The 72,089-nt window shown below is 44.6% G+C and overlaps 1 protein-coding gene across 1 annotated transcript; it reads left to right on the top strand.

Moving 5' to 3' along the window:
• Positions 1-21,107: 21,107 nt before the first annotated feature.
• MPHOSPH6 (M-phase phosphoprotein 6) lies at positions 21,108-64,770 on the top strand. Its single transcript, XM_088449400.1, has 5 exons — positions 21,108-21,331; positions 56,820-56,932; positions 60,493-60,583; positions 61,901-61,998; positions 63,771-64,770. The coding sequence occupies exons 1-5, from the start codon at positions 21,284-21,286 to the stop codon at positions 63,904-63,906; spliced, it is 486 nt and encodes a 161-aa protein (XP_088305526.1). The 5' UTR covers positions 21,108-21,283; the 3' UTR covers positions 63,907-64,770.
• Positions 64,771-72,089: the final 7,319 nt, after the last annotated feature.

The raw sequence follows: 72,089 nt of genomic DNA, 5'->3' as shown, positions 1-72,089 counted from the left end.
CTTCCACAAAATGTGGAGAAGATGATGTTCATAAAAATGAATGATCAACTCTTCCAGGGAGACCAGCCTCCAGAATGTACAGAGGGACCTGTGGTGGTGGATTCCAGCGGGGACGAATTAATACTCTGTGAGGATGAGGATGTACATAACACTGAAGAGGGTGAGGAATCGGTGGATGAGGAGGATGAGGACGACATCTTGCCTCCGTAGAGCCAGTTTGTGCAGGGACAGATTAATTGCCAGCTTGTTTTGTGGGGGCCCAAACGAACCAATAATTTCAGCCACAGTCGTGTGGCAGACCCTGGCGCTGAAATGATTGGTTTGTTAAAGTGTGCATGTCCTGTTTATACAACATAAGGGTGGGTGGGAGGGCCCAAGGACAATTCCATCTTGCACCTCTTTTTTGCTTTGCATTATGTACTGTTTGGGGCCTAGTTTTTCAAACTGCCATCCTGTCTGCCACTGCAGTGTCACTCCTAGATGGGCCACGTGTTTGTGCCGCCCACTCGTGTCGCTTAGCATAGTCATCCAGCTACCTCGGTGCAACCTTTTGGACATAAAAACACTATTGTGAGGTGTGAGGTGTTCAGAATAGACTGGAAATGAGTGAAAATTAAGGTTATTGAGGTTAATAATAGCATAGGAGCAGAAAAACCCACAAATTCTGTGATTTTAGCTGTTTTTATGCTTTTTTAATAAAAAATACAGATCCAAAACACAAAACCCAGAACCCAAAACACGGAAGGGTGGTTTTGGCAAAACCAATCCAGATCCAAAACACGAAAAAAGATCCAAAACCAAAACACAAAAAGTGGCCCGTGCACACCCCTAGTACTAATAGGGTCCTAAGTTCTAAATCCAGAACATCAGCATATCCTAGAAGGTGCTGAGCTAGTAAAATCCACCCCAGCCTTCCATTTAGGCCCCAGAAAGAAAGAACAGTTATAGGAACATGTGTTAAAATTTATTTTTAATTTAAGTGCATCAGGAATTTAAAGGCTCTTTTTAATTAAAATGCAATGGGTCGATTAATTCGCATTGTGCATGCGTATGCATCGCAGTGTGCGAACTAGCATTTGCGATGGGAACTGCAGAGGCTACGCAGACCCAGAGCACATAGAGTGACATGAAGTGCCATTTGTTGGTGGTGACGGGGAGTGGTCAGGCGAATGCAGGCATGTCAGTGCGTTGCAACGACGTTGCAGGGCCGTGCATAAATTATCCACTGCAATACCATACGCAGCCTAAGGCCTCATAGCGCGTGCTGAAGTTAGCAATTCCTGAGTGACATCTGACCTGTCTTAACTGTGCTTATGGGTTCGATTTTACCGATTATTTTGCTATATTGCCCAAGTAAAGCATCCTGAGACCATTCATATGTGGGGTTGCTTCTCAGCCAAGGGACTGGGCTCACTCACAATTTTGCCTAAGAACACAGCCATGAATAAAGAATGGCACCAAAACATTCTCCAAGAGCAACTTCTCCCAACCATCCAAGAACAGTTTGGTGAGGAACAATGCCTTTTCCTGCATGATGGAGCACCTTGCCATAAAGCAACAGTGATAACTAAGTGGCTCGGAGAACAAAACATCGAAATTTGGAGTCCATGATCAGGAAACTCCCCAGACCTTAATCCCATTGAGAACTTGTGGTCAATCCTCAAGAGGCGGGAGGACAAATAACCCACAAATTCTGACAAACTCCAAGCATTGATTAGGAAAGAATGGGCGGCCATCAGTCAGTATGTGGCCCAGAAGTTGATTGACAGCATGCCAGGGCGAATTGCAGAGGTCTTGAAAAAGAAGGGTCAACACTGCAAATATTGACTCTTTGCATAAACTTAATGTAATTGTCAATAAAAGCCTTTGACACTTATGAAATGCTTGTAATTTTACTTCAGTATACCATAGTAACATCTGATAAAAAGGTCTAAAAACACTGAAGCAGCAAACGTTGTGAAAACCAATACTTGTGTCATTCTCAAAACTTTGGCCATGGCTGTAGGGTACACTGCTTATTTAATCAGCGGGTTCCCTGAGTGCTTGGCTCAGACCCCCTCCCCCCCACTGACATTACCTTATCGGAGGACAACACATTGCTTACTTGATGGAGAGACTGGGTGGCAAGAAGGAGAGTCCCATCATAGCTTCTGCATTCTCCTGCGACTGGTGCTCATCCAGATACCTGTGTTATGAATTCCAGTGACCACTCCTAGTAAGCCATCTAGAACTCGGGCTACGAGGTCTTCCGCCACTAACAACCGAATGTTGTTCCTTTAGAGGTAGTAGCTCACCGGTACTTAGGCGGCCGTCTGGACTTACTACTCGAAGTAGTAGCAGCTTACAGGAGTGACAGTAGGAATCTTGTGATGAGGGAAAGAGTTGGAACTGGAAGAATCAATGGTGTATTTGAGAGGTGCGACTTGTGTGCCAATGGAGTGGCAAATGTGCCGATGGTGCGGCTTGTGTGTCGATGATGCAGCTATAGCCACTGGTAGATAGTTGGTAGTAGATGCTGCGGCTTTGAGAGCCGATGGTGCAGCAAATGTACCGATGATGTGGCTATAGCCACTGTTAGTTGCTAGTAGATGCTGCGGCTTTGAAAGCCGATGGTACTTCAATGTGTCGATGATGTGGTTTGTGTGCCGACGATGCAGCTATAGCCACTGGTAGATAGATGGTAGTAGATGCTGCGGCTTTGAGAGCCAATGGCAGCACAGTGGTATTGGTTCGGTGAAGCCATAGGAGAGGCTGGAGAGCCGGATACAGCACGGAAGCTGCTGATGCGGCTAAGGTGCCAATGGTGCGGCAAAAGCCGATGAGAGTTGGTAGTAGATGCTGTGGCTTTGAGAGCCGATGGTAGCACGGTGGTATTGTTGCGGCTAGGAAGACGTAGGAGAGGCTGGAGAGCTGGAGACAGCACGGAAGCCACTGCAGGGAAACCAGAATCTTCACCACGAGGAGGAACAGAACGCTGACCATGCAGCCAAGCCGGGGGAACCCACAGGAACGCTATAGTCGGCGAGGCGGCAAAAGTCCAGTGTGTACAAATAGGAGGAATCACCAATTACGCTGTACTGTGGATGGCACGTCACTTCCTGAGGCATGCCGATTGCCTAGCAACAGGGGAAACTGAAGTAACCCCGTCCTGACTGGGTAAGCTGCTCGAGGGAGACAAGTTGTGACAGCGACTTGTAACAACCTGGCCTGCTGCCTAGTGGGAGCACCTCTGGTATCACATCAGGCGACCCTGAGGATCGCATGGATACTAGCCCCCAGGTAAGTCATCTTTGAGATAGCTAAACAGACGCAAGGAGATGTCATGGCCGAAAGTGAAAGTGGTTGTTTACACAGGAGTTCGACCGCTGACACAGGAGGCCATACTTGGACAGGGAACCGGCACCTGCCATAGAACTGGTATAAGTTTGGATGATGCAACCGATGGAAGCTGTCGAAGCTGAATAATTGGCTGAGACAAGTTCAGTTTAAAATTTTATCGCGACGACGCCATTTTGCGACTGGCCTCAAGACACCATCTTGTGAATGGCAGCAAGACTCCATTTTAGAAAAGAAAGCTTACACAAGCGCCATTTTGTCAAAAATCCATAGTACACAATCCACAGTGCAAAATTGCTAAAAGTAGCAATTTTGCTACTCACAACGCAAAGTTGCTAAAAAGTAGCACGAACAGCTTTTTCACAATCTTCCCCAAACACCTACCGATGGTATTTAGCAGACATAAAATAACTTTCCAACCCATTAAAATCACCACAGACTTATATTTGAAAAGTAGCAAAGTTGCTAAAAAGTAGCACGAACAGCTTTTTCACAATCTTCCCCAAACACCTACCGATGGTATTTAGCAGACATAAAATAACTTTGCAACACATTAAAATCACCACAAACATATTTGAGCAGTAGCAAAGTAGTGGTGTTTTCCCTGCACTTCATATTAAACATAGGACAACGCAAAATAGCTATTTAGACGCACAGCCAGCTTTTTAGTGATCTTTCCCAAACCCATACTGGCATGCTCACACACATACACAGAAGCCTTTCCAACTTAGTGCTGGTCGCTAAGTGCCCCACAGACCCTCAAACGCACAACACAATTTAATGTCATTTCTCCCCGCATACACATTTAAAAGCAATGGTCCCGCAGCACGAAAGGAATGATTATTATTTGGTTTAATCGCAATGTCAGCATATGAAGAAATGAATGTTTTCTGTAACTATGGTTTAGTAAATGGCAAATGGACCGTGATTGGTGCCGTACTGATCTACTCTTTTCCCACAGCGTTCCGGTGGCATCGGTGAGGAGATCAGAACATGCGGCTATGAAATATGAATGATAGAGAGAATAACTCCTTGAAATGTTGTATGCCATAGTTTAGACTAGATTTATTATGCAGCGGGAAAGTGGACACAATCAGGCTGTTAGAGGCTGGTTTGAGTCTTTGCACTGACCTATGAATTGTACCGTAACGGAAGAAGCAAGAAGAGGAACCAATGAGAACCTGCCAACGTATTCTATTGTATTGCTTATCCCAGTACGGGTATATATGTGAGTGCTCTGAAACGAGATGCCAGTCTGCGGTGGTCCTGTTATACTGTTTCGACGAAGGTTTCATTACTGATGCCGGTATCTGGTCCCAGAGCGCACGCGTATGTATTGACTGTACCTTATGATCTAATGTTTGTACAATTTAGTTTGCGCTCATTGTTAGATCATAGCGTGGTAACATCTGTACTTTTACCTGAATAATAATCTTTAGCGCGTTGGACCGCTATTCCACTGTCTTAGAGTCTTATTAATGGTATATTTAAAACACAGCGCTAATTAGCGACACCTTATGGTTTTAGGAGGTATAGGCAGGTTTTGTCTTAGAGGTTCTAGGCAGGTGAATCTTAGAGGTTTATAGGCAGGAATGTACTAAAGGTTCAGTTGCACGATTCAACAAAGCGCACTATGCTGCACCAATCGCTACTTCAGTACCTACGGCCACTGACTATGAGCATCTCAGTCCTTGCACATATGGACGCCCGGATGTACACCAGGGAAGGTTGTAGCGGCATTTGAATAATGACAGATGAAACCCAATAGACGCAGCCGCTTCTCCGTCCACTTCTGAATTAGCCCCAGTCTACACTACCCCCTATATGCAGACAACACCTAAATCTACCTCTGCTCCCCTGACTTCTCCCCTATTCTTTATCCTATGTCCACTCGCTTCTATGCCAACCCCACATGGATATGCCAGCACTACCTAAAGCTCACCATGTCCAAACCTGAGCTCTTCATCAGCTCCTCACGGTAACCTAAATACCTACAGTATCGAACTCTTCTTGGTCCTGCAAGCAGATTCCCAACTACAGTCTGTCCTTCTACTGCACTGACTGCCACCACTCTCCACAATCCAATTTAATTCCAAATGGAGCAGGCTGCAGTTTTATACAGGAACTGGGCGCTGTAGCACAAGTGGAGCAGGCTGCAGTATTATACAGGAACTGGGCGCTGTAGCACAAATGGAGCAGGCTGCAGTATTATCCAGGAACTGGGTGCTGTAGCACAACTGGAACAGGCTGCAGTATTACACAGGAACTGGGTGCTGTAGCACAACTTTATCAGGCTGCAGTATTATACAGGAACTGAGTGCTGTAGCACAACTGGAGCAGGCTGCAGTATTATACAGGAACTGGGTGCTGTAGCACAACTGGAGCAGGCTGCAGTATTATACAGGAACTGGGTGCTGTAGCACAACTGGAACAGGCTGCAGTATTATACAGAAACTGGGCGCTGTAGCACAACTGGAGCAGGCTGCAGTATTATACAGGAACTGGGTGCTGTAGCACAACTGGAGCAGGCTGCAGTATTATACAGGAACTGGGCGCTGTAGCACAACTGGAGCAGGCTGCAGTATTATACAGGAACTGGGCGCTGTAGCACAACTGGAGCAGGCTGCAGTATTATACAGGAACTGAGTGTTGTAGCACAACTGGAACAGGCTGCAGTATTATACAGAAACTGGGTGCTGTAGCACAACTGAAGCAGGCTGCAGTATTATACAGGAACTGGGTGCTGTAGCACAAATGGAGCAGGCTGAAGTATTACATAGGAACTGGGCGCTGTAGCACAAGTGGAGCAGGCTGCAGTATTATACAGGAACTGGGCGCTGTAGCACAAATGGAGCAGGCTGCAGTATTATACAGGAACTGGGCGCTGTAGCACAACTGGAGCAGGCTGCAGTATCATACAGGAACTGGGTGCTGTAGCACAACTGGAACAGGCTGCAGTATTATACAAGAACTGGGCGCTGTAGCACAACTGGAGCAGGCTGCAGTATTATACAGGAACTGGGTGCAGTAGCACAACTGGAACAGGCTGCAGTATTATACAGGAACTGGGTGTTGTAGCACAACTGGAGCAGGCTGCAGTATTATACAGGAACAGGGTGCTAGAAGCACAACTGGAGCAGACTGCGGTTATACACTGGAACTGGGTGCTAGAAGCACAACTGGAGCAGACTGCAGTAATTTACTGGAACTGGGTACTAGAAGCACAACTGGAGCAGGCTGCAGTAATATACTGCAACTGGGTGCTAGAAGCACAACTGGAGCAGGCTGCAGTAATATACTGGAACTTGGTGCTAGAAGCACAAAAAACAGCAGGTTGCGGGCATATTTTGGAACAGGTGGCCAGTATATGCTATAACAGAATGCTGTGAGGCAATACAGAACCAGAAGCCAGGGTACTAGGTCCTTTGACAGAGATGTTTTACTGGGAATGTACTGCCAGTACTTCTTGGTCTAAATAGGGCATGCTCGGTGCTGATAGGCTTAGCGGAACTTGTAACTGGAGTTGCAGAAAGCTGGTTAGCAGAGCGGTCCAAGATGGTGGCAGTAATAATCCAAAATGGCAGGAACTGTCGGGAGGAGAACACTAGCCACATTTCAGATAAGTGACTTAGAAGCATAGGAATGCCACAAGCGGCCAGCAGGGGCACTATTCAATGCAGAGACTATTCTAGTGGCCGACTTACAATACAGAGAGCACCCTAGAGACTAATATACAATGCAGGGAGTATTCTAGTAACTTATATACAATACAGGTGGCATTCTTGTGACTGATATACAAAATAAAGAGCATATTAAAGACCAATATTCATGTAATGATTTCTCCATTATTGCAGCTATTAGGAAGCGTATCTTTTGTAAATACATACCAATGATGATGACGGGTCATAAATTAGGAGCTTATGCTGCTGCTCCAGAGACGTATCCATCTCGAAATGTGCCCACAGAATTTAAAACAGCAATACTGTTAACACGCCTAGCTTTGCACTTAATTTAAATTCTGTAGGCGAAAACGCTGACAATTGTCGGCTTTGTAAAGTAAGTAAACCCCATTCTGTCCATTTACTATGAATAACTCTACCACACGGGGTAAAGAGAAATGCAGGCTAGATCCTTTACATTAAGAATCCATCAGAAAAAACGGTGTTATATTTGCACCTTTCTTAAGTGTTCTGCTCCTGTCACATGGTAGAAGAAAAAACTTAACTGCTAATTATATTTACTCTTCTATGCAACAGTGATTTAAATACATAGCTAATTAACTCCTGGGAAGGGTTCCCTAGACAAAAAAGTCACTTTGCAACGGGGATATGAAATAAACTAGGTGTTGTGATAAGTGGTTCAGTAATGGAATTCTGAGCCGCTGTGAGCCACAATGAAGAATGCGTACAGAAGTACGAGGATAACAGATGTGAATAATGTGCGCAATTCACGTCTACTTCACATCAGCAGGGATAATACTACCAGCAAACAGCTATATTTGTGGGAACCTCAACCCGTGTAACAAACTCGAAGACAAAGTAATATTACACAGTCATTTATACAAACAATAAAGAACAGAACAAACATGGGTAATACCAGGCGCAATAGCTGAAGTGTGTATTTTGATTTACAAATACGGTGCTAACAGGCTACTACAAACACACAGCTATCTTGCCATTTAAATGCTTGTCTCCACGCGATCAGACCTCTACATACTATTGCAGGACTCTACAGTACTTGCATGTAATCTTTTAATTAGAAAGCGGCCTGCGGTGTCAGCAAGACCTTGCAGTAGTTAACAGCAATACGGCACCTGTAATTAAAAGGTGGATCTCACTGGTTGGATGACGTGCAGCAGATGGGCAGGGCAGCACTGACGCGAACTGCGTTGGCACACCCCTGGCATTTGTACTTTGGACATCTGGTCTGGGATTTTTCTGGGGAAAGATCCAAAAAGTACTTAAGTATTCTTAGTAGATATTGTACATGCTCTAAGCTCTGGGTTCTTTGAATTAGGGATGGGCATCGATGGTCAATTTCTTTTAATTTTTTTTTTACCATCAATGTTTTTCTTGCGACAACAGTGGTTTTAACATTCGATGGTAGCTTTCTGATAGCAGCAGCCATCGACTGGTGGGGAAGCGATGGTCATCCAATCTTAAAATACAGCTGAATTCAGCTGTTTAACATCGATAATGGGCGCAGGTTGTTATTGTGTATGCTGAGCAAGTCCTTCCCTTCACCAGGGGAGTCTGTACAACTAGATCTGCTACTGATGTTTATTGTACAGTGGGCCTGATTCAGACCCGGTCGCAAGCGTTGAGAGCTCGCAACCGGGTCGATGGTGGCCCAGAGAGTATGAGCACGACGAATCCGGCTACGTCGTGCGCATGTGCGAGACACGGATAGCGACGGGCACACCATCGCTCCGGGTCTCGCACCAAAGGGGGCGTGCCGTCAATGTTGAGTGACAGCACGCCCCCTTTGGTGGGCGGGCCGGGAGGGTGGCTGCCCAGACGGAGGCGTTCCCATGAGAACGCCCACCATCTGGGGGCGGCCCCACTGACATCACAAGTGATGTCAGTGGGAGTTTTCGGCTCTGTTTGAGCCAAAAGCTCTCTGGGGCTTGCAGCCACGAGACCCTACCACAAGGGTCTCGTCGCAAGCCCCATGGTCGCTGGCTGTAGCTGTGGGTGGTCACCCATAGCTATGCGAGCGGCCAGGAGGCCGTTCTATAAAAAAAAAAAACAGGCCCTGATTCAGAGCGAGCGCTCTGTCAGAGCGTCCGGCTCTGAATCAGGGCCTGTGTTCCTGATTTAGAGAACATGCTATACAGGCCCGGATAGTCCTTTTATGGTCACAAAGTCAAAGCAGCACTAAGCTCTCAGGCATAATGGGGTGTCAGCAGGGACCCGGAGCCCAGGATACTTAAAACTGCTTCAAGCCCTACTGCTACACTGCTGTGTGTGTACTGTGCACACATGTTACTACAATCATCGGGTCAGTCCACAATGAGCAATACATGTAGACTATTTATGTTATTTGCATGCGATTGCCCTGAGTGAATTATTAATTAGGCAGGGCAAATACATCTCTTGTTAATGTGGGAGCATAAAGCAATGCATTTAGAATTAATGTTAATGTCTCATGGGTGCATGGCCAGTAGTGACAGCAGGACCTTAGTGCATAAGGGTGATGAGGTTGCTGCGACATTGTTGAGTGTGAGTAGCATTATCAGAGGGAGGAAGTGTGTTCCTTATTCAACCAAAGGAACCCTGAGGTTAGCAACTTTGGAAAAACAGTACTGTACACGTGTAAATGATGCGCAGCCTTGCTGGCTACGTATACCCGCCACCTGGGACATTTCCAGGGTCTGCTTTCACTCTCTGCTCGATTTCTTCGGCTAACACAGCAAGGATCGAGCTGAGATGTCACCCTGTTTTTTAGGTGGGCACACATAAGATCAAGCCCCACGGAGCTCTGGTCTAAGTCAATCTTTCAGAGTGCACAGTCCTCCTTCCTAGCTGGTACCTTCTTATGGACAGTTCAGCAAGGATGATAATCCGGGCCAGTCCCTTCATTCCATCACAAACCCTCAGTCGGTCCCAAGCACCAACTTTCTAGTATTATTCTCATTCTCTGGTGGAGAGGAAGCCATCCCTGATCCTGGCAGAGGTGATGCCCGTATCTTTGTAGGAATGTACTAAGGTGAGGACCAGCTCCTATACTTCTGCAGTAGATGGCTCCAGATAGTCAGGGCGATAAGATGCATGTATCAGGGACTGTCCGTTATTCCCAGCGTTTGCTTAATTGTCCCAAGATAAATTTTAATGGTTCCAGATAAAAGTATTTGGTACAAAGTGATGAATCCGCACAGACAATAAAAACCCACATTAAAATTATCTGGATAAGACGTGGATAATGTGGTTTCAACTCTACGAATGTTTGGACGCATGTTTGACCGGTACACTGCCCTGCTTAATCAGAAGGAGATATCCAAACATTATGCCAGAGATTGAATGCAATCCATCAAATATCGGGAACATTTTAAGTAAAATCAACACAATATCATGGCTGTATATCATTATAAACAGTTACAACACACTTAGGCCCTCATTCAGAGGCGGTCGGAGGATGCAAGCGGTCGCTCAGAAACTGGGAGGCCGCTTGCATCCTGACCGACCGCCTCTGTTTCGGTCGTTAGGCTGTGGGTTTACAGACCCAGTTTTCATAGACCGTCGCAACCGTCGGGGCTTACGACGAGACCCTAGGGTAGGGTCTCACTTGTCGCAAGCCCCGGGGAGCTTGATGGTCCTTTCGGATTATTTGGTTTTGAATTCTTGCCGCTCATTTTTTTTCATGTTGAAGATGTTTTTTTTCCGCCAGTTGTGGAAGTTGTGTTGTTAAGGTACGTTTTGATTTTGATAAAGAAACAAAAAATGAGATGTCAAGTATAATGTGTCTTATTTTAAAATTTGTCAAATTTTTCTATTTTGTAGTTCTGTTCCTGTTTCAAATTATTATTTTGGGATGGTTGGTTGATGTCTTTGTGCGATTGGAGAAAGTATCCTGATGCCTCTACAGTCCCCCAAGCAACCTTATCCACTCGGCTTCTATGACTACTTGTGAATGCCTCCAAAACGCAGCACTTTCAACATGGTGAGTTGCAGTGTTTTTAATTTTTTTTTTTAATTGGCGCAAATGTTTTTTTTTTTGTTTAAATTTATCAGCCTTTGTTATTTTGCATTTTGTTTTTCCCTGCTACTCCTATGTTCATCTATTTCAGTTAATCGTGCTGTCGTTCGAGGACCTACCCATGGAGAGTGCATGGCACCTGAGAGCAACAATGCCCTGCCTGGCTTGAGTGCGATTGGAGAATGTATCCTGAGGCCTCAGCAGTCCCCCAAGCTAACCTTATCCACTCGGCTTCCGTGACATACTCTTGTCTGACCATCCCAAATGAAGCTCTTCAGCCTGCACGGTTGTTTCCAAGGCTCGGTGCTAAGAAAACACAGAGGCAGCAGTCTTATACAGGTATGCTATAGTGTCAAATAGCTGAGATGGCTTATGTTGTAAAGCAATTTGTGATATGTTTAATCTTAATGTGTTTAATCTTTCCCCTTTATTTTTTACCTATACAAATGTATTCCAGAATACACAGCTTCCTTTGAAAACCCACCCTGTGAAAGTCACACTCAGGACTTTTGAAGAATCTCATGGCAGGCAATTTTGCGTTTGGTGAATGTATGTTTAAGCCTATGCAGTCGGAAAATCCACTTTACTAACTCGGATACCGTAAGTATTTCTTGCTACACCAATCATATAAGAGCTTGCACGCTGCTTCTATGTTTCCAGGCTCGATGCTGAATAATGTTGGTGAGCTGAAGTGAAATAGAGGCATGTGTGATACCCTAGCACCGGTTAGGCGTACAAATGGGGTTTCTCGGTTCACATTCAACACAGAGAGGTAAAGAGGTAATTTTATTGCAACACAGAAGTTCTATATTATTACAACACATTCATGTAACATAAATTACAGGTTCACTTTGAATGGGAATTACTGTACCAATTGCTTTTACAATGTCGATTCAGATTAACGAAACAATGACACAAGTTTTTATTATGCAGGAACTTAGCCTCCTGGCTACGATTAGTATCACTCTGCTCCTATGGATTTAAAAAGGTTATTGCATGCAATAACATATAACGGTGGATTTTACCTTAAACACTATAGTGACATAGCAACAATAATGGATAACAGTTTATAAAAGAATCCTTATATACGCTAACTATCCTAATGCGCTTGCTGGCCAGAAGCTACACTTTAATAAATTAATAAAGTCTTAAGTCTTGCTAAGTGTACACTGCGGTGCCCGGGATACTGGTTCATCCGATTGTCCTTAGCCTGTTTTGTAACTAGACTGACTCCGCTGGTAAGGGATGCAGAGCGGAGTTATTCCTAACTGTAGATGCTCTTTGTGTCCTAAACAGCTGATAAATACTGATACCCAGTTACTGTCTGTACACTCCAAAACAGCACTTTGGAGGGGTGATGAGACACGCTGCTGACAGTGTCACTGAATTCGTCAATTTAGTCCCTAAGCTCAGCTTTCTGCAATAACCTGGACGTAGCTCAACTTTTCCTAGTGCTGCCAATACTCAATAGCCCTTTCTGATGATTGTAGCCGGCAGCCAGCTCCTGATACAAAGTTACTGTTTCTATCAAACCACGCAGCAGTAATAGGGAGACGAGTGGCTGGCAATGTCACTGCTGCTGGGACTTTGTAACATCGGTCTGCTTAAATGGGAGAGTTTATTGAAGCAGTCTCCTGCACTTGTAGGGGGGGTGTCACTGTACTATGCTGCCCCACTGTAAATGGGGGGAGTGTTATAAGTTCCAATGTAGCAGGGGTTAATTGGGGGGAGAGCTTATCCGTCCCACTAGCAAAAGGGGTCCTTGTCTGTATACTTGGGGTACTTGATGGTACACACTGCTGGTGGTGATTGATGCTAATTAGTCTCTTACCCCCGCTGTGATCAGCCTTAATGTCTCTCACAGAGTCTGTCACCACCTCCGATCGGACTCTCCTGCTCCGCCTCCGGACACGCCTCCACTCTCCCCGGCAGCCGTCAATCAAGGGTCCCCCCACTGAAGCCGCACCTCCTTCCGACAGCACTCCCGTCCGTTTCCGGCTACCTCCTCCTGTCCCTCGGACAGCTCTGTGATGTCGCTTCGTCTCTGCTTGCCTCCGGACCGCCGGCTGACTCTCCCCGACTCCGCCAGGTAAGATTTGATGCAGCGCGCCTCACCCTGCCTCCGTCTCTCCTAAACAACTGCGCACTTGCCGCGCGTACTCTGTCCCTTTTAAAGGCAGAGTCTCCTGCTCGTGCTCCCCTCAACGGCCCTTCACTGCTCGCGTGTTATCTCTCCACACTCCCCATTGCCCAGCCAGAGCAGTTTTTTCTCCCTGTTATCTCCTGTGGTACGTCCTGTCCTCGTGTCCCTCCACAAATTAGCAGGTGTTTTACGGGGCATTACCAAGTCCTCCCCCCATAATAGGGGTCAGTCCTCCAACCTATTCTCCTTACACTAGTCCAGCACATCAATAACTGGGCCTAGGTTAAAGTCACTTATATTAAACATGTTAACAACATTCTGGTGCCCCACTGGTTGGTTCCCCTCTTTGTGGGGTACCACACATGGAGCTGTTGGTTTTTAGTAAATGTCCAATTTTAAACTCTAATTTGATGTATGTGTTTTTTTGTTTCTTTGGCCTGATGTCCTATGGGATTTTTATCCTTATTGCTTGCGGTTTTACTGGCCATCGCCCTTTGGACAAAGAAAGTAATTGGATTACTTGAATTATATATTTGCCTTTTCAATTAGTGCTAGTAAGTATCCTCATTCTTCTGTAGTACCGTAAAAATATCTATGCCACATCGCTTCGATGATGAATTCTCCACTCAGTATCTAAATGAGGACCTTCAATATTTGTATGCACCATTTGTTTTTGGTCTAAATAGAAGGTATTGTCAATTAATCTTATTATGGTATTTTACACTATCATTACAGTGTTAATTATTTTTTTATTTAGCTCAGAATGGTACAAGTACCTTGTGAAGATATTGACCATCAAATTACTACTTTCAAAAACACATCCATTTCATATGTCCTCCTCAAGGAAGAGACAGTGCCTGGTTCTGACCCTTGGAAAATAGGATTTTTATATTCAACTAAAGGTATTTTTGTAACATTTATTTTGCAAATCTTATGTCTTATCAAAGTGCACGCGCCTATATAGCTGTCATTGTTTTTTTTTTTGGGGAGAAATGTTAAACTAATTTTTATTTGAAAAAACAAATATAATAAGTTTTCATGTGAAGTAAATTGTCGTCACCGTTGGCATTAGTGGCGTTTTTTTTCCCAAAATATTAATTGATTTCTCAAGGCACATGTACGGTTGATATTAGCAGCAACCTTGGATAATTGTTTCTGTACATTGCAATAAATGGCAAAGTAGTATGTACATATGATCTCAGTAATTTCCATTTTGGCCACTGTAGTTTGCAACTTTTGAACGTAATGTTACCCACTGTAGACATTGGATATTTCCATTTTTATCACACCAACGTAGGTTTCCCCAGAAACTTGTGTTCAAAGGTCTTCGTCCATCTTAAGTTCCTGCCCGTCTACATGTGCAGAAAGGTGTAATTGTTGTCAGCCAACAAAGTATGTCAGGTTTTATTTTTTAATAAAGTTTAGCAGAATAAACAGGTTAATAATTTAATTGTGGGGATGTTTTTTTTTGTAAATTTTTAAACCTACGCAGTAAATGGCATCGATATCGTATTATTATCAAAATAAACAATGAGGTCTATGTTTTCATGTACTTAAGATATGTAAAGTAATTGATTTTGCTTACATATTATATTGATTACTACATTTATAGTAATTTCAATATAGATAGCTGTAGTTGAATTAATGCTTTTAAAATTGTCGCCTATTCACCATGCCTTAGATGTTGAACTTAAAAAAAAATGTTTTATTTTTTATTTTTTCCTAGACCACCTTAAACAACTGTTTTGAAGAATTGGATGACGTCACATCTGTACCGGTGATATTTTAAAAATAAAAATAATTTTTTGATCAATAAAAAATTTAATTTTTTTTTGTGATTTACATTCAAAAGTATAAGTTTAGTTCAAATTCCGCTGTGTGTAACATTGTGAAAATAACCCCACAATTTTTAAATGGACTTAGGGCCTGATTCAGACCCACTCGCGAGCGGCTGTACGCTCGCAAGTGGGTCGATGGTCTGCACTGAGCATGCGCACGACGGAGGGAGCTCCGTCGTGCGCATGCGCCAGACACGACGAGCGAAGGACTTTCCTTCGCTCGTTGTGTCCGATCAAAGGGGGCGTGCTGTCAATGTTGATTGACAGCACGCCCCCTTTGGTGGGCGTGCCGGGGGCGTGCCTCCCTGACGGGGGCGTTCCCACGGGAACGCCTCCCGTCAGAAGCCGGCCCACTGACATCACTAGTGATGTCAGTGGGAGTGATTTTGGCTCTGATAGAGCCAAAATCACTCCGGAGCTTGCGGTTGAAAACCTCAACCGCAGGCTCCGGCTCGCAATTTCGATGGTCGCGATGGTCACGACCATCGCGGCCATCAAAATGCACGCTCGTATAGCCTGTGGGTGGTGACCCACAGCTATACGAGCGTCCAGGAGGACGCTCCATGAAAAAGGAGCCCGGCCCTCATGCAGAGCGTGCGCTCTGCTCAGAGCGTACGGCTCTGAATGAGGGCCTTAATGCACAAAGAAAAAAAGGAAAATAGCCTCATGGGGAAGGGTCAGGGAAGACATATAGGAGGCCAAGAGATGCAGAAGCTCAAATAAGTGGAAGCTATAAGAGAGAATGATAATAAACAGAAATTTCACAGGCCCAAAAGCGCCCCCTTACCTGTGGTGCCCTGTGCGATGGCACCGGCCGCACTACCCTAGCTATGGCCCTGATGGTAACAAACGGCAGTAAGTACATGAATGGCAGGCCGCATTTACAACCACAAAAAAATTAGCCTAACTTAACTCTACATTATAACATTTAATACCATTTAAAAAAAAAATACAATGCATTATAAACATTTTACATACTGAAAGTGTACATATGTTTGGAGGGAAAAGGGCATTATAGATGTACATCACTGCATGAGTGCATGGGCCAGGTGACAGTTTGGTATTGCAGTGCATGTGCTTACAGGGGACAATGGACTATACGCTTAATAATATGGCTTGAGTACATGGATCAAAGTTGATGTTAGTGTACATGTGCTTAAAAGTGACTAGGGCACTGCTGTTCAATATAAAATATTACAGTTAATGGGTCAGGATGGACTACAGGCAAGATGTTAGTATTTATTAACGTTTAGTATAATAGTGCCAGGGTCAGGGTGCTGTTAGTGTGCATGGCTTTACAATAGAAAACACTTATGGCCCTCCAGCTACTGTAGAACTACACATCACAGCATGCCCTGCAAACATTTTTAACATAACACCATGCTAACATTATGGCAGGACATCCTGGGATCTGGAGTCCTACAAAAACTGGAGGGCCTTAGGTTAAAGATCCCTGCCATCTAGCGCGTGGGGGGGAAGAGGAGAGGGGGCGATTTTCTAAAACTGAAAAAAATATTAAAAAAGGGGCAAGCTGTGGCTAAGGTATGCACTATAGGGTATAGGGACAGATTGCACTTACCTAAAACAAATAGAAATATGACAGATCTCTTCCTCCACGGGCTGGCTCCTCTGCTCCCAGTCGCTGTCTTCTCTCCTCTGGGTCCTGGATTGCTGGTCACTGCTGCTGCTGTCTCTCTTGTCAACTTTGTTCACCAACAGGTGCCCTTGTCAGCAAGCCAAATTGATCAGGGACACTGCACTCTCCACACTGCAGGCTGATCAAAATGGTGGCTCACCAACAGCCAATCAGAGCCTTATATACCCTGGGAAAAAGGGCGCCAGGCCAGCCTTCAGTTACCCGCCCCCTCGCAAATCCCGCCTGACGTAGAAGTCCCCGTCGAAAAGTCTCCACCTCCCAATTCGCGGCATTGGCTAGTTTCCGCATCTTTGGGCGTTTCGACTTTTTCAAATTGAATACGGGGATAAGCGACGGCGCGTGCGTAACTTTAACGCAATTTAAAACTGCGATGTGCGGCGATAACTTCGCCCGACAAAACGGCGAAGTTAACGATTTTATATTGAATACGGCTGTATGTGTGAAAGGGGCCGACCCGGATCCAGGACTCTGCTATTTACTAGGGTCGGAGACTGTGACCTGGGAATTTGTCAGATTTGTCTGAAAGGGGTATTAGTTACATACCCTTGAGACCCTTGTAATGGGGTATCACATATGTACCACAATAGAATCTATTACATAAATTTAAGTTTTACATCTATTCAGGGCTTTATAGTTTGTTATTTATCGAAGAACAATATTTAAAAAATTGCAAATGTCCGCTATGCTCAAATAGAGTCAGTGAGTCTGACTCCTATTCACACACAGCTCCGTATGCGGCCTCATTTGGAATGCGGATATTTTGCTATTGCCACTTTACGTACACATTCACACCGTGCCACCCCAATATTTCCATTTGCAGGAGCAGATATCGTAGCTATCGGCACTTAAGCTAGGTACGCGTATAGTGTGTATGACCGATCAGCGTTTCACCGATAAAACGGATAGAGAACATCCACAAAAACATTCCTTCGATTATCCGATCTGTCAGTCAAGACGGAAAATCTCTGCCTCTATTTCCCGAAATCGAGCAGTGTGTGCGCATTCTCAATAACCTGCTCATATTTCCCATGTTTTCCTGTCACCATTGCATCCTCCTTGTGGGCGGACATATGGAAAATGTGTGGTGGAAAATTGGTAGCTTCTAATACAAAATTGATATTGGGGCTTTCAATTTGGAGAAAAATCGCCCCACTTGTCTCTCGATAAAAAAAAAAAAAAAAAGACAGTGTTTACCTACCTAGCTTTACACCTAACCTAGGCTGGGTGCAAGAGATCGGTATGTCCTCGGCACACGCACAACTCAGAATAGTACGCAAATCTGGTTACATGCCCACGATACCGCCACAACACAATTCTATTATGGAGGATGCCCAGTTGCGCCCAGCTGACACCATCAATGCCCATTTCATGCACTGAAAGAAGCGGCTGGGATACGCCCAATTTGGACAATATGCAAATATGACTGTTAGCTACAGTGAGTGCGCAGTTTGTTGAAAATCGGTAGGTGTGCCGCACACGACTGAGGATGTGATTAGATGCATCTGCCTAACAGCAAAATGCCCCAGACACATTATACACAGTATGTCAATGATAATCTACTGCCAACCGGACTGATTACTAATTACTGACTGCTTTGCACTTTACTGACTGATAACCGACTGCTTTGCACTTTACTGACTGATAACCGACTGCTTTGTACTTTACTGACTGCTTTGCTTTTTTCTGACCAATACCCGACTGCTTTGCTTTTTACTAGAGATGTGTGCCGACCCCCGTGTTTTGGATCTGGATTGGTTTTGCCAAAACCGCCCTTGCGTGTTTTGTTTTTTAGATCTGTATTTTTTCTGAAAAAAAAAAGTAAAAATCATAAAAACAGCTAAAATCACATAATTTGGGCCTGTTTTTGTTCCTACAGTATTGTTAACCTCTATAACATTTATTTCCACTCGTTTCCAGTCAAATTTGACCACGTCACAGCTCACACTATTGTTTTCATCCAGTTTAGGCCCAAAATTTGCACTGCCTTTTCCACTTAGTGTGACAATATTGTTTTCAAATACACTGCGTATTCACTAACAGTGTGACAATATTTTTTACGAATACACTGCCTTTTCCACTTAGTGTGACAATATTTGTTATGTATACACTGCCTGTTCCACTTACAGTGTGACAATATTTTTTATGAATACACTACGTTTTCCACTTACAGTGTAACAATATTTTTTACGAATACACTACGTTTCCACTTAGTGTCACAATATTTTTTATCAATACACTCTTTTTTACAAATACACTGCGTTTCCACTTACAGTGTGACAATATTTTTTACGAATACACTGCCATTTTACAAATACACTACGTTTCCACTTCGTGTCAAAATATTTTTCTACGAATACACTTTTTTACGAATACACTGCGTTTCCACTTAGTATCACAATATTTTTTACGAATACACTGCCTTTTCCACTTAGTGTGACAATATTTTTTACAAATACACTGCGTTTCCACTTAGTGTCACAATAATTTTTATGAATACACTGCCTTTTCCACTAGTGTGACAATATTTTTTAGGAATACACTGCGTTTTCCACTTACAGTGTAACAATATTTTTTACGAATACACTACGTTTCCACTTAGTGTCACAATATTTTTTACGAATACACTGCGTTTCCACTTACAGTGTGACATTATTTACGAATACACTGCCATTTTACGAATACACTACGTTTCCACTTCGTGTCAAAATATTTTTTACGAATACATTGTCTTTTTTACGAATACACTGCGTTTCCACTTAGTATCACAATATTTTTTATGAATACATTGCCTTTTCCACTTACAGTGACAATAGTTTTTACGAATACACTGCCTTTTCCACTTAGTGTCACAATATTTTTTATGAATACACTGCCTTTTCCACTTACAGTGTGACAATATTTTTTAGGAATACACTGCGTTTTCACTAAGTGTCAATATTTTTTACGAATACACTGTCTTTTTAACGAATACACTGCGCATCCACTAACAGTGTCAATATTTCTTACAAATGCACTGCCTTTTCCACTTACGGTGTGACAATATTTTTTATGAATTCACTGCCTTTTCCACTTATAGTGTGACAATTCTATTAACGAATACACTGTGTATCCACTAACAGGGTCAATATTTATTACAAATAACACTGCCTTTACCACACAGTGAGACAATATTTTTAACAAATACACTCTTTTCCACTAAGTGAAAATATTTTTCACAAATACACTGCATATCCAGTCAATAGTTTTTACGAATACACTGCCTTTTCCACAGTGTGTGACAATTCTTTTAACGAATACACTGCCTTTTCCACTTACAGTGTAACATTTTTTTTACAAATACACTACGTTTCCACTTAGTGTCACAATATTTTTTTACGAATACACTGCGTTTCCAATTAGTGTCACAATATTTTTTATGAATACACTGCGTTTTCCCACTTACAGTGTGACAATATTTTTTTTACAAATACACTGCCTTTTCCACTTAAGTGACAATATTTTTTACGAACACTGTGTATCCACTGTCACTATTTTTTACGAATATACTGCGGTTTCCCCTTAGTGTGTGACAATATTTTTTACGAATACACTGCCTTTTCCACTTAGTGTGTGACAATTCTTTTAACGAATACACTGCCTTTTCCATTTAGTGTCACATTATTTTACGAATACAAGTTTCCACTTAGTGTCACAATATTTTTTACGAATACACTGCGTTTCCAATTAGTCACAATATTTTTTATGAATACACTGTGTTTCGAATTAGTGTCACAATATTTTTACATTTTTTATGAATACACTGCCTTTTCCACTTACAGTGTGACAATATTTTTTACTAATACACTGCGTTTTCCACTTAGTGTCACAATATTTTTTAATGAATACACTGCGTATCCACTGTCAATATTTTTTATGAATACACTGAGTTTTCCACTTACGGTGTGACAATATTTTTTACGAATACACTGCGTTTTCCACTGTGACAATATTTTTTACGAATACACTGCCTTTTCCGCTTAGTGTGACAATATTTTTACGAATACACTGCGTTTTTGACTTACGGTAACAATATTTTTTACGAATACACTGCGTTTTCCACTTACAGTGTGACAATATTTTTTACGAATACACTGCGTTTTCCATTTACAGTGTGACAATATTTTTTACGAATACACCTCTGCAGCCCCTGCCCCTGGATGGACAGTCAGAAACCCAAGGATGAACACAGCAGCCCCTGTCCTAAATGTACACAACAACCCCTCGTGGATGAAGCAGCAGCCCGTGGATGGACAGAGCACCCCCCTCGTGGATGAAGCAGCAGCCCGTGGATGGACAGAGCACCCCCCTCGTGGATGAAGCAGCAGCCCGTGGATGGACAGAGCAGCCCCTTGTGCACGGACATATCTCTGACAGCCCGGGACTGCTGCTTGCAGTCTTGCACTATAACACATGTCACGTCACGTGACTGATCGATGCGTCGATTGCTATTCCTGGCAGGCTCGTCGACCTGCGGCGTGTGATTAGTGCTGTCTGTGGTGGTGTGCACGGTGCAGTAGGCCGATTCCTCTGTTGATTGCGGTTTCCACGGTGTATCGGTGTCTGCTCTCCGCGAACATGGCCAACGAAGTGGGCAAGTTGTCCAAGAACCTCCTGCGGATGAAGGTGAGCAGGGGTCGTGGGGCAGGTGAGTCCCGGGCCGCCATGTTTGGTAAGGGACACACGTGGCTCGGGCCAGAGTGGGATGTGCTGCAACAGCCATGTACCGGAGTCAGGGACTCCTGCCTGTGCTCAGCTGTCAATGCTCCCCTTATGTAACAGGCACCCTCTCCTCAGCTTCTGTGGAAGCTGCCTATACAAAAATAGCATGCTGTGACTTGTGGTTCTACAGCAGGTGGCTCTGTTGTAGAGTCTTTTATTGGGGACTAAAATTAATGCATCTAGTGGTTGCACTACAAGACCCAGCAAAAGTGTATCTTGCAGCCAGGCTCTGACAACTTATTTACCCTCTTGTATGCACCACGTGCAGTGTGCCCAAACAGGCAGTGCTGGCATAGAAGAGTCCCACTAAGTTGTGCCACCTCTTATGGAATCCAAAAGCAGTATTTGGTGACCATATAAACCCAGACCTCGTCATAGTGCTTGTACAGAGATGGACGTAAACCGATTCGCAAAATACTCCTGGAAAAGAAAAAATAGCGTTTTTTGCCATCTTATTCAGAGTTTGTGACGTGCGCAAGTTTGCAGCTGCGGCTCCCTGCCAAGGCCATATACGGCTGGATTACTTCTGTAATGGTGCATACACACGGTCAGATTTTTCTTCAGATCTGAACGATAACAATTTAAAATATCGTTCATATCTGAAGGAAAATCTGACATGCTTGGACGATGCGCATTCCCGATCGTCAGATAACGATATCTGACATCAGATTTGTTTGCTGTCAGACTTGGACGATTCCATTAATTTTAGTGCAGTCAAAAATCGTTCAATCATTCAAATCTTTGGTAAAATCGTTCATCTGACCGTGTGTATGCTCCATTAGTGTGGTGTCACTGTGGGTAGCTACAAATAGCAGTACACCATGCATGCATATTTCATTTAATGGGTGTATAGTGCAGGTAACAGGCAAGTGGCTTAGAGCATCTGAAGTCTTGCGCTGATTGGGTGCAAATATTAAATTTTATCCTAATTTATGACTACTCTCATACACCTAGGTGGAGCCCTCCTCTTCCCCAACATAATTTGCAGTATACTTTATTTGTGTAAGACCAGCGTTCAGCTCTTTGTATTTTGACTTTTTAAACAGTGTTGCAGCTGCTTTTATGTATTTGCATAATTGTGCGCGAGGCGTAATCGTCCAATCAGGCAGAGGATGCGTCTGTCGTCATCAATGTATAAGTTATACAAATGTGTAAGCACCCGCAAGTCAGGCCCCTGCAGGCAAAAGTGATCCTGTCTGTTCAGAGGCCATTTTAGTAGCAATTCATGGCTATATTCCCTTATAGTACTTTAGCTGCGTCTGCACGCCCTCTCTCCATGTCTAGGTGCCCGTTCTATCCTCCTGGTCGTACACAGTTGCAAGTCATGTTTGCGACTGAGAAAAGATAAGCGGTGCCAAAAGATATAAATTTCAGCCCACAAACAAGTGCAGATCGCGTATACATATAAAGCTGCATACACATGTAAAGATTTCTGTCCAACCATCCAACTAGTGGATTGGTTGGAATGAAAATCTGGTAAGGGATGAAAGCCAATGACAATCAGCAATTTGCTCCCAAACGCCGGAAAATGGCCAAAAACTGTTGTGTGAACAAATTGTTTAGATCAAACATTTTACAAACTTGTCTGACGGCCATTTTCATCTGTTTTCTGGCATTTAGGAGCAAATTGCTGATCATCAGTTACTCCCATACGTTACCAGATTTTCATTCCAACCAATCAACTAGCTGGATGGTTGGACAGAAAATCTTTACGTCTGTATGCAGCATTACTCTGAATAGACCTCGTGTTCTAGGTAATTCTAGGGTGTTCGCTACGGTCCTCATTACCACTGTGCTAGGAAAGTGTTGCTAAAACTGGGCAGTCCGTATATATATATATATATATATATATATATATATATATATATATATTAGCCATTGATCAAATTACACAAGTGTGGACAAATGTTATATCTAATTGACTTAATTTAAGGATGGGCATTGATATCTGATATTCCACCACACGAAAAAGCTGACATCCCAGACCGATATGGTGTAGAATTTTATTCGTATCGGCTCACTCGATATATCGATATATCATGTGGGTTGATGATTATCCCACTATAATATATTGTTCCCATCACGACTCTCTGAGTAGCAACCCCATGCCTTGGACTTGCTATAGACTACTACTGCACATGCACAATAGCAAATTCCGGTATTTAAAAATATCAGTGTTATTTTATAGATATTATTTTGTGAATCACTTTGGATATGCGATTCATTGTCGATATGGCAGCCCCTACTTGAATGTCCTGGGCAAAGATCATATTGGTGGGACATGTACCCATTTGTTAATCAGCAGAGTAACAATATCCTAAAGGGGGGTATCCACTACCCGACAGTGAAAAGACTCAACGATAACAATATCGTTCAGTCGTTCACTACACTGCAGGGTGCCCACACTGAACGATATGTCGTTCAGTGCAGACACAATCAATCATCTGCAAACATGCTGAACCTGACGATATCGTCAGGTTGACCAGCATGTTTGAACGATGATAGATGTCTAAAAAATTTCTAAAAGACCAAATTTTCAAACGATTATCGAACGATTTTATCGTTATCGTTCAACTTTATCGTCTAGTGTATACCCCCCCTAACACCATCTACTAATGTTTTAAACCCTAGTAGGACACATGTAAGCTGGTCTGGCTTTAGTAGCCATTATTTAAATTTTCTGCATTCCCATTCGTTTCGTTACTTGCATTTGGGTTTATTGGGGGGATCATTCAGACCCGTTCGCGAGCAAAGGACGCTCGCAAACGGGTCGATGTTGCCCCACTGCGCATGCGCACGACGGAGGGAGTTCCGTCGTGCGCATGTGCGAGACCCGGATAGCGATGGTCGCGATGGTCTTGACCATCGTGACCATCTTTTTGGCCGCTCGCATAAGCTGTGGGTGGTCACCCACAGCTATGCGAGCGGCCAGGAGGCCGCTCCAAATTTAGCTGGGATGGCCCTGATTCAGAGCGAGCGCTCTGGTCAGAGCGTTCAGCTCTGAATCAGGCCCTGTGTCTCTAATCTCCACTCTTAGGGGTTTATTGTCTAAGCTGCAGCTTGTAAACGCAGGAGATTTAGAAGGGGCAAAGCTTTTAATGGCAGAACATAGGCTGTTTATCTATTAAAAGCATTGGCCCTCATTCAGAGCCGCTCGTTAGCGGCAGTACGCTCGTTCCGAGCGATGTTTGCACATCTGCGCATGCGTACGCTTTTTAGTACGCATGTGCGAACCAGTCAGTGCGGCCGAAAATCCTTTGTACGCTATATAGCGAGTGCCTGCTATTTTGAGTGACAGAAAGAGGCGTATGTGGGTGGTAACAGGGGAAGGTGTTTGAAAATGGGGAGTGGAGATCCGAACGCAGGCGTGCTTAAAGGTCAAAACGGGCGTTTTATGGGTGTGTATATTTAAAACAGCAGCGTCATTGACCACGTCACTGGGTTATTTTAGAGCCAGAACTGCACGCAAATTTGTGGTAGCAAACACCAACCACAAGAATAGCGAGCAGTTCATACGCTGGTCGATGTACTCGATTAATCTAATAAATAGCGGACATGACGTAGGATGCGTGCGGCCAGGGGGCGTTTTTAACAAATAAACGAGCGTATGTTTTGCTCGCTCGTTCAGACTTAGAGGTGTGAACAGACTGCAATGTGCGTACGGATCATTTGAATAGCCACCCCTTGTTTTTAAACGAACGACCGCAAATAGCGTATGGCTCTGAATGAGGGCCATTGTCCCTCCAGGTTTTAAGGATAGCCATATTTGAGCACAGCTGACTTAATTAGTACCTCAGTCAATTTGATTTAACCATCTGGGCTCAAGCATGGATATCCTTAAAACCTGAACTGTAATGGCGGAGTTTGGAAACCCCTGCCCTAGGGATCTCTAGCCTTGTGCATCACAGTAGGGCCCTGATAAGAAGATTGAAAAACTTTTTCAATGTAAAAGAATCATATGTGGACTATGGTTGTACTGTCACTGTATTTTGCGTAAGTTGTAATTTTTTTTTTTCTAAATCTTTATTGCACATTAATTGCTTTTTTATATATGATCAGTGGAGAACAGTTTAATTGCAATTATTTTCATTACAAATGTTTTGCTTTGCAAATGTTGACTGTACAAATAATGAAAATGGGATACCAGGGGGCACTCGGGGAGAAAATATTAAGAACCATTGCTGTAAACTGTAAGCTCTTGTGAGCAGCACCCTCTGTGACGCGTCTTTGCCTCCTTCATCAAACTAGTATGTACGTGTTACGTATGGTTTCATATGTTCTATATAATTGGTACGGACGTATACGATTTCATTATAAACCAATCTTAATAGTGAATTACATCTGCAGTGCCTCCCAATATGGAATATTGGCCCTCATTCAGAGCCGCTCATTAGCGGCAGTACGCTCGTTCCGAGCGATGTTTGCACATCTGCGCATGCGTACGGTTTTTAGTACGCATGCGCGAACCAGTCAGTGCGGCCAAAAATCGTTTGTACGCTATATAGCGAGTGCCTGCTATTTTGAGTGACAGAATGAGGCGTATGTGGGTGGTAACAGGGGAAGGTGCTTGAAAATGGGGAGTGGAGATCCGAACGCAGGCGTGCTTAAAGGTCAAAACGGGCGTATTATGGGTGTGCATAATTAATACAGCAGCGTCATTGACCACGTCACTGGGTTATTTTATAGCCAGAACTGCTCGCAAATTTGTGGTAGCAAACACCAACCACAAGAATAGCGAGCAGTTCATACGCTGCTCGATGTACTCGATTAATCTAATAAATAGCGGACATGACGTATGGTGCGAGCGGCCAGGGGGCGTTTTTAACAAATAAACGAGCGTATGTTTTGCACGCTCGTTCAGACTTAGAGGTGTGAACAGACTGCAATTTGCGAACGGATCATTTGAATAGCCACCCCTTGTTTTTGAACGAACGACCGCAAATAGCGAACGGCTCTGAATGAGGGCCATTATTCCATATATAATATTTTTTTTTTTTTAATTGCGTCATTTTTTATTAATTATTTTGCATATGCAAAACAAAAACATTTTCAAACAACTAAACAAAAAAAAATAATATATATAAAAAAAAAATATATATATATATATATATATATATATATAATAATAATGGTTAAACACAGTATACATAGATAATAACTGCTAGCAGACAAATATAGCAAAAAATTACATCATCAGATACAAATATTGTTGAAGAGAAAAAGAAAAAAAAAAAAAAAACTAAATTACTATATAATCATATAATATAGAAATCACATAAAATATCAAATTAAATACAGCATGTGAAAATTTGCATAGCTATAAAAGATCAGATTCCGTATCACATCTCAAACCTGCCAAAAAATGCTCAGACAGACGGACCTGAAGAAGCATACTTTGATTCAAGCCAACCAGACCAAATCCTATCAAATTTAGATTCCGCTTTCCGTGTTACATACATATAACGTTCATGCTGCACCGTTAGAACAACTAGGGACACCCAGGCTTGAAAGTCAGGCCTTATAGGGGCCATCCAAAGTCTTGCTATACAAACTTTAGCTAATACACATAAATTTATCGCACATTGCAATTTGTATTTATCTAAAATATTATCCTCTATAATCCCAAGGCAACAAAATCTTGGAGTAAGAATAGAATGAGGAATATCGATATCAGATATCGCCGTGAGGACTTGGCTCCAAAAGATTTGCACCCCAGGACATTCCCATAACATATGCCAAAAGGTTCCAGAGGCTGAATTACACTTTGGGCAAATATTCGAAGCCCTCCCTCCAAACTTCACCAATCGCACTGGAGTTAAATAAGTTCTATGAAGTAAAAATAGCCGAATCTGCTGAAACCGAACAGAGGCAGTAGATACACGGGGGCAAGCAAGTGCTCCACTCCACTCGTCATCAGTGAGATCACCTAACTCCGATTCCCAGCACTGTTTCAAATTAGACAAATTAGAAGCGTGGTGATACGATAGCAGAAATGAATATAGACAGGAGAGTGTCCGCTTAGGGCCTAGATGTAAAAGAAAAGATTTTAAAGGGGAATGCTGCAACGAGAGAGGCTTACTGGCAAATTGGGTATTCAGTGCATGGCGGAGCTGTAAATATCTAAAAAAATATGTAGATGGGAGTTTAAATTCTTCCACCAACTGAGTAAAAGATTTAAGAATCCCATCTTGATATAACTGATGAATCTTAATAATACCTTTACTTCCCCAAATCTCTCTAGCATTAAGAGAAGAGAGTTCTGACAGCTGTCGGGAACCCCAAAGAGAGGTTTCTGGGTCTATTTCGCTAAATTGTATTAGTGCATGAGCAGCACACCAAATTTTCAGAGCCTGTAAAACTAAGGCGGGAACACTACGAGAACCCGAAGCATTGAGCAGAGCTTGTAGGGGTGTATGTCCCGCTGACACCTGGGAAACTAACAGAGCTGGAAGGGAGTCAATTGAACTGTCCTGCACCCACAGCCGTAAATGAGCCAACTGCACCGCATAATAATAGTATAAAAAATGGGGAAGTGCTAAACCTCCAGAATTTTTTGATCTAGTAAGTACATCCAACCTTATTCGTGGCCGTTTATCTAACCAAATCAAGGAAGATATTATACTGTTCAGCTTCCGAAATAATGATCTAGCAAGATAAATTGGGGCTTGTTTAAAAATATATAAAAACTTAGGCTGCACTATCATTTTAATTAAATTGACCCGTCCTGTTACTGTCAGGGGGAGTTTGCGCCAAATTTTTATCCTATCTTTCAAATATGAAAACAAAGGCAAAATATTCAGAGAGGAATAATCCTCCATATTATTAGACACCCAAATACCTAAATATTTAAAGGAGTCAACCCAACGTAGAGGTATGGAAATTAATGGGTTAACAGGAGGGCGTCCCCTGAGGGGGAGAATGGAGGATTTGTCCCAATTAATGGCAAGGCCAGAATAGTTACTAAACCTGTCAATCACCTGTAGAACCAGCGGCACAGCAGTCTCGTAGTTCCGGCGGAATAACAGCATGTCGTCTGCGTATAAAGCTATCGTATCCATCCTGCTACCCAAGGTAAGGCCAACGATACCAGGATGTGTACGCAGAAGACACGCCAATGGCTCAATAGCTAAAGCAAAGAGGCTCGGAGATAAAGGACATCCCTGCCTAGTACCTCTGGACAATACAAATGAGGGCGAAATGAAACCATTCACAGAGATACGAGCAGTAGGCTTATAATATAACAACTGAACCCAAGAATATTGGGCCTACACCCATACATCTCATGACCTCCCACAGGAAGGGCCACTCCACCGAATCAAATGCTTTTGCCGCATCTAGAGAGACTACTACAGAGGAGGACTCCTCCCCATGAGAGGCCTGGAGATGAGAATAGAGACGCCTGATATTAACCGACGTCGACTGACCCGGCATAAAGCCAGTTTGATCCGGATGTACAATCTTAGTGATAACTTGGTTAAGACGAATTGAAAGAATTTTAGCGAGTATTTTTGCATCTGTGGGTATTAGTGAAATAGGACGGTATGCGTCTGGAAATTTAGGGTCCTTCCCAGGTTTAGGTATCACAATAATGATGGCCTCCGACATGGAAGCTGGAAATACACCTTTATCATGTAAATTATTAAAAAGTTTTAACAGTCGCGGAATGAATAAATCAGCATGTTTCTTGTAAACCTCCAGTGGGATACCATCAGAACCAGGAGCCTTACCACCTGGGAAGGAGTTAATAGCAATTTCGACCTCTTCTAAGGTAAAAGGCGCTTCCAAAAAGGACCTTTCCTCAGGATCCAGATGTGGGAGATCAAATGCTGCCACATATGACATCAATTCAGCCGGAGTGCAAGACAGTCTAGAGCTATAAATATTTTTATAATGGTTAAGAAAGGTGTCAGCAATGTCAGAGGTGTTGGAAACCAGTAACCCATCTGCAGTAAATATTTCATGGACAGCTGTGGAGGGACGGTCAGCATGGACTAAGTGAGCTAAAAAACTGCCCGTTTTATCTGTAGACATATAGTGAGAGTGAGACTGGAACAACAGCCGGCGGGTATTCCTATCAGTAAGATGGGTAGTCCAAGCAGACTGAGCCGCCAACCACCGGACCCGAGTCTCCTCTAACCTATTTAGTAAAAATTCAGACTCCAGTGAACGGCAAGTATGCTCAAGTTCAACCTCCTTCTCTCTATAATACCTTTTAAGATCGGCAACCCGTTTAAGCAAAGTCCCACGCATAAAGGCTTTAAATGCATCCCAAATTACTTCAATTGGAGCAGAACCAGCATTATCAGTAAAAAAGCTCCTCCAAGCAGCTTCAAGTTCCGAACCTGCCCCCATCTGTAAAAGCCAGGAGGGATGTAATTTCCATAATGTCTGCCCTCTTGGACTGTTCAGGTCCACAGTCAAAATAAGGGGAGAATGGTCTGATATACCCCTCGTCCTATACTCAGCACCAGATATTTTGGGAATCAAACTAGGGGAGACTAGAGCTAAATCAATTCTGGAGAACGAGCAAAAAGAGGAGGAAAAACAGGAATATTGTTGTATTCCCGGATGCTTCATCCTCCAGGCATCTACCCATCCCAGACCAGCCACAAATTTTGCAAATCCACTCTCACCCCCCACTGGGACTGTTATATGGGCCTCTCGCCATTTATCCAAATGGGGATTCAAATAGTTATTAAAGTCACCCAGACAGATCACAGGGGTAGTAGGAGATAGAGCAATAAATTCTGCTGCTTTTTTTTAGCACCTCATATGAGAATGGAGGGGGTATATAAACAGCAAGCAGAAATATAGGGACAGTGTGAACCCTACAATCAAGAAAGACATAGCGCCCATAAGGGTCAATCTTAACGGTGTTACATACAAACGGCACTGATTTTTTGATAAGTACAGAGACCCCCCGTGAGGACGAAGTGTGTGAGGCATGATACGCCCATCCCACCCAGGGACGTTTAAGGGATAAAATCTTGCTTCCGACTAAATGAGTCTCAGTAAAACAGGAGATATCAGGGTCATATTGTTTAAGCATTTTTAACACTAGAGATCTTTTTATTCTGTCATTAAGGCCCCTCACATTCCACGTAAGTAGTCGTACCATAATAAAATAGAAAATATCTAAGAAGCGGGAATGGCGACATAGCAAATTTCCAGAAAAACAAAAAATATGTGACAAACCAGCCAGCATATACATAATAGGAAAAAAAATGTAAAAAATAAAATGTAAACATTCTAAACAAACCCAGCCAACCCCCCTCCCTGTATACCCCTCTCAACTTAGGCATACTTGGATCCCAAAATTACAAATTACCCAACCTAGAACAACCTAAACCAAATTAAGTTCCCTACCGGTAGCAGGGGCAATAAACAAAAGTAGCCACCAATACATGGGAGCCCTCCATTAGAGACTGTGACAGTGAGAGCATTTAACATATCATATACAGGAGAATTACATAGACTACCCTCCTAACATAGAGGCCTCTAGAACATCCAAAACAATCACACAACCACAGATAAAACACAAATAGAGCAGAGCTTCTGCCTCTGGCAACAGGCAGACAGCCACAACCTGAGAAAAAAAAAAAAGAAGGTTACAGATAATATCACGGATTTGATATTATATCAGAGGTATATCAATCTGGAGCTAACTGTCCATTGCCCGGGGCATAGCGATCCAGCCAGACAGCCGCCTCACGCGGAGAAGTAAAGAAGCGGGTCTCCACATCAACCACCACACGCAACTTTGATGGAAATAGCATGGCATATGAGAGGTTCAAGTGCGTTTAATGGGGAAAAATTTAGCTCTATCTTTTTGGACCTCTACCGCAAAGTCCGGAAACACTGAAATACGCACTCCATTTCGTTCAAGCGGACCTTTAGTACAAGCTAGCCGGAGTACAGTGTCTCGATCCTTAAAATGCAGGAATTTAGCAATTAACGCGCGAGGCGGAGCACCGGGAGGCAGAGACCTAGATGGAATTCGGTGCGCCCGCTCAACTGCAAATTGAGAGGAAAAGGATTCTCTGCCATAAGTAGTTGAAAGCCACGTCTCAAGGAAGGATTCAGGCGAGGAACCCTCCTCTTTTTCAGATGGCCCAACGAATCGAATATTGTTGCGGCGAAGTCTTCCTTCCATATCAGATAGCTTGTTTTGCATAACGGACATCTGTTGACACATATTAGAGACACGTTCATGTACAGGGCCATGCGAGTCTTCCAATGAAGATATACGAGTTTCAGCTTCCTCCATGCGCTCACGAATCCGCTGCATATCATTACGGAGCAAAGAGATGTCACATTGCACCTTTTCAATTTTATCTGATAGATTTTTTCCATTTACAGTAACGGTATCTAGAACTTGCTGCAAGGTGACTTCAGGAGGCGCTGCAGCTGTAGAACCTTGAGAGCACCCTAATGTTGCATCTTGAGACGTTTTCTGCAAACTCTCTGACTGAGAGGCAGATGGAGGTTGCGGCGTAGTGGAGCGTGCGAATCGCTCCAGTTTAGCAGCTGCAGCTGCCTGACCAGATTTGCCCATAGTTATGGGAACAACCGGATCCCAATGGCAGTGTTGGAGCTAGTGCTACGGAGAGGTACACGATATCAAATATCAAATGTGGCTGCCAATCAGTGTCAGTCACGGCAGGGTGTAGTAGAGAGCTGTACTCTGCGATATGGAGAGCGGCAGTTTTCCCCACGCAGCACCCGCAATAGGAATGGGAAAGACCAATCCCTGCCTGGACTGATGGCACTCAGGTGCCAGCTGTTACAGGAAGAGGCCGTGCAGAATGCCCCAGCAGGAGATCCCCACTCAGGCAGACAACAGCAGCCGCAGTAGTGGTGTGAGAGAGCCTCCCCCTCCGGATCTGGAGACACGTGGGCGGCTTCCCCTGCAGATCGCGGGCCGCTCTGTGTAATATACGCGGCCGTGAGGGTGGCCACAGGCAGGAGGACCACTCCCGGGTAGAAGCCAGCAGCCGCGACAGCAAAGGGAGAGACCGTCTTCCTCCGGGTCTCAGCACACGTGACCGGCAGCCACCGCAGCACAAGATCGCGGCCGCGCCGCCTATCAGAGGCGACCACGAATAAGGCCCCAGGCAGGAAGACCGCTCCCGGGCAGATGACAGCGCCGGTGGTCTCCTCAGGTGAGTCCTTAAGGGCACGGAGGGCAGTCAAGCCGGCAGGTACCCCCCAACACCGTCACAGTGAGCAGGATAATGGTGTGCAGGATGAGTGGCAGGAGAGCTCAGAGAAGAAGCTCCTCACTCCATTGCAGCCACGGCCACGCCCCTCTTCCATATATAATATTATACTTTAATATATTTACACACCTGTTAAGCACACATTAGACCGATTTGAACAATACTATAACAATCATCACCCAGTGAGACCTTTTTTTGTTTTTTAATTACCACTGTCTTTATTTTTATACAACTCACCAATTTATGTTTGTGATTAGTGCGCCACCCAAGACAACTTTTTTTTTTTTCATTCTATTTTGTTACTATCCGTGTTCATTTGTCATTGACAGCACCTCCAAAACTATATCATTGATTAAAACATAAGTGTATGTACCAATTGTGGATTAATATGGGGTTTGTATCTTAGAAATTGTGAAGATTATAATATTACTGGTGCAGTAATCAATTCCATTTTTCTTGTACATTCATATATATTTTCTAAATTAACAAGGTGTATGGAATTAGGAGGCAAACTGCTGGCGTTGTACATGGAAACATTTTAAAGTCAGATTGTTGTTTTGTTTTTGTTTTTTTACTTTTATTTTAAATGTATGAATTTTATATATAGCAAAAAAAAAAAAACCACTGGATGGCACTCCGGAATGACTAGAAGTAAAGCAGACCACTCTGATGTGGAGTTCAACGTTTCAGAGGCTATCCCTCTTTTATCAAGACACTGTGATCTCTTGATAAAAGAGGGAGAGCCTCTGAAACGTTGAAATCTTGATATCCACACCAGAGTGCTCTGCTTTACTTCTATTCATTCAGGAGTGCCATCCAGTGTATTTTTTTTGCTGTAATCTCAGGATTACTGCAGAAGGGGCAGCTGGACTGCTGCATATTATTTATTGAGTTGGAGTGCCGGGCATCCAAAGCTGGATTATATCTATCTATCTATATATATCATTTTGACCTGGCCATGGCATACTTACCTACCCTCACGATTTGGTCGGGAGCCTCCCGACAATCGGGTGCCGCTCCCGACCTCCCGGGAAGGCAGGCAAGTCTCCCGGCTGCCGCCGACGCCTCCTGGCGCACCCCAATTGTTTGTAAAACCCCCGGCAGCGAAGGGGGGCGGTGACGCGATTTGCGTCATTTTGGCACCGCCCCCTGCATCACACTGCCTGTAATATCGGCAGTGTGTAGCAGGGGCGGGGCCAAAATGACGCGCTTGTGTGGCTCCGCCCACAAAATGTGTCAACCTGCCGGCCACGCCCCCGTTTGCTGGCCACGCCCCCCCAGTAATGCAGATCTGGCTGCTCCCTCCCGGAAGGGGCAGCCAGATAGTCGGCAAGCATGGGCCATGGACACCTTGTCTACATTGGTTTTACAATGTGTTAGAAAGAGGAGCATCCCCTCTTTCCTTACAAAACGTTTTGTTTCCTAAGTTGCCAGGAGGCCGATATAATCACAAGTAAGCGCTGGCAATCCAACATACAGTATAAACAGAACTTAAGAAGCCCCATATATAACATTTATTTTTCTTTATCATTGAAGGTTTAAAAATGTTATTCCATAATTGCTATTTACAATACAGGTTGAGTCTCCCATATCCAAAATGCTTGGGACCAGGGGTGTTGTGGATAACGGAATATTCCGTATTTTGGAATATTTGCATATCATAATGAAATATCTTGGGAATAGGATCCAAGTATACACACAGAATGCATTTATGTGTTATATACACCTTATACACAGCCTGCAGGTTATTTTATACAATATTTTCAATAATTTTGTGGCTCAAGCAAAGTTTGTGTACAGAAATGAAATTCATTTATGTTTCATATACACCTTATACACACGGCCTGAAGGTAATTTTATTAAATAGTTTTAATAATTTGTGCTTTAGACAAAGTTTGTGTACATTGAACCATCAAAAATCAAAGGTTTCATTATCTCAGTCATGCCAAAATTATTCCGTATTTCGGAATATTTGGATATGGGAGACTCAACCTGTATTACAAACACTAACAGTTTTCACTGAACACAATGGAGTCGCATTGCTATTCGGATATGACATCTTAGGTGATTATTATATAGAAAAAAAGTCTGTTCCACCCTCAACCTATTTTCAAAGTGCGGACTTGTTTAACTAAAATTTTGCATTATTTTTACCATGTCAAAAGCTCCATATATTTATATTTGTAATTAGCAGCAACTATAATTAAACCTTTGTTTGAAATTATGACCCATGCTTTTCACATTAATACCTATATTTATAACAAAGAAACAGCAACTGAAATAGGCACCAAACTTCCATTCACTAACAATAATCACAAATGAATGGCCGTTCTAAGTACCCCATTCAACATAACAGGCTGCTTCCGTTATATAGAAAACAGACATAGCCATTTGCAGCATAAACAATTACAAGGAGCCATTTCATAAGTGCTTCCTTCTAGCACTGTACAAAGTAAAATGTTAGTCATATAGCTGACTGATTAAATAAATTTCGATAAATGCATTTTATAATTATAATTAAGCCTGACATATTAGCTACACTGCTTTTTCTGAGAGGGGAAAATAAATCTCTTGGAACCGTCACTGCACGGGGAACGCGAGTAAGCGTTTTAGATTTGACGCAATTATGTGCTGACACTTTTTGTAATGTTGCAGATACAATGGGCCTGTTAGAACCAAGGGCCTGATTCAGACACACTCGCTAGTTGCGGCCGCTCGCTCCCAGCGTATGGAAATTCAGCTAAGTGACGTCAAGGCAGCCGCTCGCACAACAAGGCATAAGCACGCCCACTATGACGCCCACCAGCCTGTCTTTAGCCGCCCACTAGCGTACGTCATCTCCAGGAAGTATATACAACCATCGGGATCCATCGAATCTGACCATGGCGCTTGCGGTTGTCTGTACCCTACCACAAGCACTGCGAGCACTTTAGTGTAAAAATCAACCAGGTGACGTGTACTATGACGCTGCCTGTTAATTATGCACGTCCCAGAAACGGCGTGAAAACTCTCTGGCATGCCTGCGTCCGCAACTCCACTCCCCCGTTACTACTGCCCTGCCCCTGTTACCACCCACAAACAGCCTCTCCTGTCACTCATTCCACTGGGCTGTCTTTGCAGGGCGAGCGAGAAATTTCCGATCGCTTGTACTAGTTTGCGCACGTGAACTACACGCATGCGCACATAAGTGAACATCATCTGCAACGAGCGGCCGCTTGCTAGCGAGGTTGGAGCAGGCAGGCAGGCAGCTAGCGTATCACAGGTAACAGATGGTGAGCACAGGGAACTCTCTCTCAGCTATGCTGAGAAACACATTGCACTGGCAATGAAGTGAGGCTCTGAACCTCCCTAAATACCAAGTGCTGTGCCGTGACTGGCCAGAGAGAGCTTGGGACAAACCAGGATTGGACGATTAGGTCACGTGACCGGAGGGAAGATGGCGGCGCCCATGCCGGAGCGAAACGGAAGCACCACCAGGCCTCACCAGCCCAAAGTGACAACATGCCTGCACACAACCACGCACAGCCAACGCCCCTCGCCAAACACCAGACGCCCCCCCGCCATAGTGACCTCACAGGTAATATCCGTCGGCCACCATGCCGAGAAATTCTGGTCGTGACAGATAAGTGTTTGGGAAATCCCAAAGCAAGTAGTGTTCATTCTAGAAGTGAATAAAAGTCCCCAGGCGGGTGTAGGGTTTCTTATGGCCACTGTACTCAGTAATCAGCCATTGTTTTTAATCAACCTTGACAGCGTCTCTCCTTGAGATGTACCCTTGGTCATACGCATTACCATGACTTTAAATTCCCACCAGTTTCGGCCTTATACTGTTACCCATACCGCCAATTGTACAATATAACCATAGCAGAAGACACCTTAGTATAGAAATACAGACGTAAACCTATGCAAAATATATGGTCTATTTAAAGGTTCATCTTGCACAATCTCTTGGTGCATTGATTACCTGTGATCAGGGCTCATTCGTAACGCTTCGAGAATGCAGTTGTTTTAGGGATTGTCGATCCCTATACCTTTTGCAACTGGTTCTTCAACTCCCAACGTTATGGAAGTGCTCCCTGCAGTATCTTAAACGGAACGGACAGGAGTTGTTGCCGTAGGAACCATGTATTGTGTCTGCATTTTACAAGTCATATTAAAAGGCTCTGGGTAATACCCCAGGTGGTAATAAACAGTACAAAGGCTCCCTGGTAGAGAATATTCAGCTATTACATATCAGTCATTGTATATGGCCATTGTGCTTCCCAAACTTTTGTGTAAGTAAATACTGAAAGGGGAGGGGGTCACTTAAAAGGTTCAAATTGGACTGTGCATTGTGTTAATATGTTGCTAAAACATCATACAGTGCTATATAAGGGACACAAACACATTTTTCCCCCTACATTGGATGATTAGTGGAGCAGATTTGAAAGGGTCTCCCCACGGAGCCTGTTCTAGTAAGCGCAAAGGCCGCTATTGATTATTCGGCCATTCAGCTGACAATCAACCCCAACGACACGTCCTTTTGAAGTGTTTCATATTCACGTTTGTCACAGAGCTTAATAGGGGCCCCCCAGCCGTTTGCACTTTAGCTAAAAGTTATTGGCTTTGGTGAATTCTCTGTTTAAAATAGGTGTCAGGCTTACCAAATCCTAATAGCTGAGGTACTGATGGCAGTTTCTTAGTATTCCTTCTCCAGCTGCGCTAAATGTATGATTGGTCTAGGATTCGCATTACGATTTTGCTTCCTACCGTAGATAAATTTACTGCTTGAACTTGTATTTGAAGAAGTGGTTTTGTCAAATGCCGGGTGTGAAAATGCTTCGCTGCTGGAGAAGGTTACAATGCAATCAAGTTTCCCAACGCCGTCCTTCTCGTCAAGTTTTGTGACCCGTGGATGTGGGCTGATAAAAATAAAACACAGCAGCGGCTGCAGCACTTATTATAGCTCGGAACCACTTTACTAACGTAGAATTTTTGTTTTCTGACATATTTTGGTCCTCGCGCAGACCTTCCATCCTGGGAACTTCAAACGCGGGCCAATTTATCGCTGGCAGACTACTAAATCCGAGCATAGCTATCGACATAATGGCAGCACTCGTTACTATAGTAATGAATGCAAAAAAGGAAGAATTGTTGTTTTACAAATAGTTTTTCAGCCCATCCTGTCCAGAAAGTACTTCGTGCGGCAACTCCTGACATATAGCCGTGCATTTAAAAAAATATATACATATAGTAGAGAATAGGCATGTACCTCATATTGGGAGGGGGCGATTCAGTTGCTTTGGGTGCCCGTCGCTCCCGTTTTAAAGTGACTGGAGCTATTCAATTGTTTGCGCAACCATCCCCATGCTGGGCGCAATGACCGCATTCCAACGCTCAAATGCACGGGATTAGCTGTGTGATGTGCAAGTACTTGGGCGCGCTCAGGAGGGTGCAAGCAGAAATCCACCATAAGTGCAGCCACGGGGCTGGGCGCCAAAACAATTGAGTAGCTCCCGGTCACTTTAAACGGGCGCTACGAGCACCCAAAACAATTGAATTGCCCGCTTAGTGTAATGCAGCTTGAGTCTCCCATATCCAAATATTCAGAAATACGGAATATTATGAATATATTTAGCGTGACTGAGATAGTGACACCTTTGTTTTGTTTTTGATGGTTCAATGTACACAAACTTTAAGGCACAAAATTAAAAATATAGTATAAAATTACCTTCAATATCTGTGTATTAGGTGTATATGAAACTTAAATTAATTTCGCGTATGCACAGAAACTTTTTTGGATGGACTAAATTATTAAAAAATGTTGTATAAAATGACCTGCAGGCTGTGTGTAAGGTGTATATAACACATAAATGCATTCTGTGTTTAGATTTGAGTCCCATTACCAAGATATTTCATTATGGTATGCAAATATTCCAAAATACCGAATGTTCCGATTTCCAAAATACCCCTGGTCCCAAGCATTTTGGATGTGGGAGACTCAACCTGTACACAAAATGATGGAGAGACCATATATATATACGGGATGTAGTTAGGAGAAATCCCATCATGGGACTAAAGATAGGCATTGAAATACCGACGCCTGTCTTAATCCTGACACCGGAATCTGGACAGACGCCACCCCGAACAAGGTAAGCCAGGGCGTCTTAAGATGGCCACACACATGGCGATATTTTACCAGATCTGTCTGATTTCGACACATTGGAACGACAGAACGTGTAAAATATGGCCAAATCCTGAGTAAATCGTGAGTCCCCACTCACGATGCGATGCGGGTCCCCGCTGGTCGCACATCGCATCGTCAGAGCTGCCGTGCAGTAGGGCAGATCTGACAATCTAGGAGGCGATGCACTGTGAAAGTCTGGATGCAGGAGAGATTGTAAGAAGATTGGACACCAAATCGTGTGCAGAGCTGCCGGGGAGAGTTTCAAGGGAAATCGTATACATCGGCTGATCGTGTGCACATCGCCATGTGTGTGGGCACCTTTAGCTGTTAAGGGTGGGGGGGGTTGCGGAATGTTGGGTTCAGGCAGCATAGCGGGGTTGGGTTTTGGGAGGGGAGGTTAGGGTTAGGCACCCCCAGGGAAGGGTTAGGCACTAAGGGGTGAGGTTTAGGCACGGAGGGAGACTTAGGGCTTTATTCAGAGGCAGCCGTACGGTCTACGACCGCACGGCCGCCTCAATGTTTGTCCAATGCGCATGAGGGAGCCGGCTCCTTCGTGCGCATGCGTGAGACCCGCTACGACCGACCGCACTGGTCGTAGCGGGTCTCTTTCCAAAGGGGGCGAGCTGTCGATGTTGATTGACATCTCGTCCTGTTTGGAAGGCGGGCCGGGGGGGTGGTAGCCCAAACGGAGGCATTCCCGCCCCACTGACATCACTAGTGATGTCAAGAGAGCTTCCGGCTCTGACAGAGCCTGAAGCTCTCCGGGGCTTACGACAAGTGAGACCCTACCCTAGGGTCTCGTCGTAAGCCCCGATGGTCGCGATGGTCTTTGACCATCGCGACCATCACCCTAGCGGTCGTTAGAGCTGTGGGTGTAAACCCACAGCCTAACGACCGAAACAGAGGCGGGCGGTCAGGATGCAAGCGGCCGCCCAGTTTCTGAGCGACCGCTTGCATCCTCCGACCGCCTCTGAATGAGGGCCTTAGTGCCTAAACCTAACGCGTAGGGTGAGGGGTGGGGAGGGTTAGAGGGAGAGGGTTAGTATACTTACCTTACCGCTGTCGGCATACCGACCATCGGTATGCCGCTGTCGGTATTTTGACAGGAGGCACCCCGACTGCCGGTATTTCATACCCATTCCATATGTACATATAGATGTAGGTGTCCTCGTGCCAGATGAACACAGTTCTTTTCTTCTGTCTGTACGGTATTTAAGGACCGGGTTCCCTTGGTGGCCCTGTAGTCCTCTTGGCGTTGTCACCAGGCGGGGCCTGTTGTGGTCATGTATTCTCCAGTAATAGTGTGTTTGGTAATGAAGGAGATGTAATACCAATAGAGAATTTGGGTACCGGAGGTAAGTGCACTGGAGAATACGATGCTCCCTGCAGAGTATATAGAGGTGCATACAGGAAAAGAGAAGTTTTGGGCTAATCTATCCACTTGTTAAGCCCTTATATTAGGTCCTGCCTCTCTGATGTGTATGATGGAAATTCCCTGTGGCCCAGGTTTGTCTGGAGCGTGTGGTCAAGATGCCTATCGGAGATAGTAAACAATAAAGGGCCTGACACCACGCAGTGCAGATATTTACTGAGTTGAGCATTTTATTCTACTGTTCATACCTGGGGGGAAAAAACCCACCACTGAATTATGGGCATCTTATGGGATTGTTGCAGGCGCGTCGCAAACTCAGATGCTTAATTGGAGGCCAAACTGGCACAGAAAATCGACAGACGCACGAGTGGGCGCCCCAATCTTGACACATGTAGAGGCACACTTGTACACCAGGGGAAGGGCTGATACTACCATTAGCATAAAGTCGCTCTAAAGCGGCCACAGCAATTAAATCCGCACCAAAGTCTCAGTTCAGATTTTAAACAAAATTCGGCCATTTTGATAGAACCTAATGTGAGGATAATGACACCACTGTCCTGTTCTTTACCATGAGTACTTGGAAGAGCAAGAATTCCAATACATGTTACTAGAACTGGCTTCTGTCATCCATCCTGTTCATGCTGCGTGTGGACCACTCCTCTTAATAATAATAATATGGGCCAGTACGTCCGGATAAGTGAGGCTTTGCCCGTGTGCCGTGCCTGGTGTTATCCCACAGACAGACCTCCCCTATGCCAGCAAATAGAACAGATGAAAAGTGCAATCGCACTAAGAGCAAATGCAGGCTCGGCGTCAGCTGGCTGCGCCATCAGTACGCTTCATGTATTGGTGCGGTGACTGGAACATTCTCTGCCCATTAACGCAAGACCTGATCTCCGACAGAGATATTGCAGAGATAAAGCATACCTGGCACAGGAGGACATGGGCTGGGGATCTGCAGGAGTTTCTCTGTGCTTGATGCAAGCTGATTCCTTTAGGCACCGTGTAATCTGCAGAAACTTCTGTAAGGGATTATGACGTTGCCGACATAACAATCTGTTGCGTTGCGGGAGTATGGTCTGCAAAAGCCTCTGCTGTGCTGTCCCACTCCCAGTCTCATCATTCAACCACCGCCTGTCAGAAGTGACTTGTTGTTAAGCTGAATATGCTTTATGTTCAATGGAGCAATACTGTAGCAATATAACGGTAATCGAACGTCCACTTCATTATTTCTTTTTTCTCAACTATGAAACAGAGTACAGTACCATGCTGATTTCTTTTTTTTTGTGGTAATAATGGTTACCTTTTGTTAAGCACCTAAATAAAAAAATTGGGATATCTAATGTAGATATAACCTTGCGTTTTAATCTTGTTCTAAAATCTTGAATTTTTGCTGTAATTCCAAACGTAAGGCAGATAAAGTAATTTTGGTTTGGATTTTTGGATTCGGGAGGAAAAGTTACCTCAGGGGGTCCCAATTTCGTGGTCACCAGTGATACTTCAAATAAACTGAATCAATAAGCCCCGATGAATAGATCGTTTTAATTTAATTGAAAAATCAATATTTCAAAAATGAACAGTTGAGATATTTGGCAGAAATATTTTTTTTATTTTTTTTTAACATCTCTCTCTTTTCGTATCTGAGATGGGACTTCCGGAGGGTGGGGCATCTAGTATAGCCGCCTTTTAGCAGCTCTCCAGAGTGCAACACCTAAAATCAGCTTTAATCCTCCACTTCTCTGGCTCTTTTGGGGTCAAACTTTGCGGCACTGTGTAGATTAAGTTGCAAGGATTGTCCTGGACTCAATATTGCCTCGGGACATCATTTATCCACCGGAGTCTGGCCAATTAATGTGGTGGCCTGCATGACCTCCAGGTTTTGGCGCGAATATCGGCATGGGTCTTGGAGCGGAGCTCTAGCTGCCTACTGCCATACGCTGCTGAGGATCTCTGGCCAATTACCTATCTCCCTAAACATCTAGAGACACAATGTCCCACTGGCTACTCGTAAAGTATAGGTCTCCCTAACCCTCTGAGCACTAGTATCGCGTTGGTTCCATACCCGGTGGTGAGGTTGAGCCGAAACACTGGGGTTTTATTTATCATCTCACCGACCTGCATTGTCTCCTGCCGCTGCGACTGGGCGACTGTTAAACACTGTTGGATGGCCTGGCCATGACCCGGCTGCCGTGGAGCCTATTCTACTCCCTATATTTGCCTCCCAGGGTCTACTCCTGGCCCGGTCCAGCGTCCATCCGAGTGGTAGATACCATGTTGCCGGTTATTACCTGCATCGCTCTCTGCTGAGACACACCCCCCTGGATTGGCTTTCTCTTTCCGAGGAATTACTAGTAGATATTTTGGCCGGATTTCATTATTTTAGTCTGTGTCTCATGTAAATTGTTTTTCTTTTGTTTTATATTTTCACTAGTTATCCAGCATATTTTGAGTGTATTGCTTAACGTGTCTATCTTTGCTACAACAGTGCCACCTAGTGGCGTCTTTTATAATTGATTTCAATATTTGTATTCACAGTCTGATGAGTTGTTTTTTTTTCTACTGCATTTTGTGATTATATTGATACCATCCCTCCTTTATATATACTGCCCAATAATTATTTTCGCAAAGTATTTTGAGAAATATGTAATTGAATTCTAATTTGTGAGCCTTTGACCTATCTTAAGTGTAAGCTTTACTTCAGTGACATTAAGCTTTATATTTCTTTGTTGAAGCTAAGTAACCTTATTAAGGTATAGTTTCAACTTTAGCCGGCTTACCCGGCTATGGATGGATTTGTGGACAGACCAGGAAATTCATACACATCTAACCATTCTGTCAGTACAAACATGATGAGGAAGCAGCCTCCCCCACAATTCCCAGTTCCCCTCCATCTCCCTCAGCCTTATCCCCCGGCTCTGTAGGGGACGTTTCCACCAATAGCCAAGTCTTCGCAGGCATCACCGTTCCATCCTCCACAGATAATGCCAAAGAGGTCATTTCTATGTTAATGCCGCTAATGGATAAACATTTTGAAGACCTTAATGACCGGCTCAATGCCTCACTGGCTAAGATAAATCCCAATACTGCCAGAATTGAAACACTAGAGCAGAGAACTAGTACTACGGAGGATGACATACATGCTTTACAGGCGGCTGTTGCATCCCAAACGCAGACTATACATTCTCTGTCGGGAAAACTCGATGACTTGGAAAATAGAAATAGACGTAGTAATTTACTTTTTATTGTTATTCCCGAATCTATTAAGGATGCCCAATTGAATGACTATATTAGTATTCAGATTCCACAGGCCTTAGATTCACATGATGACACCATAGTCCAGTGGTTCCCAATCATGGTCCTCAAGGCTTCCCAACAGTTTAGGTTTTAGAGATATCTGTGGTTGAGCACAGGTGATTTAATTAGTACCTCAGTCAATTTGATTTAACCATGGATATCTCTAAAACCTGAACTGTTGGGGAGCCTTGAAGACCGCATTTGGGAATCTCTGCCATAGTCCCTCAGATTGAGAGAGTACATAGAATAGGTCCTACACGTCAAAACGGTGACTCTGAGGTTTGCAAAATGTTGATGGACAGGAATCGGCGCTTTTCGCTTCTTTATCCAGCAAAGTTGAGGGGGGTGATAAATGGCCGTCCTGTCATTTTTACAGACCCTCAGAGGGCAAAAGATCACTTTCAAAAAGATCGCCCACACTCTCCAGCTAATTCTGCAGCCGGGTCGATAGATTGAGCCTAAATATATCCAATTAGCCGCGAGGGGTGCGAGTTGCCGTTGCAACGGCATTAAAATGCCGGCACCTTGCACCCTTCGTGGCCCGCTCTGAGCCCGAATTCACACAATCTTACTCGCAGTCCTATGGGGCTGCGAACAAAATTCATCGAATCCAGGCTGCCGTAAAGTTCGCCCATTGCCGCGATGACTCGCTCCGGCGAGATCATCGCATCTAAAAGGATTGATCCCATAATGTCTTCAACTATCGTCATATTTGAAAATTGTTGTGGTAATTGAATTTATATTTCACTTTGTTGGTGTTCAAGCCCCCGTTGTTCCCTTACACTCGGATGGGTTCTGGACTCCTTTGAATTTAAGTTTGCATTTAATATATTATCCCTAGATGATATACTTAATTTCATAAATAGGTTAAAGGCCCATTTTTCTTTGATTCTTTGTATTAATTGATTTACAATGTGTTTTATTTCTGTTTTTTTTTTTTTTTTTTATCTGGGGTATCCCCTTTTTCAAAAGTGGGATCCTCTAGTCATATGGGTGGAGGACTGTGTTGCCTCCCACTGCTATTTGTTTGGAAAAATGTCTGCAACATTTGTGTCAATGAGTATCTACCTGACCTATCTTTAAGTATGATGTTCCTTTCTATGGGGGGGGTGTGGGAAGTCGTGCGGGGCTGATGTGGCCCTATTCCTTTTGGGAATGTTCCTTTTTCACATATATTATGGCAGCACAGGCAAATAGTGTCTCTTTCACATAGGTGGCAGAACATCTCCTCGCTATCTTGGAATGTGGGTAAAACGTAAAAAGGTGCTCGCACATATTCGTAGACTGCGCTCTCAGGTGATTTTTTTATTACAGGAGACTCATTGGGTGGCAGGGGGCGGCTCCACTCTTCGGCCTTCTTGGATTGGGGTATCTTTGTCGGCCTCTTATCGTTGTAAGTAGCGTGGTGTGGCACTACTTTCTCATCGTGATTTACGATACACAATTTTAGACTCCGTGTTTGATCCTAAAGGCCGTTACGTGGTGGTGGATGTGGAAATAGAAGGTACGCGACATTCTTTGGTTAATGTTTACGCATCTAATGTCAACCCTGGGGCATTTTTTCGTGATTTAAGTCAAATATTGGCTGGTCGTACTTTATTTCTACTTTAGGGTCCATAGGGTATCCACAGGATACCTTGGGTATAGGCGATGCGGCAGCAGCATCGGGCACCACAGAGTTAAAACTTTAGCCTCCCAGGATGCACTGGGGTCCCTCCTCTATACCCCGCCACCCAGCCAAGGCCATCAGTTTTTGTCGGTGCCCGGCCAGGAGTCGGAGCACATGTAGCAGAGTTGGGCTGTTACAGCCCCTGAAGACTTTTCAAAAGCAGCTGTGGCTGCACATCTAGAGCAGTACAGCATGGACAGTCTGTACAGACGTCTATGCTGTCGCTCCTTCACCCCGCCGGTACCAGAACGCCGGTACCGATCCGGGGATGCTGTTGGGGGTCTGGGGTCACGGCTAGCGGTGACCCCAGACCACCCCGACTGTGCCCGGATCTAAGGGGACCAGGTAAGCGGCGGGTCCCGCGGAGGGTACCCGCCGGAAGACAGTCCTCAGTCCCCAGGCAGGGGGCTCCCTGGGGACTGGCTTGCGAGTGAAGCCAGGTATTAGCCTGCACTTCCACAAGCCCCAGGGACAGCGGGCCGCGACTGAGCGGAAAACGTCCGGCGTCCCTGGGGTTAAATGCATGCCAGGGGAGCGCGCCTTCCCTGTTTACAGCCGGCACCTCCCCCTCAGCACAGTGCCTCTCCACAGCGGTCTGACGGACTGTGTTCAGCGTTCCTCCCCCGGGGCCCGCCTCCTCTCTGCTCCTTGGCGGCCATTTTACGAATAATGTGCAAGCGCTGCTGGACGCTGATGCTGGTGGCTGTGTGGTCCGGGTCCCCCTGCATACCTCTCCTTCAAGCAACGTTAAGGTCAGTGTATGCTGCGCTGTTTCCTACCAGGCTCTGTGTCTGTGTAGTTGATCTCAGTGCTGATAGTGCAGGATGTTATTTCTGCATTGTATGTGACTTAATGCTAGCGCTGTCTGCCTGTACTCTCACTTCTGACTGTCAGCCATATTTTCTATCCCTATTTTTCCTCTGCTAAAGCCCTTCCGGTGCGGTGCTGCAGGGTCATCATTGCCTCACTATAAAAGTATTTATTTGTGAGGAAAGTAACATACACTCCGTTACACTCATCATGTCTGAGAGTGAACGTGATTTTCCCCTACTGCTAAAGTGTACCACTTGTAATGTACTAATAGCGTAGGGTATTGTAACACTGGGAGTTTATGCAGGGCGTGTTTTCTAATATCACGTCCAGTTACTGTGTCTGCGCCTGTACAGGAACACCCTGGCCTTGTTGGGTGGGTCAGCTGGCCACACCCCCTGCGTTGCCCCATAGGGGTTATCACGGCAGTCGGTTGGGTCCTCACCCATATAGGGGTTCCCCAGGACGCTGAGTGGCCCCCAGTCTCTCCTGCTCTCGCCCACCTATGTCTCGCATGAGCCTGAGTGTGTGGGTTCACGGTCCAATTCGGTACAGAACCTATCGGCCGTGCTCCCCCTAGCCATCATTGTAGTCTGCTAAGCGGTCTGTAGTGTCTCGGAATGTTCTGCATGATGGTGGTGTCATGACATTTGATGACGGTGACAATTTTTGACCTTTCAGACCAGAAGTCTAAGTCAAAAACATATACCAAACCTTATACGGGCAGTCCGTGCGGTCTTGGTTATTGAGGATGGCAACCCCCTACGTGGCCAAATCTAAATAGACTCCTCCGCAGATGGGATTCTCATGTTACACACCTAGTGTGGAGTAGTACGTTACCATGCCCTCCATGCCTCCTTCAAGCATGCCACGGAACATTAGGTGGAAATATGCCTAAAATCCAGTTATTCCCTTGCTTGAGGGGCGTCCAGACGGGTATGGCCGTGGGCTAGGTGTCCACAGCCATGGAGCGCTGGGCTGATAATTTGTAATTGTCTCTGGACTCTGACTCGTTTCCTGGGAATGGGTATGACATGTGGCCGGCGGTTCGATTCCCGTCAGCGGCAGCCCTACAGGAGCAGAGTTCGAAGCAGCGGAAGCCCGACAGCGCTGGAAATCCCGATCGTGGATAGGTAAGTATAGACTAACCTAACCCTCCTTAGGGGTGCCTAACCCTTACTTCCCCCCCCAAGTGCCTAACCCTAACCACCCCCTTCCCCGCTGCCTCAACCTTAGTCCTCCGGGGGGGTGCCTAACCCTAAGTCCCCCCCGGGGGTGCCTAACCCTTCCTCCAGGGGGGGTACCTAACCCTCCCCCTCGCGGCGCCCGGCATCACTACGATCATGATGCCGGGCGCCGGTCTCCCGGCGTCGGGGAAATACGGGCGTCAGCATCTAGATGCCCGGCATTTCACCCATGCCGGGATAAGACAGTCGGGAAGCCGGCTGCCGGTATTTAGGCAGTCGGCTTCCCGATTGCTTCCCGTTTCCTGAACTGGCGAAGTTGGTAGGCAATCCCAGAGACTCAGCCACGTATATTAATGAGGCAGCTGTTTCCTCGCCAGCCGTGCCAGTTCGCCGCACCCTAGGTTTGCGCTCTTGGAAAGCGGATGCAGATTCCAAAAAAGGTTTGGAATGCTTGCCCTTTAATGGACAGCTCCTTTTTGGCTCTGATTTGGACAACATTGTGTCGACTCTGGCAGCAGCTAAGTCTGCGTGTCTGCCATCGGCTCCGATTCCATCCGGGTCTGGTGCTTCATCCTTTCGGGCCTCTGGGGCCCAAGGTAAGTCCACACAGTGCAGTCCTTTCCTCAGCTGTCAACAACCAGAAAATCTGCCAAGCCAAACAAGCTGGGTTAGAGCACAAGGCGTCCTACTCCCAGGTCGGATGATAAACCTTCAGCCTAAGGCCTCCCCTTGGGGGACCCCAAAGTGGGAGGCTGGTATCTGACTACCGTGGACACTTGGGTCAGAGAAGTGGTCTCTCTGGGGTACGCCCTCTCATTTCGGCGTAGGCCTCCCAGCCGGTTTTTCACTACAGGTCTTCCATCCGTTAAGGCTATGGAACTCCAGAAGAGCTGCACTCTATGCTCCAGGCTGGAGTTATAGTACCTGTTTCGTTATCCCAACAGGGAACGGGATATTACTCGATTCTCTTTCTGGTACACAAACCCAATGGGTTTTCCCGGCCAAAACCTCAGGTGCCTAAACAAGTCTTTGAGGTTCTTCGGTTCAGGATACAGACCCTCTGTTCCATTATATTGGCAATGGGACCTAGGGTTTTCATGGTGTCTCTGGACACTTATGAAGCCTACCTTCATATACCTATTATCTTTGCGCAACTGCAATTCCTCGGGTTTGCGATGTTAAACCGCCATTTCCTGTTTCAGGCACTGCCCTTTACTCTGGCCACTGCGCCTCGAGTATTTACCATACTCATGGCGGTTATGGCAGCCCACCTTCAAATGCAGGTGGTCCGCCTGTTGTCCTATCTGGACTACCTCATTTTGTTAGCAGGGTCTCCAGAAATCCTTCAGCACCATCTGCACCTAACAATATCTGTGCTGCACAATTATGGCTAGCTGATAAACTGAGAGAAGTCCTCCCTGGGTCCCTCACTGAGGATGCTCCATTTCGGAGCCCTGTTAGTCTTTCAACACCAGGGGATCTTTTTGACAAAGGACAACTCTACATTACAGATGTTTCCTTCGCAGCCGACAAGTGTCTGTGCACTCAACAATGCGGTTACTGGGTTCTATGGTGTCGATGTTCAACATGGTGGAATATGCCCAGTTCCATTCCAGACCTCTGCTGCAGCTAATCCTAAACGGATAGAGTGGGTTGCCAAATCGGTTAAAAACACAGACGATTGTGCTTTCCCCAGTGGTTTGTCTGTCTCTAGCCTGGTGGCTACTAACTGCTTCCCAAACAGGGTGCGTCCCTTTTCAATTGCGGACTGGGTCCTTCTAATGATGGGCGCCAGTCTCCAGGGCTGGGAAGCAGTGACGGGTCCACACTTCGTTCAGGGACGGTGGACGCCAACAGAATCTGCATTTCCAATAAATCCCTTGGAACTTCGGCCAGTATTCAAAATTCTCCAGCAGATAACACATGTCCTCCACGGACAGTCCGTGCATGTACAGTCAGACGACGCCATCACGGTGGCTTACATAGACCGCCCAGGGGGAAACTGAAGTCGGGCAGTTCTGACAGAAGTGTCCCACATTCTAGCTTGGGCAGAGGCCAATCTCCCTGCCATAATTCGGCAATGTTCATGCCAGGAGGCCTGAACTGGGATGCAGACTTTCTCAGCCGTCAAGACGTGCAATCAGGGGAATGGTCACTTCACCAGGAAGTATTTCACCAACTGGTGAACAAATGGGGCTTTTTCAGAAAAAGACCTCATGTCCTCCCAACACAACAACAAGCTGCCTGTGTACGGTTCAATCACAGAAGACGAAGGGGCTCTTCTGATGGAATCTCTGTGGGTCAGGTGGACCTTCAGGTTTGCGTATCTTCCCTCCGTTTTCCCTTCTTCCTCGAATTACTCGCAAATTCAAGCAAGAAGGCGACACGCTTCTGCTCATAGCTCCAGTGTGGGCCAGGCGGCACTGGTTCTCAGATCTTCGGGGTCTCTCAGTCGACACCCCGATATTGTTGCCTCTGCATACGGACCTGTTGTCTCAAGGTCCTTTCCAGCACCCAGACCTCGGTCGTCTGGCTTTGACCACATGGCTGTTAAGTCAGCCCTCTTAAGGTCCAGGGGTTTTTCCAGCTCTGTTAACATCATGCTCATAGCTCAGAAACCTACTTCTGCAGGGATTTACCACTGGGTGAGGCATACTTTCTTTGAATGGTGTTGTCCTAGAGGTTCTGATCCTCAGGTCCTTAGGATATCCAGGGTTTTGGCTTTCCTACAAACGGGCTTAGATCACGGTCTTCGCCTTGCTTCACTAAAAGGTGCAACTTTTTGCCCTGTCAGTCTAGTTTTCAGCGTAGGATCGCTACACTTCCTAATGTCCACACCTTTAGGCAAGGTATACTTCGTATTCAGCCTCCCTTCGTCCCGCCAGTGGCTCCTTGGGATTTGGCTGTGGTCCTGAGGGCTCTCCAAGGACTGCCATTGAAACCTCTGGGCTCAGTGGCTTTCAAATGGATTGCAGCTAAGACTGTGTTTCTTCTGTCCATTACTCCGGCCAGAAGGGTGTCAGATTTGGGGGTTCTCTCAAGTCCTCCCTTTCTGATTTTTCATAAAGACAGGGCGGGGCTTCGCACTCACCCTGGTTTTCTACCTAAGTTGGTATCTAGTTTCCACATTTAATTAGGAAATCCTAGTACCTGCCTTTTAATTCCCCAGTTCTCTCTGCTGGTGAGGCCTCTTTGGATGTGGTACGTGCTCTGAGGATTTATGGTGACCGTACTAGTTCCTTTAGGAAATCGGACTCCCTTTTTGTCCTCTATAGTTTCCATAAGAAAGGTTGACCTGCCACTAAACAACTTTTGGCAGGATTGATTCGCATGGCCATTTCTCAGGCTTACATTCAGAAGGGCCTTCTTAGACCAACCTCTCTTAATCCTCACTCTACTTGGTCCGTGGGCAGTTCGCCTCACTCTACTTCCTTCGTGGGCAGTTCGCCGTGGTGCCTCAGCTGTTCAGCTTTGCAAGGCAGCCACGTGGTCTTCTGTCCATACCTTAGTCAGGTATTATGCATTTCCTGCCTTCGCCTCTCAGGATGCTTCCTTCGGACGGCAGATTCTCCTTCCAGCACAGGAGCGTCCCCTCCCTTAAAAGGATACTGCTTTGGGACATCCCCAAGGTATCCTGTGGATACCCTATGGACCCTAAAGTAGAAAATAAGAGATATGGTAAGAACTTACCCTTGTTATCTCTATTTCTACGAAGTCCATAGGGTTCCACAGGACTCCCGCCCTGTCGCACCTGTACTGTAGATGGGCTTTAATCTGGTCACCGGTTTTTCCGTCTCCTACTAGTGAGAATGTGTTTCTTCTGTGTTCCAGACTTTCTTCTTTCTCTCTTTGTTCTCCTCATCCGGCCTATGGCTTGTTACAAAACTGATGGCCTTGGCTGGGGGGCGGGTATAGAGGAGGGACCCCAGTGCATCCTGGGAGGCTAAAGTTTTAACTCTGTGGTGCCCGATGCTGCTGCCGCATCGCCTATACCCCAAGGTATCCTGTGGAACCTTATGGACTGCTTAGAAATAGAGATAACAAGTTCTTACCATATCTCTTATTATTCACCTATAGTCGGTGGAGTTTTTTAACACTGTTAAGGATCCAGCCATTGACAAATCTCCCCCGGCTTCTAGATTGTCTTTGCGGTGTTGGCGATGGATCCAGGAATTAAAAGATTTGCCTCATTTGGGGGATCCCTGACGTCTTTTGAACATGACGGATAGATCTTATACCCACCACGCTAGAGCACATAACTCCCTATCACGCCTAGATAACTTTTTAATAAATACCTCACTTCTGACTCAGGTCAAATCAACAGACATAGGAGATATTATAGTTTCCGATCACGCACCAATACAATTATGCCTGTATCTGTAGACTACTTATTCACGGGACCGTTTTTGGGGTTTCCCAGATTACCTTTCCGAGTCGGAAGACTTTAAGCATTTTCTTTCATACTCTTGGACCAACTTCCTAGATGACAACATAGACCATTGGGATGATCCAATACTTGTCTGGGAGATGTCCAAAGCGGTCACACATAATAGGTTACGTTGCAAAACTAAAAAAGGATAACACTAGAAAATACCAATCACTGCAGGAGGCTGCATCATGTAGTTTCCGTGACTATGTCGCAAACCCCTCCGACTCAACCCTAGAACAGTATTTACAAAACAAAAAACTTTATAGTACAGTCATTTCTAACCTCTCAGGTGAGTCAGCATCTAGATTACACAAGACATACCTATTACAGATGGGGCAATAGGACAGGCAAATTGCTATTTATGATGTTGAAGCCTTGGAATAGACGCTCATTCATCTCTGCAGTTAGGGATCCGACCTCTGGCAGAACCCTCTTCAGCACTGCGGATATATTGAAGCCGTTTAATCGGCTTTACACTGATCTATATGCTGCGAAAAACATAGATACAACTTTGCAAGCTAAAATAATGGAGAATGCAAAGCTTCATAAAACGACTCAAGCCCAAAAGGATCTTTTATCAGTGGATATAACGAATTGGGCGTTGGAGTCAGTATTGAAAAACTTGCCACTGAATAAGTCTCCCGGACCGGATGGCTACACTGGGGCATATTTGAAACTTCTCCAAAACGAAATCACTCCAACCTCACTTGAGTTATGTGGTAACCTCTTTCGTGATAACCATTCTTATTCCTCCTTTACTAATGTCTATACCACTCTGATTCCCACACCGGGCAAAGGTCAGACTTCAGTAGATGCGTATAGACCCATTTCTTTACTAAATACTGATTTCAAGATATTTTCTAAAATAATGGCTAATATGCTGAAAGATATCCTCCCTGATTTATTAACTCCTCATCAGGTGGATTTTGTTCGAGGTCGTCAGTCAGTGAAGGCGATACGAACTGCCCTTGCATCTGTCATGGCGGTTTCTCAGTCCTCCAATCCCAATTGCATGTTGTTGAGCTTAGATACACATAAGGCTTTTGACACTGTAGCATGGCCCCATCTGTTTCAGGTTCTTGAGGAACGCGACTTCGACCCTTCATTTATACGCCTTGTCCCCTATTTCTATTCGTATCCTACAACCTCTTTAATTATTAATGGCTTGCGTGGTTCTCTAATAGCAATAAACAGGGGAATAGGACAAGGGTGCCCCCTTTCGCCCTTATTATTTAATTTAGCAATTGACCCCCTCTTTAGGATCCTACAATCCCTGGCGTCTATTCTCCAGCGGTGACCGGGTCACCGCACATTTCCCCACCCGTGGGACACTGCGACCCGCGGGTGAAGACAGCACCCGCAGGCTGTGCGGGTAGGGAGCTTTTTGCCCTCCAGAAGGAGGGCAGGGCACCGCACCCCGCTAAAACAGCCTAGTGGGAACGCTAGCTGCATGTCTAAGGGGATGTGTTGGAATTAATCTAGCTTAAGAGTTTTGGCCAGGGTTTCTTTCTTAAGAAGCCAGGAAAAGGAAGATCTATTTGAAGACCTGGTTTTCTAATGACATGGTAGTGGACCTATGTGCCTACTACAGCCGGAATTAATCTCCTTATGTTTGCACATTACAGGCAGCATAAAGGTTCTTGCCACGTTATCAGATTCCCTTTCCAGAGCTTCAGGTTCACATAAGACTGTGCCGTTAGCCCGTGGGCTTATAGATGCTTGGAGAGCCAGCTCCCAGAAACTCTGCATTTATACCATCTGGCAGCTTAGCCCAGACGATCAGATTTAGTGGAGTTTGGCCCCCAGTGGTGTGGCCATGTTGGACATCGATCTTTCGGGCCAAGTGGCGGGATGGAAAGTAGCCAGTTCTATCCTTGGCAATTACTGTTGGTCATCCCTGATTCCTTGCCTGTTTTAAATCGTTTTATGAAAGGGGGTGATTTTGTTGGGCAGCTAGATAGCCCAGAGACCATTGTGTCCAACGCGTACAGATGCCCCTTACTGCCTCATCACCCAGTAATGTGTACAGTGCCGTGTCACTTTGTGTGATCTGTACAACCCTTATTCCTGCCCACTTTCCTCCCCCCCCATCCGTATATAACCATACTCCTGTGAAATATCAGGACACACTAGTACTTCTGTGATTGCATTACACTGAGGAACCAGGCTGAACAACTTCACTGTCTGATTTGGGTAGTGAAAGCTGTCCTTATGTCCTCGTGTAGCCCAGTATGGAATAGGCAGTGCATTACATACAGGGCCTGCTGCAACTGGTAGGGATAGCTATTTCTCTAAGGGATTTGCAAAGCAATCTGTGTGTGTGCATTATTCAACAGAAACAGGTGCTTAAGATGAAGGCGGCTTGCTCACCTCTATACCTCCACATTAGTAACAGTGGGGGTCCCCATTACGTGCTAAGTGCCTGGAATACTCACTGTGGCGAAACTGGATATATTGAACACAAACCGAATAATGAGCCTTAGAAGCTGCTGACCCACATTCTAGCTCCACCAGGCAACACGCTGCAATATCTGGTCATGCACTAAAAGATACCCTTACTGATGCAAGCCAGGCCTGCAAAGTACATCTAATGGAACGCTAATCACCGGAGGGAGGGCCCTGCTTTCCTACCTTCTTCTTCAACCATTTACTGAAGTGTGTTCAGTGGGGTGAAGATGTCGGAGGCTTGGAGAATGAATAACCCTACTTAAGTCCACTATCGAGTAACGCTTATGTGTCCATTTGGTTAAATGACTTTGCTGCCTCCCGTTGTGAGTGGGTGTAATTGTAGAAAATGCTGGGTCTCAGAATCCGCTGCGTTCTGTGTTCTGGATAGATGCTAATGGCTGGAAAATGTAAATTGTGCAGAGACTTGTACGGTACTCATTATAGCTTTAATAAATGTATAACTGAACAACACCTATTAGGGGCCCTATAATGTGCTGTGCAATTTACTGGTAAGATACAGATTTAAAAATAAAATAGATATGTTTTAACACGACTATTTCATCTACCGGACAAGGAAGTTACTCTTGTTTTAGTGAGTTGTTCAAATGCTAGTAAGCCAACGTTTGTTCTCATTTAGCCACTGGGGGCGCTGTTCTGCTAAAGTTTATAGAAACAATATTATTGGTCTACGCACATTTTAATATGTGCCAATCCTCGGTGAAGGCGCAGGTCTCCCCCCCACCCCTTTTTTTTCTTTTATAGGAAGACCCCTGTAAATTCAGCCTAGCTTTGAGTGTTGGCAGATGCTTTAGAAAATGCACAAGGTGGAAACGATAACGCAATGAAGTCCACACTATTACTGCTGTACCACCACCCTCTTTATTCATTAGACATTTCAGATTTACTTGTAAAATATTGATCTGGTCATTAGTGTCTTAAATTAATCCTGAAAGTGGAGGACATCGGCACGGTACTTGCTATGGGTCACTTTTGTGTTGGGAGCTTTTAAGTACATTGGTCGAAGTTGCTTTTCACCTTCCAGGTCAACGTCTGCGGGGAAGTCTTTTCAGGTTAAGGGCGGTATTCAGCTGTTATAGTGCGCCCGATCTCCCGTCGAAAGTAATGAGAGATCGCGGGGCGCTATTCATTTGTTGCAGTTTTTCGCGCTGATCGTGCCCAAAGTGGTCGGGTTTAGCCGATTAAATCCGCTACCCCCGACCAAAGTGCTGGGCGAGACCGCGAAATGTGATGTTTGTACGCCAAAACATGTCAGTTTTCGCCCATTTGGTGCGCCTGTAGCTTATTGCGCCCGACAGGAGAAACAATTGAATAGCTCCTATTGGGCGCGTACAGGGTCATAATAATTGAATACCACCCTAAATGTATAGTACTAGACCAAACTGTAACCCATCTCTGCCAAATGAAATCTTGTGGAAACCTAGGCTTGCTCATGCGTCTAGTGCACTTTTGGCGCTGAAGTGCACGCCTGCTGCTGTTTTGCACTTTAGTGTTTCATAAATGACTTTTGCATTTTTAAAAAAAAAAAAAGTGATTTGCATCGGTGCACAACAGTGGGCGGGGCCATAGTGACACGATTCCTGGCAAAAATGTGCCATCCAGGCACAGCCGACTGCGCTAAGGTAGTGGGCGGGATCTGAGATGGAGGCCTACTCTTCCGGGAGAACTCGCCAAAATTTGGAGTCTCCCGGACATTCCAGCAGGGTTTTGTGAAATAAATGTGGCAATAGCCATGTCTGTCCTCTGACAATAGGACTATTATCTTAATTGACAGCCAGGAGAGCGGGGCCACCAGCCACTCTGTTTAACAATTGATCTTTATAGTGAGGAGTTTCTACTACTAATTGGTAGCCAAATCCAAATAGCCTTATCCGCTTCCGCAGCTGTATAATGTGTCCGTTATATAAAAGAGTTGGGGCGACCCTGTAGTCATTCATGTGTAGATAACCCCTACCTCCCTCCATACATTCTGAACTGTTGCTGCACGTTATATTCCCCTTCGTTACTTAGGGGGTCTATTTACTAAGCAGTGTTAGGAGACAGTGAAAAGAGATAAGGTACCAGCCAATCAGCTCCCAACTGTCATCTCACAGGCTGTGTTTGAAAAATGACAGTTGGGAGCGGATTGGCTGGCACCTTATCACTTTCTTATCACTTTTCACTTTGTCTCCTAACACTGCTTAGTAAATAGACCCCTTAGAGCACAAGCGGGCAGATGTACCGTGCAGAGCGATTGGATGTGGGAGGGGGGTGTCCAAGCTCAGATCTAAAGCTGTCCAGCATTTGTGTGCTACATGCAGCAGCAGCCAGTATTTATCCTGCATGCAAAACTAACACATGTGTTTGACCCCTCTTGCAGTGCAGCATGGTTTGGTCCAGGTGCAGAGTTAGTTGCTCTCTTTAGCTTTGCTCCCATCTCAGCATCAGGCTCTGAGTAGCTCAATAACATGGAAACGTGTGATACCGGGCAAATTTTGCTATCGCCTCTTTTGCGAAACATCTGCATTACGGTGTTAGTTTTTAGTTGATCAATTTTTTTGTGGAGACGTTTCTTTTATTGTCCTGTCCCTTGAAATGAAATAAAAATAGGGAACCTGTTCTTGTAAACAATTCACGGCAGGGGCTTTGTTCCAGCACATGTACTGCATCCGTGGCTCCAGAGTATTCCGTGGAATGATGTTTCCACGTTGTGCAATGCCTGAAAGCTGAGCTGCGTTGTGGTCCCAGATTAAGTATGATGGAAACAAACTTCTCTCTCCTTCCTCTCTCTCCTTTTGCAGTTCATGCATCGGAGCCTTGACCCGCAAACCAAGAAACAGCTGGAAGAGGAGGAGCGGAAGATTATCAGTGACGAGCATTGGTATCTGGAGCTGTCTGAGCTGAAAGAAAAAGAGTAAGGGAGCTGTGGCTATGGAGAGCGCCATCTACAGTGGGGGCAGGGAATGGTTCAGCGCTGTAGATGCTGGTGACAGCCGTCCTCTATGGTTGTGAGCAGAGGCTTATAGAGTTACACTTCATGTGCAGAAGGTGTGGAGTTTATGGCCTCTGATTTGCTTTTGCTGTGTTCGGCTGATGTCATTTCCTTTTTAGGCCCAGATTTGATGCATCCCTACATATCCAGTGTCCTCCCCAGGCTGTTTTCTGCGGGCACATCGCCCGGCAGAAACAGCCTGCTGCCCGGCACTTTTCCCCGCCGACCCCGCTGTGGAACGCTGGCCTCTGAAGTGACCGGAGGCTAAAGAAGCCTCCGATCACTTCAGAGGCCTGTGTTCCCAGTGATGCACTGCGCGGGTGACGTCACCCGCGATATGAGGAGACTTCCCTGCGCGCCTGCTGGATCTAGTTCGATCCAGTCAGGGAGCGGCCAGCCAGTAAAGATAAGTGCTGGGCTGGAGCCAGGACCAGTCTGGGGGCACTGCATAAGGAACACTATTAAACCTGGGGGCACTGCATAAGGGGCCAGCGTGGGGGCACTGCATAAGGGGCCAGCCTGTGGGCACTGCATAAGGGGCCAGCCTGGGGGCACTGCATAAGGGACACTATTAAACCTGGGGGCACTGCATAAGGGACACTATTAAACCTGGGGGCACTGCATAAGGGGCCAGCGTGGGGGCACTGCATAAGGGGCCAGCCTGGGGGCACTGCATAAGGGACACTCTTAAACCTGGGGGCACTGCATAAGGGACACTATCTAAGCCTGGGAACACTGCATAAGTGGCCAGTCTGGGGGCACTATTTAAGCCTGGGGGCACTACATAGGGGCACTACTTCAGCCAGGGGGCAATGCATAAGGGCAAAGTTAAACTACAGGGGGCAATGCATAAAGGGGAAAACTACAGGGGGCACTGTATAATGGGCATTTTTGAATGAGAGCCAGTGGGGGAGCAGCCTGAGACCTGTCTGGCTGGATTGGTAAGGGAGATACCCCTTTTCCCGGCGCGCGCATAATTGCGAAGGCCCCCACCCGGCTACTTTTGGATGCCACCCGACTGGAAAAAATATCTGGGGAGAACACTGATATCCCTAAGCTGGCTGGCAAATTGCGTAACGCAAGGAGCCCTTAGATCTGCAGGCTGTGCTAGGCTCAGTAATTGAATAGCTCAGGGCAGAGCTGCAGCCAGGCAGAAAGCCGCATAGCTAATTGAATCTGCCTCTATGAGGCTATCCTGTCCGCGTCTAGGTACATACGGAACATGTGCTAGGCATTTCTTGCACTTAGATCTTGAGATCTCACGATTTATTGGCTTGTATTCGAAAAAAATGGGTTTTTAAATGCAGGCGGCTGCAACCTGTAATTGGAAAGCTCTGAGCTCTCCTGCCCACCACTAGAAGCTTTCCGACATCTCTAATTTACAGTCTGCCTGGCAAGCCGCAGCCCGAGATGGTTTTACTTTCTGCCTTGTTGTTTTAGACACTGGAACAGTTGACCGATTTCGGAATTCATTAAATACATCCATCCATTGTAATCAGATTGCCCTGGCTGCCGTTTTTAAAGGTGCAGTGCCACTGAGATAAAGATATATTATTGAATCTCTCTTGCATGGTAGTTCGGTCCGTTCCAGTCCCTGCAGTGCAGGTAAAGGATTCTCATTGTGGCAGTTTCATTAGCGATCTGCCTTTAACCTGCATGCCGCAGGTACTGCGCTCGGACACTGTAATAGGCTAAAGGGGAGTCGGGCCAATCGGATTGTGTAGCTTCTTACTTGCCAGAAACATTATCACTTTGAACAAAATTAAACTATATTGCTTTTATTCTAGATAAGGTTGACACCCTTGTGCTTACATGCACAGTCCAGCTTTGTTTTCTTTAAAAATGCCTTCCGCCAGAAATTGCCTGCTGAAAACTCTTACATAAACTGTTTCTGCCAAGTGACTGACAGCTTGTGAACCTTAACAACCGCTATCACCACAGTCCATAGTGTGTTCCCATGGTTACAAATGTTGCTAAGGAAGGTTCATTCATTCAACCTACTTGATAGCAAACGTGTTTCTGAGTACTTAACAGACAATTTCAGGCAGACATATTTTTTTAAATTATGTAGTACCCAGCCTAATGATTAAAGGGTAACTCTACTCACATAAAAGCATCCTGACATGGCAGCAACCTTGTTTCCTGTAGTAAAAGCACAACTCTTATATTGATATTTTGATACGGATAGCTACTGAAATAAAGTAAAGGCTGCTATAACGGAGGGAGATGTATCAAACCTTCTAAAGGTGGAGACGTTGCCCATTGCCCTTAGCAACCAATCCGCTTCTAGCTATCGTTTTATAGAGTGTACTAGACAAATGATAGCTATCAGCTGATTGGCTGCTATGGGCAACTTCTCCACTTGTCCTCTTTAGAAGGGTTGATAAATCTCCCCCAAAGTGCCTAAATGGGTAGATAGGTCACCATTGGCTGCCAGAACAGCAACAGTGCACTTGGGTTTTAATTGTACTGAAATATACCACGTCTGCTATACAAGTACATAATCTCCTTGCATAAAGTATTACAGGACAGACCGTATAGCAGAGTTATCCTTTACTGGACAGGAAGTGATGGTCTGACGTAGAGGGGTGACTTAATCCGATGCAAACAGGAAAATAAGTAGCTGACGTATCCGGTGTTGCTCGGGTCTAATTCTTCAAGTTAGTATTTTTTGGTGTGATGTCAGCCCAATCCATCCAGGGAAGGCCCAGAACAAGCTCCCTGGGGCAAAGTTCTGCCCATTGTACACCAACTTGGACCTCAATGACTTCAGGAATCCTATGTGACCACTCTGAAGTTTTCGTCCAGAAACAATCCAGTGGAAGGCTCAGAATAGTCTCCCAGGGTCAAAGTTCTGCCCGTTGTACAGCAACGGGAGGTCCGACAGGGACCCTAACCCCCCTAAAACCTGTCCTGCATCCAACTGGACCACCTCACGTTTGTTTTATCCTAATCGGTGCAGGGGAGTCCGAATGCATAACCTGACGGACAGACAGACCATTTTATATATAAGATTAATAGCACTATGTGTCCTGAAGTGACTATTTTCATGAGTGAAAGTGACCTGTACATACATATTTATTAAGGACTGTCGAGCTTTTAGACCAGCATCTTTTTTTTTTTTTTTTTTTTTTTACCGAATGCAAAATATTCCAGCAAGTTTCCCTTTTTAAAATTGCCTTCCTGGCCATTATATGTAAACATTCATAACACATCCTCATGAATATAAGTATTCTAAATGTATTACTTTACTACCGAGGGGGGAAAAAAACCATCTATGAATAATTTTCACCCAGGTCTCAATAGATTTTACAGCCCTGGCTGAGCTGTTTCTGTGCAGATGAGAGACGTGCTGCAATACTTTCTGCTATCTTAAAAGCTCTTCCCGGAATATGACCTAATACGAGGTAAAATAAAATGCTGTGGACGATTATTTGAAATGTTGTTGTCTGGTTTTTTTTTTTCTCTCTCCACCTTTGCAGGAGTTTTATTATTGAAGAAAGAAGTTTCCTTCCGTGTGAAGATTTCCTCTTTGGCAGAATGTCCTTTAAAGGCTTTAACCCAGAGATCGAGGTGATTGGTGTAAGGGGGTTTGTGTCAGTGCTGGGGAACCGGTGTACGTCAGACTAGTTCTCACTTCGTTATATGTTTCAGTTTTGCGGAACGGGGCAGTTTAAATAGGATAAAGAGTTTGAGGTGGCAAGTCTACAAGGGTTTGCCGAAGGACAAACAAAAACCTTCGAGGTCCCAGAAATTGGGTCCCCATACTGTTCATTTGCACATTTAAACCCCTTTCCACCGCCGCGAAAACCCAAGTTATTGCCGTGTCAACCCTGGTTGCCGCTCAGTGGAAAAGGCTCCTAGGAAAAAATTCTGGGTAGTCTGACCTGGCATTTCTTCCCGGGTCTCGAGCAGGGTTTTACGCTGTTAAAACTCTGGTAAGGCTCAGTGGAAACTTGTATACAGGGTCATTTGACCCGGGTCCCGTTCAAAGCATTTGGGAGAGCCACATTTTCTGGAGCTTGTAGATTATGTAATCTCCAACCGCCAGCAGAGGTAAGGCCCGGCAATATCCCAGGTCCAGCCTGCGATGGAAATGGGGTTCATGCCGTTGTGACTTGAAACTTGTGCTGAGTGTCCCAGGCTGGACCCGGGAGTTTGATGGAAAAAGTGGTATTAAAGACCTAATTTTAACCTTTGTAATGAAAATCCTTAAACACACGTATCATGTGTAATAGAGACAGACATTGGCTGGCCTGTGATGTAACTTTTTCACAACCTATTGCATATGTCACTCTCTCTGAGATGGGGTGCACGTTAATTAGGTATAAGGATATCGCACGCCTTTGTTAAATCTGCCGTTTAGTAATGGACATGGAAACCATAAATAAAGGAACGCAGTCCTATTTCTCGATAACTAATAGGGCCACCATAATGGGAGGACCAGTCGGTTGATTCTAGTAGCCAGCAGGATCTTCTAAAGAGCCAGGGAAGATGTAACGTTAGGAGGCAGCAGTTATTATTTTAGGTGCACTTCCCCATTCTCTAACCATGGTTTCTTCAATTAACTAGTTAGTACGTCTGTGATATTATTATAGGGGAGGTTAGTCTTTAAGATTTTTATAGTTGTAGCAGTTTTTTTGTGCCAAACCGAAGAGAGTTTTGAGCTGTGCTGAGGCTTACGCGTTCCACCCTCACCCCTTGGATGTTGTATACCTGAGACCTGGCCTCTATTATAGTCACCAACTTTGCCGACTCTGGCTGGAGGCACTCCGTGGGGTCTCCCCAGTGCTAGACAGGTCCATTTACTGATAGCCTCGGGGGTGGGAGGAGGGGGGTCAATATGCTGAAATAGGTGCTTCAATAACGCTCTTCATTCCTGTTTCTCAGAAGTTGATGGTCCAGATGAACTCAAAGTCAAAAGAAGATGAGGAAGCAGAGGAGGAGAACATGGATGTAGACGTGTCAGATGAAGAAATGGTCCGCAGGTGAGATTTATCATCTTGCTCTGTGCCCAGGGAATTATTACAGGAGTGTCATTAATATATATATGCACTCTGCTGAATCCATTAACACTGCAATGAATCACAGCGGGACATTGTCAAGACTCTTTGTGAGTGGGGAGGGGGCCGGCGTATGGTGGCTGATAAAAATAACCTGTATTGTTCACCGTGCAGCTTAAAGAAAAGGTAATAATGACACAAAATGCATCATCCATAGTTACTATCAGAGTATATAAAGGAAGCTGCTAATAATCCATAACTACTGGCGCGCTACGGACAGTAATGATACAAGAAAGTACTGCTATAGAAACGTTCTATGGTAGGTCTGATAGAGCAGAATACAAATCCTCAATGAGATCTACGAGGGTGGATCCAAAAGTCTGTGTCCTGACCATGAATAACAAAGAAATTTCAGGACAAATGACATTTATTATTCAACATATTCTCCATTTACTTCAATACACTTCTCCCATCGATGCTCCAACCTCTTGATTCCATTGAGGAGAGAGTGCGGTGATTGGTCCTCAGATCAGTCCTGTACAGCAGACATGTCATCGCCATCAGGCGTAAAAGTCTTCCCACGAATGTGTTCCTTGAGCCCGAGTGTGATGTCAGTAGCCGTCATCTTCTTCATTTGCAGATATTTAGTGACGGCTCCAATTTCAGTTTTCTCCGTTTTTCAGTATCCTAAATTTTTCAACTTTTATTGATGACGTTCTCAACTTTTTGTGCTGTTCCGTTTATTGTGCTGTTTTTCTTCAGTGTTTTAAGGCCTCTAGTACATACATACAGAATATCAATACGGGGCGACATCGACTAGGTCAGGACACGGACTTTTGTGGCTACATATGTATATATATTTGTGTATGTGTATATATATGTGTATATATATATGTGTATATATATGTATATATATATATGTATATATATTTTTTTTAATATATATTTATATATATATTTAGAGTGAGATCTATCTATCCATATCTATATCTCTCTGTAATATCTAACTATAATATATATCTATATATATATATATATATATATATATATATATATATATATATATATAATATATTTAGGGAGAGAGATATTTAGATATATCTATAAATAATGAGAGCTATACTATTAATATAGGACCTAGATATTGCACTCTGCTTTACGGGGCTTGTTTTGCCCTAGTGAAACCTGTACAATCGTTGGGCCGATCACCTGATGTCTCACTGATGATTGTATATTAAAACGCTGCTGTCGAATCAGGAGATCGCATCTTATGTGCAGTGTAATATTTAAGATGCCCGACCTCTTGATCCATTGAAGAATGTGCACACCAAGCTAAAACTAGCGCAGTGTGTACGCATGTCGCACTGATCGGATAAACGCCCCGTGGATCGGCATTATGTGTATGTACCAAGCCTGCATCTAAATTTATCTAACGGACAGGATTATAACCTACAAACGTCACACATATAGGCCCAGGGTCGGAATTGACCCCAGCACTGTGAGGCAGCAATGCTAACCACAGTGCAACTGTGAATAAAAAGTTGTTGTGTTCTTGGTGCAAAAACCACTTGGGTAATCACTCATCCATTTAACCCACTGCAAACTGGTGTGATTTTATTCAAGTTTGTGTAATGTGCATTGTGATGGAATGTAGTACCTTTTTACAGCCTGCAGGGGACGCTATGGCTGTGCCTGTCCCCATAGTGTAGGATCGATTGACGCAGTGCAACTGACGTACGTTCTATATTCTCTTACAGATACGAGTCATTAGTGGGCACCATCAAAAGGAAGTTTTCTAAAAAGAGAGACCACAAGGTCCTACAGGGAGAAGATGAAAATAGCAATGTAAGGGGCAGCAAAGTAAAGAAGACCTTCATGAAACCGCAGGACTGAGCGGCTGTCACCTTACAGAACCTTTTTATAGAACAAAGGATTTTATTTTAAAAAAAAATTATTTTTTATCTTTTTTTTTTTTTTTTTTTCAATTCTTTTTAATTTTACTTCTATTATAAAAGACATATACATGGTTTGTACATTACAAAGTAAAGGACCAGCAAGATTGGCCAGTCTCAAATATACCCGTTTCAGAGCCAGAATGGAGTGAGACGTTACAAAGGCTTTACCCAACCTTCATGGGAGCGGTTCCTAAAGAGGTGATGGAAAATGGTGCCTCGTCCCGCCATGATGTCACTGGTTCCTATTCAGCTTGGTGGGTTGCTTCTGCCGACATGGGTTACGAATGGGCAACTACAATTAGGGGGGATAAAATAACTCAGTATTCCATTACAGGTTGGAGAAATAATGGCTGGTTGCTGCGGGTAACAGCACTTGTTGGCACGTTTGTATGTTCATCGCATTCAGAAATGTTCCTCCATGTATTTTGGGTCTTATTTCATTTTTATTTTAATTTTATATCTCTACAAATAATTTGGGGCACTGCTGCTGTAACTGTACGCAGAATCCTGTGTTCCCTTTTGGAACTAAGGGGTTTATGTATCAAGTAGGGATTTGCAAGTTCGGATTTTCCCGCCAAAAAACGGGTCTCAGAAAGGGGCAAATCGTCATCTTTCATGGACAAACATCATCATCATTCCTGGATAAAAGTCCATGAAAGATGACATTTTGCCTCTTTCTAAGACCCATTTTTTGGCGGGAAAAAAAAATCTGAATTTGGCGGGAAAATCTGAACTAATCCGAGCCTGCACATCCCTAGTATCAAGCAGTGAAAAGCGTCTAGTAGTGGACCAGTAGAAAAGTTGCCCATAGCAACCAATCAGCTTTGAAGTAGTATTCATCAAGTCCAGCCTATAAAATTATAGGTAGGAGCTGATTGGTCGCTATGGGCAACTTCTCCACTGGTCCACTTCTCCCGGCTATTCACTGCTTGATACATAAACCCCTCAGTGTTTACTGTAGTGTTGGTGGGACGTCCACCGTATAGAGACAGTGATGACGTTATGCAAAGCGTTCATATAGAAATGTTTGTGGAATGGACATTTTTTTTTTTTAGCTTTTTGTATTTCATTATGTTTAATTCCAAAAATAAACTGTATAGCCCCAACTGCCGCTAATAGGCCAGTAACATCTGTGGGATCTGTGATGTATAATCACTCCTGACACTGACAGGTGGGAACGGATATATATGTGAGAGGACCAGCAGTGTAAAGTACGCACACTCCGCCATATTGGCATCTGTGCTGCAAATCATCTATAAAGGCTGGTGGAATGGGCCAAGTCGCGTCTGCAGGGACGTTTCTTTAATCAGCACCAACTGAGTAATATCTATTTTGGCAATAAATCCCCCTATTGAAATTGTCTCTTATATTTACGTTTACTGTGTTATTTATGGATTAGCTAAAACTAGAGCCCGAGTTTGAATATGTACAAGTACGGAATCTCTTATCTACCATTTTGTTATCCAGATAGGAGGATACGGGAGGAGCTGCTGCTGCTGCTGCTTGTTAATAACGTCCTATATACTAACATTGCTACTGTGTTTCTTCCTACTGCCACTGTGAGGCGCTCTACTAAACCAATGAGTAGGCCAGTGTGGGGAAGATGATCACTTTTGGGTAGCTTGTCCCTTAATATGGTTTTCTAGCTGCGGTTTAAAGTTCAAGTGTCTAGAATAAGAGATTCCATACTTGTAACACATTTAATTATCCTGGTATTTGTAGTGCTTGCGGAGCTCTTACCCATATTTGCCACGTTTAGTGTTTACAGTTAAAGGATTAATAACCCGGAATACAGTCTGCCTTGTATAAAAGAGGTAACCAATAGCATTAGCGGATATGTAAAACAGGTGTATGTAAAAGTTCCAGGAGCTTGTCAGATTGGTGATAGAGGTGTGATTGGGGGTCAGTGTCGTTCGACTTCCTGCCAGTAATCCTATTGAACGCCACCAGTGTAGGCATCTTCGCCACTTGAACTGGCTGATAACAGAGAGCAATCGCTTGCACTCTGCAGTACAGCAAAATGCTAATAAAATGTGAACTATCTTCAGTTTTGTCACCGTATGAGGATGTTTTACATACAGTATATATTTTTGTATGTCATCTTTACTGTATGTATATATATGTATATGTATGTGTGTATATATATATATATATATATATATATATGCTACTTGTGTTTTATCATTAGTGACTCTTTAAGCTCCTTTTAGAATATTTTATTGTGGATAATTATAAATGAACATAGTTTGTGTAGCAGTGTATAGCTTTTGTAGGCTTCTGCTTTTATATACTTGTGATAAATACATGCCAACAAACTTTTGTTCCGTTATGGTCTATAATTCCTAAGAAATCATTGAATATATTTGTAACACAATGCTCAGTATGACATCTGTACTATTAAGGTGTTTAGAACGTTACTTCTTGGGCTGGCTGCTGCTCCAAGTTGCAATATATGAAAGCGAGCAAAAGTTTGTTTGTATCACTGAGTGTGGTAGGTTAGGTCAACAGTGACCATGGTAACAGTCATAATATCTACACGATAGTATGTCTGCCTAATGTCCCTGGTGGTCCAGAGGTCACTTACCTGGTCCCGGCAGTCATGTACCAGCAGTTCCAGCGCAGACGTGTGACTGAGCGGTGTTCCGGTGAGTATTTTCCCGCTACCCCTCATCCTAACCTCCCCACACAGCCTAGTCCTAACCCTCCCAGCAGCGCCTAACCGTCGGCATTGCGAGGATGTCGACATTGTGGCGTTGTAGTTATGACATGGTAACGGTCGGCCATTTGACCGGATATCCCATCACCATTACCTCCGTTCTACTTGTTCTGATCTAAATCTGCAATAATTTCTCAAATGTTTCATTGTAAGATGGAGCTGAATAGGATGCATTTGGAAGTTGCCCTGTGTTTAGTATCACCTTCCCATGTACTGTAACCTATAGTAACAAGAGGATTATTAGGACACTGCCAACCAGGCAGGGTGAGACGCCTCATCTTATCATTTGAGAATACATATTATTAAAATCCACGTAACCAAGAGTTGGCATAAATACATTGGCTACCTAAACCTAATGTTGCCCTGGAGCAATCTGTACCAGACGTGAGAGGTGGAGCCGAGCATCCACCCATCAGGCTCATTCTGGTTCCCAAATCGTCTGAGCGTAGGTACAGGGTAGTCTGTGATATAGGAAAAAGATTTTTCAGTACGACTCGGTGGCGCTGCACTTCAAAGCCGCAAAGGTTGTAAATGAGCCACCAACTCATGGAATATACATAATGTGATATCTTGGGGGTAAATAGCTCGGCAGAGGGTGGATTGGTGCAGTGCTTAGGTGCTTAATGAGGGTCCACACACCGCTTTCAAGTAAAATAAATGAGATGGTGCTTTACTTCCAGCAGGGAAAAAAAGGTACAACACAAAGGAACAGAAAATAATAAACAACCTAGCCCCTGTTTAGGGCATCTAACTCACTTCTTGAGCCCTCTCTATTGTGGTGCAGCCAGTCTGCCAACAAAGTCTCTGCCTGCGTCTTGCAGGTCTATCGCTGGCTCCAGCCTGGCTTGGCTTGGCTGCCACAGCTACACAATTACAGTCTGGGTGGCCTTCCCTGTATCCTACAGATTTAGGCCCTTGCTTTCTCAGCCTGCAGCTTCACTGCTTTAATGTCACAGTCCGAGAGTTTGTGGTCCCCCCTTGCCTCCTGCAAGGGCCAGACACAGGCCTCCTGGACCCCAATGGCTCGCTTAGCTTCACTGGGCTCTCTGCCTGCCACAATCCCACATAGATTGTTTCCCACAGCAGCCTGACTGGTCTGCCTTCTCATCAGCCCACACCTGAGCTCTATCCACAAGGCAGCAATTAGGCATCTTCCCACAATGCTTTTCTAGTCTGTGTGGGCGGATCTCCCCTGCCCCACACAGAATCTGCTGCTCATCAGTGCCGCCTCTGGTGATACTTCCACAATACATACAGGGAAAAACAACCTCTCATACTTATGAATTGTTCCAAAAGTTCGTATAGTACAGTGTCCAAGTTGCTCTGGTACGGATAATCCACAGTACATGGAATAAACAACAAAAAAGTACAATAGTGTAATATAGTCACTTCGTAGGGACACACCACTACAAGGATGTGTATAAACGGTTGGAAGAAGGTGAAAAGGGATCCACTCCCAGCTTCAGGGATACAGGGTAGTCTGTGTATATGCCATTACCGTGTCAGTGGCGGCTTTCTGCACCGTGATGTTACAGACTCTGCCGCACACAGAACGCATATCATTTCACTCAGCAAGGACTGCTTGCCATGCCTATAAGACACTTTTCTTTTGCGAAAGACCTATGGGGCCGGCCGTGTCGCCTGGGAGCCAGCGGCTGCTCCCTGTGTAACGAATCATAACGCACGGAGGATAGACAAGGAAGGACACTTCTGTAGTTAGAATTTTGCAACCAAAAAATAGGAAAGCTGCAGGAATGACCAGCAGTAGCGCACACAGCTGGCAAATGAACACACAAGTCCAGTGAAGGAACAGTGCGATCCCAGCATTAAAATGAGACGCTAGTTATGATTGGCTGAGAAATTTTCAGCTTATTTTAATGCATTAAAAAATGTTCATTCACTGGCTGATTCACTCTAATTAATAGTCTGTCATAACCAAGTTAACGTTACTGAGAGAAGTTTCTGCGGAACAACTTGGCAAGCTATATGGTAGTCCGGTTTGCTGGATTTATAGGGTACGAGTGATTAAATTAACTGATTATTATTTTTTTATGTAAATGTTGATGTTTGTACTACCCTGTAATATCCCCATCTGTGGCCTCTGCATTGTCGTACATCAGCCACATCTGTGTGCAATATAAAATTGCACTCGGGATATACAGTATGTAATATAGGAATCGGTATGAAAAACCACTGGCCACATGGCCGGCGGTTCGATTCCCGGCAGCGCCTGGCCGACAGATGAGCAGATCCCGGCAGCGGAAGCCCGACAGCGCTGGAAATCCCAATTGTCTCTAAGGTAAGTATAAACTAACCTAACCCTCCTTAGGGGTGCCTAACACTAACCTCCCCCCCAAGTACCTAACCCTAATTCCCCCCCCAAGTGCCTAACCCTAACCCCCCCCTTCCCCGCTGCCTAAACCTAAGTCCCCCGGGGGGTGCCCAACCCTAAGTCCCCCCCCGGGGGTGCCTAACTCTAACCCTCCCTGGGGGGTGCCTAAGTCCCCCCCGGGTGCCCTAAACCTAATCCCTCCTGCGGCTGTCCGCTCGCGGCGCCCGGCATCCCTTCGATCGGTGCACCGTTCTCCCGGCGTCGGGGAAATGTCAGGCGTCTACATCTAGACTACCGGCATTTCACCCTCGCCGGGATATGACAGTCGGGAAGCCGGCTGTTGGTATTAAGGCAGCCGGTTTCCCCATTGTATACCGTAATATACATAAGACCTGTTCTCTGTACACCAGAAATAATAACCTTAGAGTTTACCGTCTCTCTATGGGAAATGGTTTCAGATCCGTCATCTTAATCAGTGTATTAGTGCAAATCTTTATGGCACCTTTTGCATTCTTGATCATCTCTAATTATAAAATAATCACGGGGCTAAATTGAGCGCTCCGGGTCCTTCATTCATTCGGAAACCTCATCACATGTGCCGATAACCCGTTCCCTGCAGGAGATGTGTGCCCTGTGCTTAACACTGGCCTCAAGCTGTATTCAGAAGAAAAAAAAAAAAAGCAATGTGTACGTTATAAGCCCTTAAACTTTTGCTGGCCGCAGTAAAAAAAAATCTGCTACAAACAGGGTTGGCTGGTTACAACCAAATGGTTTAAAAAAAAAAAAAAAAACTTTTTTTTTTTTATTATTATGCTGTGACTACAGGCACAACGCTGTGACTGGTAATATTCCACATTCTTGTTGCTTGTGATCTTTATCTGAGTAAGCTGAACCAATGCAGTAAATCACACACACTACAAAGATAAATAGGGAGGATGAACCAGATAAGAGAGGTGCTAAATCTGCCTTGCATCAAGCTAAGACTTCTCCACCATCAATCCCATAGGGCAGGAAAAAAAAAACACAGCTAACATTCTCAATCTTAAAGCGTAAACACCAACACATAAAACAGGCATTATACAGAGAAACTCCTCGTGGTTACTCTCCATGTTTACCTTTGTATGTAAATTCCAAACCTTCAGCCCTATTGAGATGAGTGCTAGAAAGAAAGACTTATGCTGGTTACACATTGACAGATACATTGGCCGATCAATTAATCGGCCAATGTATCTGCTGCCCGTCGGCCAGTGTGTACACGCGATATGTCGGTGAACGTCGGCGTTCACCGACATATCGCATTGGCTGTGCTACACAGCCGATGGACAGATATGTCTGCAGACACATCTGTCCATCGGCAAGTCGCCCGTACACACACAGCGGCAGCCGTTGGGAGGGGGCCGGGACCCACAGCAATATACAGATGATGACCGTTCAATGTGTATGAACGACTATCATCTGCAGATATATCTGTCAGGTGTGTACCCACCTTTTAGTCTCTGTGGTGTCACAAGTATCCTCTTATGAATGTTGGACGAGCAAAAAAAAAAAAGCGCAATTGAAAAAAGTTAACCCCAATGTATCTCCCATTATTAAACAATGTCTGACTGCTCTGCGTCTTCAGCCAGTGTAGAGAGAATTTATTCTTTCAGTTTAGTTCATTCGAAGCTTCGAAACAGACTGGAAAGGCCTCTAAACTAGTGTTTTTTATTCAGAATGTTTAATGCCAGTGACGTTTCCAGGTCTAATGCTTAACTCCTTTTTTATGTGTTTGTGTGTTTCTCTGAAACATGTTTTAATTATGTTTAGTCTAAAATTGGTTTTATTGAAAGATGTTATGAATACCCCTTAATTGCTAGAGATAAATAGTCGCTGTCCAGACAATAATTGTGGTTCCAAAGCACAAAAATTCTTATTGCAATAAACAAAAAAAAGGTACACGCTTTGATCTAGCGCAAAGACAATAAAATACAGAATATACGATACAGCCCAATACATATGCATGCACATCGGTCCCAGCATACAGTCATCAGTCCAGAAGCCTGTGTTCAGCCAAAGAGAATGGCTACTGACTGGGACCGGGACACGGACTATATACCCTAACAGATCATGATAACGGCAATGTAGACAGACAAACCTAATTCCATTGGTTCTTGGTCTTTGTAGTACGCTGTAGTTCATAGGACAGTTCACTAGGGGTATGTCCCAATTCTCCACAGTCTCTTGAGATTACATTCTTTCTTTAATTGGTTTAAGACACTACATACAGAGTATACATTCTAACCAATAATTTCCTATGATCCATAACCCTCAAAAGCAAGATGCGACTCCCTCGCTGATAGACTAGAATATCAGGAAATAAACAGGGTGTCAGTATAGTACCAAACATACCATGTTGTATACCTTAAATATCATATACATACATTTCACAATGTAATTATATGCTACTAAAACCTCTAATATTAAGTTTAATGTAAAGGAACCTTTTATGAGTGATTGTATATATTTATGATTGTATGTAAGTATGTGTTGTGTGTCTACACGCAGCGTAAAAGGTGCGCTGTGTGCAGGGGTTGTGTACAGCGCAAACATGCGCCTTGTGTGTGTTCATATTTACAATAGCAACTGTGTATATTGTGGATACACCTGCGGTTGTTTAAGTGTATGTATATGTGTGTGTAGATAGATATATATATATATATATATAATATATATATATACATAATATATATCTATCTTTATTCAGTAACTGGTAATATTACGTTTACTTCTGTCTGAACTAAGTTCAAAAATGACAGACAATCGAGTTGTTCTGATCAGAGATGGCCAGCAGATACTTGATGGAATCACAAGGTAATCACAGGCCTCTCTCCAGTCTATTTGGAATGTAAATGCTAGTTCCTTTAGGCATAAAATGATAAGTCATACTTAAAGACAATGGTTCATTCAAGACACTCGTCTGCACCTCACAATATGTGTGTGTATTTCAATTACTAGTCACAGACATGTCCACCGGACTTGTCTCCCAGCACTAGCCAAACCTTGCATTTTTAAATGATGATATATATATATATAT

This window comes from Taudactylus pleione, unplaced genomic scaffold, assembly GCF_031769625.1.
Source record: "Taudactylus pleione unplaced genomic scaffold, aTauple2 ptg000484l, whole genome shotgun sequence".
In the NCBI taxonomy this organism is placed as follows: domain Eukaryota; kingdom Metazoa; phylum Chordata; class Amphibia; order Anura; family Myobatrachidae; genus Taudactylus; species Taudactylus pleione.
Note: the sequence above shows the minus strand (reverse complement) of the source record. Positions and strands in the feature narration are given on the sequence as shown.

Bases quoted from the DNA above. Each gene is read 5' to 3' on its own strand.
- MPHOSPH6 (XM_088449400.1), top strand. From the start codon at position 21,284: ATGGCCAACGAAGTGGGCAAGTTGTCCAAGAACCTCCTGCGGATGAAG. The intron at 21,332-56,819 runs GTGAGCAGGGGT...CTCCTTTTGCAG, and splicing joins AGAACCTCCTGCGGATGAAG to TTCATGCATCGGAGCCTTGA. The intron at 61,999-63,770 runs GTGAGATTTATC...ATTCTCTTACAG, and splicing joins GATGAAGAAATGGTCCGCAG to ATACGAGTCATTAGTGGGCA.